Genomic DNA, 72,089 nt, shown 5'->3' with positions numbered 1-72,089 from the left:
ATGAATTGAAAAACTTCTTTATTGCCTTGTATATAGGCATATAATTAAAAGAAAAATTGAAAGATTTTTGAAATGACTATATTGAGATGAGATAACAAATAATGAAAGTGTGAAGGAAGAATTACGAAACTGGTATAGAAAATCAGTTTATATAGAATATCATTACGAGAATTTGTAATATCTATTTTGATACAGTAAAATGACAAAAGTTAGTAACAACATAAGGCTAATTGTGTGACACCCTAGAAACCTATGAAGATGAGTTAGGGATTGAATGGATGAGTACGTATTTATATATCTTAAGAGTAAGTGTTTTAGGAATATATAAACATCTTTGAAAGGAGATTATAATCATACACAGCAAGTATGAAACATAAAATATTTAAAACTTGCTGAGAAGCCTAACGGGTAAATCACAAGTTAAGGGATCACATGCTGTGAGACATAAGTTTAAGATAGATATTCCCAAGGAAACACTCAAGAGAAGTTTTGCTCTGGATCTCGTTAAAGCAAGCATTAAGTTATGTGATTATAAAAAGAAAGCTGTAAGCTAAGAGTGATATTAGTATTAATATTGAAAAATACTTGAGGAGAATCTAGTTTTAAGTTTTACAATTTCAAGTACAATTTATAAATTGGTTAAGGAAGAATGATGTTATGTTCATATGAAGGAGTGGAACAAAGGATGATAGAAGTTGACCCTGAAAATGAAGTCAGATAATGAAACTTTCCTAATATATATTATGAAAATTGGAATTCGAAAATGCTTGAGGTACACATGATTCAAATGAGTTTGAGTCTTAAGTGACAAATCAATATCGTAATGCAAGAAAAATACAAGGTAATGTAGAGGTATGAAGGATAATCAAGGAAAAAGGATGACTCTTAGGAATTGTGGTATCGCATGAGATGCAATGATCAAGTTAAGATAAATCTTTGAGGCATCAATAGGATTATAAAGCAACACGCATAATAGATTATAATTCAATGGAGATGACATTGTGATGCAATGATATATAGTATAAGGAAACTCAAACATATAGTTGGAAATGATATGAATGATATAAAGTTATACGCAAGCATAATAAGAAGGTTGACATGCACTATAAGAATTATTATATTGAAACTAGGATTGGGATACGGATGAATAAAGGGGGAATGTAGTCCAAGGTATGTGAACACATGGATCTCTATACATAACAAGAGATGTTGACATTTGAAAATACATGTACACATGTATATATGAAATTGATAATTTGACTAACTAAGGTGAAGAATTGTTCTCAGTAATTGAGAGATTTTGAAATAATGCTAGAGGAGGTCAGTGAGCTAAAGTGTTAATGGACATGCAATGAACGATTAAAGTTATGAGTGACTTTGAAGGTAAACCTTAGATTGTTTAAGTTCTTAATGGAACCCTATTAAAGGAAGGGTATGGACCAATATAAGATGAATGAATTAAGGTTGAGAAATTTGGTACAGAGCAAATTAATAAGATGATGATTAAGTATACATAAGTAGTATGATATGTGATCAAAATCGGTATAATTGAGATGAAGTTATGGTTCAAATTTAATAATGGTGATAAAGGCATGCTTAGTGTCTCGATATAAGAGATCATGGTTGTAAAAAGTATTACTGATCCGGTTCCAAAGGATGATAATTGCCATAAATAAAGCATTTAATTGAACTGAAGGTGAACGAGGTAAATAAATTGAATGTCCCCATAGAAGGAACAAGGAGTAAGATCATAGAAGGAGATTGATAACGCAACATCGACGGGAATTCGAAGACGAATTCTATTTAAGTGGGGGAGATTGAAATACCCCATACTTTGATATGGTGATAAATAAAGTTGATCGAATACAAATTGAGGTCAATTAAAATGTTTAAAAATGATAAAAGACGAAAGGAAAAGTTTAGGATAAAATATTCCGCAAGTGAGGAAATAATAATAAAATAATAATAATTTTATCGGAGGAGAATTTGTGAGATAAAAGGCGATTCGGAAGTCAAGTGAGGCATAATAAGGTATTTTGGGTACCAAGGAGACAAGATAAAATTTTTAGAATAAAATAATATTTTATTAATGAAATAATATTAAAATATTAATATTTAGTCGGATATCGAAATCAGTCATGAAGAAGGATCATATGGTTGATCCAAGTGGGGGAGAAGATGACAAGCCCGACTCTATAAAAATATTTGTCATGACATACATGTGATGGATAGCATGTTTGCATGCTAGGAGAGTCCCGAAATATTTACAAAAGTCGGTATTGTACCTAGAGGTACAACAAAGTTGATTTAAGCCTCGAACTAGATCAAATAGAGAATTTACGATGAAATTAAGAATTTTAAAGTCCCAGAATGGTTTAATATGATGATTCAGAGTTCGAGGATCAATTTGGAGTCAAATCGAAATTTTCGTTATATAAGGGTAAAATGGTCATTTGCCACCTGGGGACAAAATAAAAATTTTTGAAAAGATTTTTTTTGGCCCCATTTGACTCATTGGAGTATAATTTGACTTATTGGAATATGATTTGAGGTTTAGAAGTGAAAAATTTTACTTCCGTTATAATTCGGAGTATAGGGGAAAAATCGTAATTTTTTCGTCTCGAGGGCAAATCCATAAATTTTTCACCCCAGCACTTGTCAAGATCAAGGGATTTTAATTGTGGTAGGATTGGATAAATACCAGAATATTTGTGATGGAAAATTACGAAGAAAAAGTCAAAATGTTAAAAAATTGGGCCAATAAGTATGTGACACATGGCATGCTTGATTATTTTATTATTTTCCATAGAAATCAGCCCATGAAATCCCCAATTCTCTCACCATATTTAGCCTAGGCAACCAGCAACAAGAACAAAGGAAGAACAAAGGGAAAAACAAGAAAACCTAGGTGGAAATTTAAAGAAAAAGTGAAGAAATCAACGAAACAAGCTCGATAAGTTAGAATTCTTTAATTCTCCTTGATACCTAGCTTACCCATGCTTTTGTTCTTGATTTCCATGGTTGAATATTGAGTTATCATGATGAATTCAATTTTGAAAAATGGGTATGGAAGAGGAATTGTTGTTGGAATAATTTGATTTTAGACTATGTTAGTGTTTTTTGTTAGTTTAGCATATTTAGGAACAAAACAACAAGAAAAGAATTTATTTTCCTCCATTACCATTATTGGCCGAATTTTCTAGGGGAATATTGGCTGCTGATCTTGATGTTTATTTGAGGAATTATGATGAATAATGATGAATTATGAGCCTAGAAAAATAATGGAAATTTTTGGAGCAAAAATATGAATTTTTACCCACTAGAGGTATTTTCGTAATTTGCTACCAAGACTGATAAATTGAATCTCATTCACAGTCACTAAGGTAATTTAAGTATAATTGGAGTGTAGAAAGTGAGACGAATTGATTTGAAGTTAAATTAGAGATAATAGGCCGAATTAGGTCAGCAGCGCATTTAAGCAGTAGTCGGATAAGTTGTATATCATATCATGCATATATACCAAGCCTGAATTGATTTTATAATGGTCAAGCATTGATGTGGTGAATTATGTATTGTACATTGTGGATAGGTGTCACGACCCGGAACTCCCCATCGAGCCCGTGACAACCGCCGCGAAGCCTCGACAAACATTCTTCACCCCGAATGTCGATCGAAACCTCGCAAGGCTCTCGTATCAGCTTTCGCACTTCCCCGGTGAGCAATAGTTATCAAATAATCAAAATACGAAGGATTACAAATCATTTCCAAATTATAACATAACATTTTGTTTTTTTTTTTTTTTGCTCACAGGGGCATTTTCGTCATTTTTATCGAAAACCTCGAAACTTGCTAAAAATGTAGTAGGTAAGCCGAAAATATATATTTAATGATTAAAAAAAATTAAGTATCTAAAACGTTCATTTGAAGTGAAAATTTGACCATTTGAATATGATAAAAATATTCAATAAAATAAACTATTTTCTTGTAAAATAATTTTCATAAAACTATCGGTACATAATTCTTATAGCGTAAAAGATAATTATATTCATATATACTATAAAGCAAATAACCAAAGCATAAAATTTCTTTTATAGTGACACGTGGGCCCATATCTATCCAAAATGCATCGGAAGCTGGAAACCTACAGCTTTTACCGATTCGAGTCCAAATGAAGGTCCTTGTTCAAGTCAGCTAACTACGAAATTCCCTGAGCCTGAAATGTGAGGAAATGAGGGTGGTGAGATTATAAAATCCCAACGAGTAAACAGATACCATCTAAACTATCTAAAGTCGAGTAAATGGAGACAATTAAAATAAATCATCATACTGTAATTTCATTACCATTCAACTCATTTCAACCAAATAAAATCAATCCATAAAAATCGAGTAATCAACTTGGCTCATGAATTTCTTAAAACTTTGGCTCGTGCCAAAACTCATACTCGGTGATACCTTGCGCAGGGCATCTAACCGAGTCCGCCAAGGCTGTTAAAATTTTGTATACTCTTAAAATATATTTTTGTTTGAGAAAAATACAGTCGTTCCTTGGCGTTGGCTGAGTTCCCCTTCACGTAGTGGTTTGGCGTGAAGTGAACCCTAAGCTATACCCCAGGAGATACCCTACGCGCCTCTCCGTTCGAGGTAATAATATAATGGAGTTTACCGTGCCCCTCTAATAGGCTGGTCCACGGAACCCCCTCTGCAGTAAATAATTAATATATAATCCACCAATCAATAAAATTCATTCTAGCATGACATGACAATTTATCGCAACCTAGCCTCTCAAGGCTGAATACACAGTATAAATAATTATAACACCAAAATCAGTTTAGCCATTCATGCTCATTTATTGTCATAAGCCATTCAATTCAAAACCATAAATTTGCAACACAAACTAGCAGTCTCCAATTACTCTATTTTCAAAACCAATATTCGATTTTTCAGAAAATTTATAAAATCATTTTATAAAATCACAATTTCCCTTAAAACATAACAATTTACCATTTAAACCCATTTTTCATAAAATCACATAGTTGTATAAAACTACTCTAGATAATTAAGACGATAATAAGTTTACTCACAATGTCTAGAATGCAGACTTTCGAAGCACTCTGTCTACTGGTCCTCGGATGTAATTTTCTTGCCTTTATTGGAGGACTCACCACCTTGACACAGTACAAAATCGAGAATTCACTAAGTTGGTACTAAATCAAAATTAAACTAATTTGGACTACCAATGCATGATATGGAATGCAAAAATGCACTGGTAACTATCTAAATCCGGTATTAGCCTAATTCGTCTTATCACCCGATTAAATTCCTAACGGGTTCGTTTAAACTCCAATTTAATTCTTTTCAGTTTCTATACCTCAATTGCACCCAAATTAACTTAATGTCCCTCAGTGTGATGCAAATTATCAATCCCAATAGTAAATTACGAAAATACCCCTAGTGGGTAAAAATTCGTATTTTTGCTCCGAAAATTCCCATTATTTTTCTAGGCTCATAATTCATTATTCCTTAACCAATTCTCCTAGAATAAAATCAAACTCATCCTCACTCACTACATGGTAAATTCAGCCATTAATGGTTGGGGGAGAAAATAAATTCTTTTCTTGTTGTTTTGTTTCTAAATATGCTAAACTAACTAAAAACACTAACATAAATTAAAATCAAATAAATCCAACAACTTTCTCTCTCCTAACCCATTTTTTCAGAATTGAATTCATCATGAAAACATTTAATTTAATCATGAAAAATAAAGAGAAATGCTTGGGAATAAGAAAACTCAAGCTTAATAGAAAAAATCTCACCTTTTTCACTTAATTTCCTTGAAAATTCACACTTTTTCTTTGATTTTCTCTCTCTAGGGTTTTGTTTTCTCCTTTCTCTCTCTTGTTTCTTGCTTGGCCGAATGTTGAAGAAGAAGAATGGGTGGGCTGATTTTTTTTATGCATTTTTATTGTTTAATGAAATAATATTATTTTATTCATATTTTAAATATTTTATTAATTCATTTCTTTTTTCTAGCCATCCACTTGTCCTATTTTCTTTCACCATGCATTCCCTTTGACTTATCCAAGTCTTAAGTGATATTTCCAGATTTTTCCAAAGTTTTGGTGGAGCAAATTTTTCAAAATTACACTTTTGCCCCTGAACTTTTCAAAAATTACATTTTTACCCCAAAATTTGAAAATTTTCCATAATGCATAATTTTCACTCCTCATACTCATTTCACACTCCAAATAATTAAATTTGATCAAAATCCTTTCAAAAAATTAAATTTTCGATTCCGAATGGTAAAATTACCATTTTACCCTCTTACTCCAAATTATACCGAAATTAAAATTTTTCACTTCTAAACCTCAAATCTTACGCCAATAAGTCAAATGGGGCCAAAAATCTTTTCTAAAAATTTCCATTTTGTCCCCAGGTGGCAAATGACCATTTTGCCCCTAGATAGCGAAAATTCCAATTTGACTCCAAATTGATCCTCGAACTCCGAATCACCATATTAACCCATTTTGGGACTTTAAAATTCTTAATTTCATTGTAAATTCTCTATTTGATCTAGTTCGAGGCTTAAATCAACTTTATTGTACCTCTAGGTACAATACCGACTTTTGTAAATTTTTCGAAACTCTCCTAGCATGCAAACATACTATCCATCACATGTATGTCATGATAAATATTTTTATAGAGTCGAGCTTGTCATCTTCTCCCCCACTTGGATCAACCATATGATCTTTCTTCTTGATTGACTTCGACATCCGGCTAAATATTAATATTTTATTAATAAAATATTATTTTATTCTAAAAATTTTATCTTGTCTCTTTGGTACCCAAAATACCTTATTATGCCTCACTTGACTTCCAAATCGCCTTTTATCTCACAAAATCTCCTCTGATAAAATTATTATTATTTTATTATTATTTTCTCACTTACAAAATATTTTATCCTAAACTACTCCTTTCGTCTTTTATCACTTTTAAACATTTTAATTGACCTCAATTTGCATTCAATCAACTTTATTTATCACCATATCAAAGTATGGGGTATTTCAATAGGTGGTGAGCAAAGTACACTGGTAAAAGTACAGAGATTGTGCTTGGAGACTGGAATTAGGAGTACATCGACTCCTAGAACTGTGAGTGTAAAACCCGACCCTATAAATACATGTCATGACATACATGCATTGAGTAGCATGCTATTACGCTAGAAAAGCACCTAAGAATAGACGAAACCCGATATTGTACCTAACGGTACACTTAAATGGATTTAACCTCGAACTAGTTCAAATAGGAATTTTAGGATGAAATTTAATATTTTATAGTCCAGGAATGACTAAAAATGATTGTTCGGAGTTCGAGGGTTCATTTGGGGTAAAATTAGAAATTTTGATATTCGAGGGCAAAATCGTCATTTTGCCACCTAAGATAATAAATTGATCATGGAGTGAAATTTTTGACCAAGATTGACTATTTGGAGTATAATTTAATGATAGGAAGTGAAAAAGTTTAATTCTGGTGATTTTTGGAGTGTAGGGCAAAATCGTAATTTTGCCACCCACGGACAAAATTTGACATTTTGAGAGAATTTAGATCAAATTTGACAAATTGGAGAATGGTATGAGTATAAGGGATGAAAAATATGTCTATGGGCAATTTTTCAATTTTTGGGGCAAAAATGTAATTTTTTACTTTTACGGGGGTAAAAGTGTAAATTTCAAAAATTACTCCACCGAGACTTTGGATGAGTCTGAGAATTTTATCTAAGCTATGAATATATGAGACAAGTGTATGGTGAAAATTTGGAAACAAATGGATGAAATTTTAAAAATGGACCAATGGGAAAGTGACATGTGGCATTTTTTTAATGATATAATATTATTTTAATGAAAAGTCAGCCCATTTAAACCCAAATTTTAAGTGCTGGCCGGCCATAAGGAAGAACAAGAGAGGAAATAGAGAGGAAAGGAAGAAAAAAAGAAAAACCAAAGAGAAACAAGAAAATTCAAAGGGAAATTCGCGGTTTTCGACCGTTTACGCGTCTAACGGTAAGATTTTTCGATTTTAGCTTGATTTCTACCTTTCCTATACCTTTATTTCCATTTAGCATGCTTGAGGAGAGAGATCAAAAAGTGATATCAAGGTCTGGACGAAATTCTAGGGGAGAGAAATTGAAATTTTTAGGTTTTGATTTTTAGTTAAATTGATAGTTTTAGTTAGTTAAATGTGTTTAGAAATTAAATTGGGCAAGAAATCATTAAATTTTCACAATACCCACTCTTGGCTGGATGCTCAATGCTGTACAATGATGATGAATTGATTTTATTCTAAGGGAAATGAAGAGAAAATGATGAAAAACGATTAAACGTGATAGAAAAACAAAGTAGAAAATTAACCGAGTTAATGTCCCATTTTTGGCCGAATTTTCCAAGGAAGGGAGTGAGCTGATTTTGTTGTTTTTAGAAGGTTATTGGCTGATATTTAATGGTTAGAAATGTTGGAGAGAGAATGGGATGATTTAGAGCTAAAATGGAGCGCGTTAGCAATTTATCGGGCAAAGTGCCAAAAATAGGTTAATACCGCGTTTAAGCAGTTTTAGGCTATTGCATTTCATACCATGCATTAGTATAGGATTTAAGTTAATTATATAGTGATTTAGCATCAATGTGATGAATTGTGTAAATTTTTGTAATGTGTCTAGGAGGAGAGCCTTCCGGAAAAGGCAAAGAAGTCGTACCCGACGAGTAGTGATCGGGGCGCTTAGAAAGCTTTTAGTTTGTACAAACGGTGAGTAAACTTATTATTATTGTAAATTATCTAGAGTTTATTTTTAAATGCCCTTTATGTATTTTATGAAATGAAAACGAGATTTTTGATGTTTTAGGAATAAATGTGATAAATAAAAATATATTGTATTGATTATGAAATTAAGTAATTGGAGGCTGCAAACTGACTTGAAAAATATATATTTTCCTAGGAATGGCTTATGAGAAATGAGTATATGTGGCTATATTTTGTGAGTGCATTTGGGAAATTTATGTAAGTTGATTTTACTATGCAGGCTGGATAAATAAATAAAAGCCACGTTATACTGTCGAAATTTTATTAAAATTGGTGGGTTAGTCACTGCAGTGACGGGTTTCCGTGGACTGCCTATTAGAGGGGCACGATAAACCCAGTTATATAGTTACTCCGGTTGTAGAGGCGATGAGGGTAACTCCTGAGGTAGTATTAGAGCTCACTTCACGTCGAACCCCCACGTGAATGTGTAACTCGGCCAACGCCAGGGGACGGCTGGTTTTAAAAATAAAAATGTGTTTCACGTGTAAATATTTTAACATCCTTGGCGGACTCGGTTAGATGCCTCGGCCAAGGTATCCCCGAGGATTAGTTTTGGCTTGAGCCTTGTTTTAATAAAAGACATAAGCCTTAACAACTATTTTGGTAAATTACAAATATTTTATGGTTTAAGAAATAAATTGAAAACATTATGAAATGGGTTGAAATTTGTTGTTTAAACTTGCCTCCATTTTACTCGCCTTTAGATATTTATGATAATGTTTGTTTACTCATTGGGATTGCAAAATCTCACCCAACTCCTTTCCACCCATTTCAGGTTCAGTATAGACTGTAGATAGCTGATCTCATCGAGGACTACCATTGGATCTGCATTTTCCAAATCGTAGGTTCACAGTCCTCTTTACTTTTGTTTATTCGGGGGCCCTCTTGTTATTGTAAACTAAATTAAATATTTTGACTTACTGTATTTTAGTATGTATAAATTTATTTAGCTTTTACGCTATAAAAATTATTCACGTATAGCTCTATAAATATTGTTTTATAAGAAAATAGAATATTTTCCTTAATATTTCTTTTATTTTCTTATTATATTCAAATAACCGTAATTTCGTTTTAAATGAAGATTTTAGACTTTTAAACTCATTTTGAATATGAATTATGTGTTTTGTACTTGTATATTACGTTTTAGCCAGTTTCGAAATTTTCAAGAAAAAAATGACCAAAATACCCCTGTGTGGCGAAAAATTTATTTTGATTGTTTTTGATCTAAAATAGTATATATTCTCTAAAAACTCGATATTTAACAATGATTGTTCACAGGAAAGGAAAGAAACTGATATGTAAGCCTTGCGGGGTTCCGGTTGGCATTCCGGATAATGAGTGTCAATCGGGACGTCGCGGCGATTGTCATGGGCTCGAGGGGAGTACCGGGTCGTGACAGTGAGTGAACTTATTATCGTCTTAATTATCTAGAGTAGTTTTATACAATTGTGTGATTTTATGAAAAATGGGTTTAAATGGTAAATTGCTATGTTTTAGGAGAAATTGTGATTTTATAAAATGATTTTATAAATTTTCTGAAAAAATTGAATACTGGTTTTGAAAATAGAGTAATTGGAGACTGTCTGCTTATGTTGTAAATTTATGGTTTTAAATTGAATGGCTTATGACAATATATGAGCATGAATGGCTAAACTGATTTTGGTGTTAGAATTATTTGTATTGAGTATTCAGCCTTGAGAGGCTAGGCTGCGATAAATTGACATGTCATGCTAGAATGAATTTTATTGATTGGTGGAGTACATATTAATTATTCACTACAGAGGGGGTTTTGTGGACCAGCCTATTAAAGGGGCACGGTAAACTCCATTATATTCTTACCTTGAACGGAAAGGCACGTAGGGTATTTCTTGGGGTAAAGCTTAGGGTTCACTTCACGCCAAACCACCACGTGAAGGGGAACTCAGCCAACGCCAAGGAACGGCTGTATTTTTCTCAAACTAAAAATATATTTTAAGTGTATACAAGAATTTTAACAACCTTGGCGGACTCGGTTGGATGCCCTGCGCAAGGTATGACTGAGTATGAGTTTTGGCACGAGCCAAAGTTTTAAGAAATTCATAATCCAAGTTGATTACTCGATTTATATGGATTGATTTTATTTGATTGAAATGAGTTGAAAGGTAATGAAATTACAGTATGATGACTTATTTTAATTGTCTCCATTTACTCGACTTTAGATAGTTTATATGGTATTTGTTTACTTGCTGGGATTTTATAATCTCACCACCCTCATTTCCTCACATTTCAGGCTCGGGGAATTCCATAGTTAGCTGACTTTGACAAGAACCTTCATTTGGACTCGAATCGGTAAAAGTTGTAGGTTTCCAGCTTCCGATGCATTTTGGTTAGATGTGGGCCCACGTGTCACTGTAAAAGAAATTTTATGCTTTGGTTATTTGCTTTATAGTATATATGAATATAATTAACTTTTATTCTAGAAGAATTATGTACCGATAGTTTTATGAAAATTATTTTACAAGAAAATAGTTTAATTTATTCAATATTTTTATTACATTCAAATGGTCAAATTTTCACTTCAAATGAACGTTTTAGATACTTAATTTGTTTTTAAATCATTAAATATATATTTTCTGCTTACCTACTACATCTTTAGCAAGTTTCGAGATTTTCGATAAAAATGTCCCTGTGAGCCAGAAAACAATATGTTATGTTCTAATTTGGTAATGATTTGTAATCCTTCGAATTTTGATATTTGATAACTATTGCTCACTGGGGAAGTGCGAAAGCTAATACGAGAACCTTGCAAGGTTTCGATCGACATTCGAGGTGAAGAATGTTTGTCGAGGCCTCGCGGGGGTTGTCACGGGCTCGATGGGGAGTTTCGGGTCGTGACAATTTATGTCAATAAAAAATTTAGCGACATTTGTTTTAAAATATGTTCCAAAATATTAAAATATTAATATAAAAATAAATTTTAATATTCTAATTAATACATTTAATTTAAATAAACGGGTTAAACTAACTGAGTTTAGACTCAAATTTAACCTTCTAAGATTTTTTTTTTTAAAAAAAAGAACTTTTTAAGATGTCCAACTAACCCAACTAGGAATGTCAACGAGTAGGGTACCCGAACCCTAACTCTATTAAAAATTAAACACCCTAACCCTATTAACTACCCAAATAATTTAAAAATTACTACTCTAACCCTAACCCTAATATATTCCTACTACCCTATAACTACCCTAAGCTGTTTAAATACCCGATTAAATAAAAATATTATTAAAATCTTCTTCATGGGTACCCAATTACCCAATTAACTTTTCTAATCTCATAACTTCGCTTAGATTTATATGTTACAAGTTTATATAAATAAAGGTAGATATACTGTAATTAATAATTTTATGAGTTATAATTTTTGCAATGTTAATACAAAATAAAAAGTAAATATATTTATATTTAAAGTACATATATATATATATATATATACACACACATACATAAAAAATATTTTAATATAAAATAGTAATTATATTTCTTATAAATTAACACAATATATAAACTATATATATTAAAAGACATTACAAGTTAATTAATAATGATAGTTTCATGAATTAATTTAATTAATTATAAGGATTTGTTCTTAATTTCATGAAATTAAAAAAAAAAACATTTAGATTCCAAAACTATTCTAATCTCAAAAGCTTTCTTTACGTATATATATTAAAAGATTATATAAATAATGGTATATATATTATAATTAATAATTTTATAAGTCATAATTTTTGTAATGTTAACACAAAATAGAAAGTAAATATATTTATATTAAAAGTATATATATAATAGTAATTATATTCCTTTATAATATGATATAATATTCAAATTATTTAAAAATAATTAACAATCTAATAATTTTTTAATTTAAATAAATTAATGTCATCATATTACTAACTAGAGTAACCATACTTTTCATATATTTGTTAGTTTTAACAAAAAAATTGCTTGTAAAGTTGGTAAAAATTGTAAATTTTTAATCTAATTATTAAAATAATAATAAAATATTTATAAATAGTAATCGGATTCGGGTAATGGGTACCCAAGGGGTAGTACCCGAACCTTACCCAAACCTGATTCAGGTAGTGAAATCATTACCCAAACCCTACCTGAAACCCTTTATGGAGTACCCTAGCTCGGTGTAACCAAGTAAGGTACCCGTTGACATCCCTAGACCCAACTCAACCCCGCTCGACTATCAAGACACAAGGTGTCAAATTGACCATTGGCTCTAGATTTGGCATGGGCCATCAAATGTTAGGCTTACCAAGGCTAATTTTAGTATTGACATTGTTGAGTCTACCTTGTGTTGCTTTTCCACCATTACCAAATATGTTTGCAATGGGTTAGCAGCCTCGCATTAAGAGTAAACCTAGAGGGAGCCTTTCTTTTCACTGTTTGATTACAGCTTTACTTGTATTACAAAGGATAGAAAATTTATTAATTTAATGATTAGGTTTTATTATCACTTTCTTACTTTATAGCTTAAGCACTAGATTAAGTAGATAATTAATACACAAATTAGGTTTAGGGGTATAGCAGGCTACATTATTTCTAACCCATCTACTTTAAATTTGTGTATAAAAAGGTTAGTCCAATCATCCAATCATAGGCTTTATTTTTTATCGAAGACTTTGAGAGTTGAGTTAATAATTAATCATGTATCATTTTAAAATTTAATCTAGTGATTCAATTTTCATAATTAATTTTTTTAATATTCAATAAATTCTTTATTATTTTTTATTTTTTTATTACATTTATATTATTGTTCTTAACAAATGTAGGTACCTTTAATATGTCTCGACTCAGTACTCCCTTCGAGCCCGTGACAACCGCCACGATGTCTCGATAGACATTCATTACCCATAATGTCAACCGAAACCTCGCAAGGCTCTTGCATCAATTTTACGTCTCTCTTGTAAGCAACAGTTACTAAATATCACGTTTTAAGGGAATATAAACTATTTTTAAATCAAAAACAAACAAAAAGTAATTTATGCTACATAGGGGTATTTTGGTCATTTTTACCTGAAAATTTTGAAACTTGGTGAAAATACAATATACAGTTGAAAAATATACATTTCTTATCTAAAAATAATTTTAGTAATCTAGATCATCCATTTAAAATGAAATTATGACTAATCAAACTAAATAAAATATTAAATAAAATATTATATTTTCTTATAAAACAATATTTATAGAATCCTACATTAACAATTTTTGTAGCGTAAGAGCAAAATAAATTCATATATATAATAGCACACTAAACCAGATATACAAAAATATTCTACAATGACACGTGGGCTCCAAAATAACTGAAAATATACAAGATTGTAGACCTTTGATTTCTAAGGATGCAAATCCAAAAGCAACCCTCGACAAAATCGGCTATCTATAGACTGTCCTGAGCCTGACATGGGTAAAAAAAAAGTGTGAGTTTTTATAAACCCAGTGAGTAAGCAAAGTTCATCTACAACATCTACAGCCGAGTAAATGGAGACAATTAAATCATCCCATCATAATATAATTCATAACATTTAAAACTCATTTCAATTCATATAAAACAATTACATTTCATCGAAATAATCAACAAGGCTTATGATTCTCTTAAAAACTTGGCTTGTGCCAAAACTCATACTCGGTGACACCTTGGCCTGGGCATCCAACCGAGTCCGTCAAGGATGTTAAAACGACATATACCCATAAATCATGTTTTTACTTTTAAAATATAGCCATTCCTTGGCGTTAGCTGAGTTTCATCCTCACGTGGTGGTTCGGCATGAAGTGAACTCTAAACTTACTTTAGGAGATACCCTCCGCACCTCTCACACTAAGGTAAAATATAACGGGGTTTATTGTGCCCCTCTAATAGGCTAGTCCACGAAAACCCGCCCTCTGCAGTAAGCTAATCAAATAACCCACCAAATCAATAAAAATTTCAACAGCATGACATGGCTAATATAATATTACCCAGCCTATCAAGGTAAAACAAAACAATTTATATAATCCACAAACCACAAATCCAGCCATTCATGCCATCACATTGTCGTAAGCCATCAATTCAAACCATATATATATATAGATAACAAAAGTATATAGTCTCCACGTACTCAATTTCCAAAATCGTCATTGAATTGCAAAACAATTTATAAATCTCATTCATTTAACCAACATTTAACTTATAAAACATAAAAATCTACGGTTAAAGTTCATTATTCTTTAAAATCATAAAAACGAGTATAAACTACTTTAGATAATTAAAATGAACATTTGATTACTCACTATAACAGGAGTTTGGAGTACCCCTATTCTTGGTCCTCGAATACGATATCTTTACCCTTATTAGAGGGCTCACCACCTATACATAATACATTACATGTAATTCAATATATTTGTGCCAAACTGTTATTAAACTATTTCAGGCTCTATATGAATGCATGAAATTGAATGAGAATTGTTCGAATAATCACTTAAAGACGGTGTTTTACGTGGGTTCAATTATGATCAGACTGAATTTGTATTCAACCTAACTCTTACTATACATTGTTGAATTAACCAAAACATCCGATTCAACTTCAAATATATTCATTACACTTCTAATATTCCAAATACACCAAAGTACCTCAATCAACTTGATTGTGACTTAATTCATCGTAACCGAAATTCATTTCGATTCCGAACTAATGTGCTAATCAGTGTTAACATAGTCCAATAAATCCATCTATGTCATTAAGAATCAAATCCAAGTCCATTCACTATGATTTTCTCATTATTGTTCAAGTCGTTTACTAAAGGAACTATACTTTTCGATAACCGTTTTCAATATTCGATACTATAAATCATCAATTACGAGCTAAATAACATGAAATACAACAAAATCCATCATCATCATTGCACCTATAACATTCGGCCAAAGAAGGTTGTTGAAGGGCGTGTGATTTTCTTTCTTGTTTTTCATGCCAAACATCATTAAACAACTAAAAACACTAAGATATCATGAAATCTAGCAAGATCCATCATCAAAAGCTCTCTCCCTATGTTCAGCCAACGAGTATTCCCTCATGAAAACTTGTGTTTCAACCATAGAAAATGAAAAAGAAAGCATGGGAAAGGTAGATTTTAAGCTAAAATTAAAAAATCTTACCTTTGATTGCTTTGTTCTTTGAAATTCAACAAATTTCTCTTGAATTTTCCTCTCTAGGGTTTGTTTCTATTCTTTTCTCTTTGTTCTTTGCTTTGGCCGGCCATGAAGAGTGAAATGGGAGAGTTCATGTTGAGTTTATAAAGGAAGTTATAAAAATATTAAAGCTTGACATGTGTCACCATGTGATTGGTTTATGGTTAAAACTTAACAATTAAGCATTTTCTTACCACCACATGTAATCTCTTAATTATCCAAAGTATAAAATAATAATAGGTGAAATTCATGGGCTTGACAAGTGTTATGGTGGTGTAAAATTCCAATTAGGTCCTCGTGGACACGTAAAATGAATGTTTTGCCCTCATGTTCGGAAAAATGTCGGAATTAAAATTTTCCATTTCTCAAATTCAAATCATGCTCCAATTAGTCAAACTTGGTCAAAAATTTCATCCAACATTCCCATTTTGCCCTTAAGTGGCAAAATGACTATTTTGCCTCTACGTTATGAAAATTCCTAATTTGACTTCAAATTAATCCTCGAACTCCAAATCACCATATTAAGACATTCTAAGGTTCAATAACTCTCAAATATATCCTAAAATTTATATTCAAGCTAGTTCGAGGTTTTAATCGACTTAATTGTACCACTAGGTATGATACCAACTTTTAACGATTCTCCGAGGCATCCCAGTATGTAGATATGCTATCAAGTACATGAATGACATGACAAGTATATAATAAAGTAGGGCTTGACATAACATATGGCTTGGTGAAATGAGTGATCAAAAGTTTGTATGTTCTTTCATGCACACTTGATATGATCATATTCATGCATGAACTTTTTACTTGGGCTTTGTTCTTTTAAGGAAATGGCAAAATGCATACGTGTTCATGAAGTAATAACCTTTATGCAGCTAGCGAAACACTCCTACTCAAATTAAATCTTATCCTTTTGTAGCCTACAATGGGTAAGGGTTGAGGTGTCTTACTAATTCAATGTGGATGATAATAAGAAACAATTTGAGAAACTCTTTAACTTTTTGTGAAAATCGAACCTAGCATGTAAAAGATAGTAAGCAAAAAACTTTTAGATAGTGTTGTACCAATCTATGTTGTAGAAACACCCTAAATTAGGACACACGAAAGAATAATATTTTCAATGACATCCTATTTATTAATGGAATAAAAAAATCAATGTGTGTATTGTATTTTTGTTAAGAAGGCCTTTTAAAAACAAAAATAAAAAAAAAGAGCAAACAAGAGAAAATGTTGTCTTTCTTGTCTTTTCTCTATTTCTCTTGTAAAACAAAGGGACAAGGTTTTTGACATTCATTATGTCTTTGTCTCTAAAAATTATTTTAGTATTTTTTTTTATCTTTGTCTTATCTTAAAAGATTTCAGAAGAATATCTATTTTCTTCTGAAAAATAAAAAAAAAAGAAAAAAAATGAAAAGAGAGAAGAGTTCTTCTTTTAGTTCCCTCCTTTCTCACACCAAAAGAACAACAAGAATAAAAAATTTTTTAAATGAAAAATAAAAAATAGGTTAAAAATTAGGCCCTTTTTCATAAAACTAGCATGTTGCCCATGCGCTACACTCCGGATGCACAAAACACATGGCTTAGTTGAAGAAATAGACATGTAATGAGTATTTTAATCAACATATAGAATTGTTGCTTAACATTTGACCTACACAAAATATTTTGTTGCAAAAGATTGTATCTATAATTATTTTGTTGTTGCTGAACATTACAGCTACACCAAATATTTTGTTTCAAAAGGTATAGATATTCTATTTGTAGTCATTTTCTGATGTTGTTGCCTTCATACAAAAATGAGAAGCCTTTCTAGTGTCCAATTGCTAATAAGTTTTTTTCCAGTTAGTTATATACTACAGGGCAAACAAAAAGCTTGCACTTGACTGATAGGCATTTAACAGTATCAATGCAAGATTGTTGTCTTTCTACAAAAGGGAGAAGGTATTTTGATTTGTAGTTGGTAAAATAATAAAAGCTGAAATGAAGGCTTGTAGTAGGCTTAGGGGTTTTCACAGCTATTTCTTGGATGTTGACCTGTATTGCATGAGAAAGATTTTATGTTAGTATTTTATTTGATTGTAAATGGTAATAGCATTCGAAAAAATTATAGTTAAATATGTATTGAAAGATTGTAATCCATTCATATTAGGGGAATGGCAGTTGGTGATTTGTAAACAATGCCTAGAACAAAAACAAGCATAATAGCGAAATTGCCCTTAATATGATAAAACAAAAAGGCCCTACCTATACAGAAATCAAACAAAACAACTTGTGAGAATATCCACAAATTGTAAGAAATCCGCACCTTAAAATAATATCATTGAATTTCTTTTGCAGGATAACAAAAACAACTGCAAAAAGCTTATAAATATACATAAAACCAACCCAACTATTGATGGCACCAGTAATACCAGAAAAATAAAGCGAATAATAGTATGGACAAACCAACAATGCAGGAAAATATGGGAAGGGACAAATAATAGTATTGGTTAAAAATAATTATATGATTACAAAGTGAAGCAAACGAAAAATGTTGGGGAAAGAGTTGAAATTACCCAGTTTTATTTTTTTATTTTTTTGGTTGGTGATTGTTCTCCAAGACTAATGGTGGGCTATTTGTGAGGTGTTGTTTTGGGGAAAAGCTTTCTCACAACTTGGGTACTAGTTGAAGATAGTGGAATGTGATACTAAGATTGTTCAAGAGTCATTCGCAGCAAAATAAATTCAGGTGGGCTTGTATCACTTCTAGTAAGAGGCTGTTCATGTTGTTCTTATCACAATCATACAGCTTGAAGTTTACAACTCATGATTTCAATGTGTTTGAAGTGATACCTATTGTGAATGTCCTTGTTTGATTAATCAATGCTTTAATAGGTCCAAGCAATGTCAATTGGTCGATGGCTTTGATTGTTGCAAATTTGCTTATAGTAGCTCCTATGAGTTTTTCCGCTATTCGACCGAATACTATGGCTTACATCTGTGCTAAATGATCTTTTAGCTTTAGTTGTAAAGAGCATCTAGAAAGAAGAGAAAATGCAGAAAAGTGTATATAAAAGTATAAAACCAAAACTGTAGACATATTTTTCATAATCAATATTCTTTTCATAAATACATAGTTGTTGAAACAAAACCTAAAATGTCAACTCGAATGTGAAATTTATGGATCAAAAGGTTGTTTAGCATGACATAGTCATTTGTGTGTTCAAGTTATTAGAAAGTTTAAAGCATTCACAGAATTAAATTGACATTTAAATTGTTTTAACTGTCTTTACAATAAGGTGAACAGCTTCAACACAAAGCATGGCATTGAAATTCATAAAATTATGATTAGGTTAATATACCTACGTTGGGTTTGGTGTTTTTTCTTCATGATTTGCGCACCAACATTTTCCAGCACGGAAGCTCAAGGCAGTGCCATATTCATTGCATGCATTATAATACCAACCGTTGGAAGTATTAATGTCAATAATAGCAGCTTTCAATTTGAATTTTGTTTGTTGGAACAGGAAGAAATTACGAGTATATTTATTAACAAAAAAGTTTGTTCTAGATGCAGTAATTAAATGTTTTTCAACCTGGATTGTGGTTGGGTCAGTTCCAATTATCTTCGTAATGCTTGCTTTTTTGGCTTGCCTATAATCAGCAGGCTATTAACTGGTGTTTACATCCATGCTAACAATTTCCACACTAGACGGTTCATTCTCATACCTGCAATTTATATTTTAATTTACTAATTTTTTTTTTTTTTGCATCGAATTGAAAGTATGTAATGAGTACATAGGACCTTTGTTTGAAAGTTGTAGTTTCTGGAATGTTTAAATCTATATAAACTCTTGTGGCTGAACATGATACAAGGTAAATTGTGTCTACAATATAATAAAGTTGCAGCTATAATTTTATAGGTCAGTGGTTTTGAAGATCAACAGTTTATATTAGTTTTTGGAAACTAAAAGTGAGTTGTGTTTGCAGCAAACGTACTCTTGTATTTTTTCACTATGGTTCCAGCCAAGATGAGAATGGGATTTATTGTTTGATTTAAAAGCTGCTCTTCATCTATTTCTTGTGCTTTGTCCGCATATAAAACAACTTTTAGCTTGTTCCCACTATTAACAGTAGATATAAATGTTAATATTGCTTAATATTTATTGTAGGTAAGTATGAGCAGAAGAGTTGTATTCATTTTTTACCTAAGATCTTCAATGAAAAGGTCTCATTTTTTCACATCATTTGTTCTGTTGTTCAGTCGAACCTTCTCAATGGTGGTGATGGATTTGAGAGCTCTAATGAAGTCTGGTGGTAGAAAAAGTAGTTAGTAGTGTGATATGTAATATTCATTATTAATTAAATGTAAATCTAGAAACATATTTTGTTTGATGATAATAAAACCAGCAAATCGGTGGAGTGGAAATATAATGAATGAAAATTATCAAAATGTTGTTATGATGTTGTTTACCTATTAAAATGGCATCATAGCGAACCCTATCGGTAAGTTGTTCGATGGTTGCAAAAGGAAGTAGTGTGCTGGATAGGGGGACAGATCATTTTTAATTTGTTCAATCTCAGTATTTCTTATGAACATTATCCTAAATTTTAAGGGAATTGCGTTGAAAGAGTTTTTTCTTTTGACTACTTGAAATTTTTTGATCCAATAAAGTTTGTTTTCTTTCAATTTAAATGCAAATAGGCATGCATCATGGCGTGTAATAACATTTTTTAATCATGACGTGCAACATGTTTTTATACATGGCTTGTAACAACATTATTTTTTTTTTCAACATGGTATGTAACAACCTAATCATGACGTGTAATATAGTTTTGTATATGGTGTGTAACAACCTAACCATGACGTGTAACATGTTTTTGTATATGGTGTGTAACAATAGTATTTTTTTTCAACATGGCATGTAACAACCTTATCATGACGTATCACATGTTTTTATACATCGCATGTAACAACCTAATCATGATATGTAACATGTTTTTGTATATAGCGTGCAACATTATAACATGTAATTTTATTAATGGTAATTTTGTCCAATTTAGTTAAAAATAATTAAAATTAAAAGAGAGATATTTTTTAAAACATTTATCTTTAAGGGTTATTTTTAAAAATGCCCCTTTTCTCTTTCGTATATGAAATGCCACGCTAATTTTTAAAAAAATAAATAAATACAAGAAATAAAGAAAAAAAATAAGTTGAAGAATGAAACAAGGCATGAAAATGGTCAAAGATCTGGACGTGCAAAATTATTGATCCGATCACATGTGAAGCTGTTTCCGTTTCTTGCTCTGCATGTGCAAACGTGATAAGTTGATTTATTGTCCTGGCTTTTTGTTATCGTATTTATAATATTAAAATTCATAACAGAATCCCAGGCCGTCTTTGTCAGCTTGGCGTTGTCTCTCATCTTCCTAATATTTCAATTTGCTATCAAACAACTGCCCTCGACTCTTCCCAATAAAACAAATTTAGCGTCACATTAACTGTTTCAACTCTTTAATATTTGTTGTTCAATCTTGTCCTCAGAAATGTTCACTTTGTAATTGTCAATTGCATAGACTCAACCGCTATCTCATTCCCGTTCTTTGTCTTCATTTTTCACCTTCTTTTTCATCTGTCACCCAGTGTTTCTTTGCTTTTGTTGTTCTTCATTGATGCTCCACTGAGCCCTGGAACCTACTCTAATCCCTTCCAGGTCAGTTTTTTTGCTTGTTAAAGTACTTGAACTTGGTTTATCAGCTTAATTTCTGCTTGCATCGATTCGTTTCTTTCTTCTTTTTTTTTTTTTTTTATCAAATCTGAATGCTCTTTTCTAGTGTTCATCACCATTTTCAGTAATCTTAATTTCATTCAATCTAGATAAGCATAATCCATCTATTTTAAAATTTGATCATGAGCTAGCTTCTCTGCATACTGGAGTGGTGATCATTTTGATCTGTCTGATAATATTTGTTGGCTGCTCAGTGGATTGCACTCGGAGCACTTATCTATGCTAATACCATTATGTAGCTCTAAGATGAAAGAGAAAATTTGGAATGACATCATTCAAATTACAGGCATAGAATTCTTCCAAGCCATTGGCATACACTATTGGCCTTTTGGGATGAGATCTAACATCATAACAGGCTTACTGCTCTTTTGCTTCTTTGTATTTGCTAGTTGCTGCCATATAACTATAAAGTATCCAATATCATTATTAGAGTTGGTTCGTAGATTTATTCTGCAGTTCTGTCAGGATACTTGTCGATATCAGGCACTGTCTATAATGGGTTGTTTGATTTATTGGCTTCATGCTATTGGTGTTTAATTTATTCAAATAAATCATCACATACTGTGCTGCACTTTCTCTTAGTCACATTAAGACTTTATATGGGTGCATCTGCAATACCTTATTATAAGTGTTTTATTATGTGATATTGTCTTTTATTTTGTATGCTGTTCAGAAGGAGACATGGATGCATACAATCCTTTTGTCATTCCAAAGCCTTGGAGTAGTTTATGGTCGTTTGAGTACTGCTCCTTTATATGTCTTTGGTTCAATCCCTCCAAAGGATTTCAAATCAGAAGAAAGTGTCTATGAATACTTCTCCTTTATCTTTTGGACTTTGACCATTGTTTCGCTAGTGAAGTATGCCTTCATAGTAATGAGAGCTGATGATGATGGAGAGGGTAATGAGCTCAGTCACTTTTTAAACTAAAATGGTAGTGCTAATAGGATCACAAAATGAATTTACCTTTGAACAATATTTCGTAGGTGGTACTTTTGCTTTGTACTCGTTATTGTGTAGGCATGCAAAAGTTGGCCTGCTCCCTAATGATAAAAGTGCTAATGACGTTATGCATTATGAGGCGGGAAGTCCTTTGAGGACCAAGGTGAAATCAAGAGCACGAAGGGCTATTGCGAAGCATAAGAGTAGTCATTACTTGATGCTGTTCTTGGCACTGTTTGGTTCTTGCATGATAATAGGCGATGCAGTGCTTACTCCAGCTATTTCTGGTTTGACAAACCTGACCAAATTCTCAATTTTTGGGATAGTGTTTTTCTTATGGGTGATATCATTCAACTTGAACAGTTTTTTCCATCTTGTATTTCCCTTTTTTGTTTTCTTTTACCAGTTTTATCAGCTTCATCAGGCCTTCAACGATCATTATCAGATATCAAATGTAAGAGCCAGCAGTAAGATCACAAATGAAAAAAGTGCAATCATACTGTGCCAACCATTCATCAATCTTCGGCTAATAACTTTCTGTGCTGTGATTTTTACAGTTTCCTCTTCCCGTGAAACAGACGAGTTCATGTCTAAAAAGTTAAAGAAATGTAAGTGCTATAAAACTCAATTATTTTGCGTTGGATTTTTCATATAATTTTCTTTGTTTATATATATATATATATTGTTGTTTCATTCTTTGGTTCTTTTCCAAATGACTTGTTCCTAATTCTGTACACAATCTAAACTTATCCCTTTTTCTGAGGATAAATTTATCAAGATTCCATTTTCAGGATTGCATGTCCATTTTTGACTTGTAAGAACCGTACAGTTTACCTCTAGGTTTTAAACGAAAAATTGATTTATCCGTTGCTGATTTGCCCAATCTCTTGGCCTCTTAATTTGTTTCAGATGTATCTGTGCCTTGCGCTTGTGCCATATTGGTCTACCTTTTCACAATGCAACACTATGGGAGCCATAAAATTGGGTTCATATTTGCTCCAATTGTCATTCTATGGCTCTTACTTATTGGTGGAGTGGGTATATATAACATTGTGCATTGTGATCCAAAAATCATATGTGCAATCTCCCCAACATACATGTACACGTTTGTCAAGAATATTAGCGTGGAGAGTTGGAGGGCATTGGGAAGTGTCATTCTTTGTGTAGCAGGTTAGCGTAAGCTGAAGTTCAAGTAAATTCCAGTTGATCGCTCATATTCTGATTACTAATGAGCATAACATGATGGTTTGTGATACTACTAGTTTTCAAACTACATAAGCATTGTACTTTTTGCAGGATCAGAGGCAATGTTTGCAGATCTGGGTCATTTCTCGATGAAATCAATCAAGGCAATTAATCTTGGTGGCATCTTGGCACTGCTATGCGTCATGCATATTTAGATTGGCAACTTTTTTCTTGTCTCTGTTGCAGATGACATTTATCAGCTTGATCTACCCATTTCTTATTTTATGTTATGCGGGTCAAGCCGCATTCATCTCCCATGCACTCTCCCCAAAGAACAACTCTGATGTTCCAGAAGATTATAATCATCTTTATAAATCTGTACCTAGTATCTTGTTCACCTGCTTTCTACTCTGTGCTTGTTGGATGCTTTAAATTGACACTTTCATTGCTAACTAAAGAATGGATGGCATTGCAGAACATGTTCACCATGTCTTCATAATTTTATCTCTACTTGCTTCTGCTATTGGAAGCCAGGCGACCATAACAGCATGTTTTTCCATTATAAATCAGTGCCATGCCCTTGGTTGTTTCCCCAGAGTCAAAGTTATTCATACATCGAGTAAGATACATGGCCAGGTTTATATTCCAGATGTCAACTGGATAGTAATGGTTCTTAGCATTGGTGTTACTATAGGTTTCCATGACATTGTTCGAATTGGAAATGCATCAAGTAAGTCTGCTAAACATCATCCTCTTTCTCTACAAAATTGTTGAGATATAAACAGTACTAGGAAAAGTGTATAGAGTATGAATGGTTTGTACATATAAAGAATAATTGAGTGCTAAGAGTAGGGAAAGTGTATTGATTGAAATGTATCCTATATTTTGTATCAAGTTTGTGATACTGTCCTATCAGTAAATTAGTAGCACTTTATTGAACAAAAAAAAAAAACGAATAATAAATGCTTCAAGGAAGCCAGATGTTTGAATGGTATAGTTCTGTTAGATCTAATAAACATGGGTTTATTTCTTGCAGGTATGGCTTTAGTCTCTGGCATGCTTGTAACAACTTGTCTAATGTCACTTGTGATTGCGCTGTACTGGGAAAAGAGTTTGCTGGCGTCAGCTTGCTTTTTAATGTTCTTTGGCTCCATAGAGCCCATGTATCTATCATCCAGCATGTTAAATTTTCACAAGGGAGCTTGGTACCTAGTTGTTCTTTTGGTCCTGTCCTTGACTATCATGGTTGCATGGCATTATGGAGCAATGAAGAAATACGAGTTTGACTTAGAAAACAAGTTGTCCATGGAATGGCTTACAAATCTTAGCCCAGGTCTTGGAGTTTCCAGGGTACCTGGAATTGGCTTTATCTACACAGACATAGTGAAAGGAATCCCAGCTTTTTTCTCCCATTTCATCACAAACCTCCTTGCCTTTCATCAAGTGCTGATTTTTGTGTCCTTCAAGTCTCTACCAGTTCCTTATGTTTCCCCAGATAGGCGGTATCTAATCGGTAGAGTTGGACCTAGAGAATATAAAATCTATCGATGCATTGTACGGTATGGATATTGTGATCATATCAGGGACACAGACGACTTTGAAGAACAGATCATTGGCTCGATTGGAGAGTTTATTTCATTGGAAGAACATCATTTTGAGTCCTTGATGTCGCCTGAAGGAAGAATGATTGTTGTTGGAAGACATTTGCCTGAAGAGAGTGCTCTAATATCCTTACACGATACCTACCTAGGTATGGGAGGCGCAGGCTCAGCCAATGCAGAACCTCAGATGAAAGTGAGGAGTACAGTGGGTGATGCAGATAACGAAGGCAAGAGGAAAAAGAAGGTTCAGTTTATGCTGCCTACTAATAGTCCAAAAATGCGTGTGCCTGTGAGGGAGGAGCTACAAGAATTAATTAACGCCAGGGAGAGCGGCACTGCATATTTCTTGGGCCAGTCACATTTAGCAGTGCGCAATGGCTCAAACTTACTCAAGCAATTCCTCATCATGACCTATGTTTTCTTTGACAAAAATTGTAGAGAGCCCCATGTGGCATTAAACATTCCTCATGCAGCTCTTGTGGAGGTCGGTATGGTCTACACTATATAATTGTAGAGTCCGATGTCTGTGCATCAAGAGAAAAATAATAGTATAAAATAAAGGAAAAAAAATTTTTTAGCCCTCAAGAATAAGGGGAAATTGTTTTTTTAGCCCTTAAAAATAAGTGTTTTTGTAAATAAGCCTTTAGATAATTTTAACTATTTTTAGCCATAAGAATAAATTTAGGAACAAAAATGCCTTTAATAAGCCATCTTCGTTGAGGTGACTCTCAAACAAGCGAAAAATGAAAAAATAAATAAGCAAAGAATTTGCGAACATCTAATTTTGTGCAAAACATCCATTTTTTTCCCCAAGCTTGTGCAAAACAAAATAATGTTGTATGAGATGGTTTTTCAGAGATTTTGAACATGGCATTCAAATAATAGAAGAAGAGTGATATTAAACCGAACGAGGAACTGGTCGTGATGAATCAAAAGCTTGGAGAATGATGTGAAACCAGAAATCCCTGATACGATGGTGAATTGAAAGGAGAAAGATGTGAATCCAAAGCACGAAATGGTCATGCTATAGTAGGCCATATGTGAGACGGCTATGGCAGGGCATGGTTTAGAGTTTGTAAAACAGCATGTTAGGAATGTGTGGCACGGCTGTGACATGACAGGGTTTAGAGTTTGTGACACGACATGGTTGGAATGTGTGCACGGTTGTGACATGGCAGGGTTTAGAGTTTGTGACACGCCATGGTTGGATTGTGTGACATGGTTGTGACACGCTAGCATTCAGAGTTGGTGACACGCCATGGAGGGAATTTGTGACACGACAGAGTTCAGAGTTAGTGACACGCCATGGAAGGAATCTATGACACACCAGTATTCAGAGTTCGTGACACCCCATGGAGGGAATTTGTGATATGCCAGCGTTCAGAGTTCGTGACACGCCATCAAGGGAATCTGTGACACGCCAGCGTTCAAAGTTTGTGACATGCCATAGAGGGAATCTGTGACACGCCAGCATTCAGAGTTTGTCAGACTCAATGGAGATCCGTGACACGGCAGGGTTTAGAGTGTGTGACACGGCATAGGAATTGATGGGTGACATGACATGGTTTGAAAAAGGAAAAAAAAAGTGAGCAAATAACGAGGAAACCGATTGGACTTCAACTAAATGAATTCAATAAATGAATATTTATAGAGGAAATTTTGAGGCCATTTCATTTTAAATAAATATTTTTCAGAAATCGCAAACATTTGTGTGAAGAGGTTCATTCCTGATTCCTCATTCCCAAAGATACCAGAGTGTTCAACTTTCTTCTTTGCAAGCTTGACAACACCACAGCAATAATGTCGGTTATTAGTGAAGAGTTCAGTCAATCTAACAATAAAACTTTTAAAACTTTCTTCTGTTCATTGATTTTTTGTTGGGTTTGTGTGATATGTTCATGTTTTTTCAATCTTTTTCAATTGTTATGTTTAAATTGTTTTCTTCCGGATTTTATGGTCGTACCAAAGTTTTGAACTATAACAGATATGGCGTGTAGTGGGTAAATTGCTTTTTGAGATTTTTAGCGTGTCACGACATTGGTTATTTTAGGGTAGTTCGTGTAACGGGTCAGTAATTACACTGATTGGCGTGTCACACGTCACGAGTATTTTAGGCCAGTTCATGTAAGGACACAGTAATTAATGTGATTGGTGTGTCAACGTTGGTGTGTTACAACATTTGACTTGATATGCATGGTGTGTTACAACATTTTACGTTATATGCATGGCGTGTTACTACATTTTACGTTGTATGCATGGTATGTTACGACATTTTACATTGTATGCATGGCGTGTTACCACATTTTACCTTATATACATGGCATGTTACCATATTTTATGTTATATGCATGGCGTGTTACCATATTTTACGTTATATGCATAGCGTGTTACAACATTTTACTTTATATGCATGGCGTGTTACCACATTTTACTTTATATGCATGGCGTGTTACCACATTTTACGTTATATGCATGGTGTGTTACAATATTTTACATTATATGCACGGCGTGTTACCACATTATACATTATATGCATGGCATGTTACCACATTATACGTTATATGCATGGCGTGTTACCACATTATGGGTTAACTCACTCGTGCATGTGTGCCATGTTTTGCAGATGTAGTCCCGGCAGTATGAGGATCTTGACAATTTGCTTATTGTACCGAGGGAGAAATGGGCGTTCAATGTCGCTATTAACACCCACTGTAAGTGGTTGTAACTGCATTACATCAACAAAATCCTCCAAGAAAAAAGGGAGTACGATGCAGTGAGGCGTACATGCTTCAGAATGCTGTTGGACTTTTATCCACAAGGCTAATTCTTCACTAGTCTCCTACATAACATCATGATTCGTCGAATCATTGTGACAGATTCAATGGAGCATGAGCTATGGTTTGCCATTAGGAAAAGCAAGGCGCGCATATCAAAGCAGGAGTTCTGCCTTATCAACGGACTAAAGTTTGGTGGAATGCCGAATGTGTTCACACGACCGTACAAGGTTGTTGCTGACGGAATTCATGCACGATACTGGAACGGGTAGTAAAGCGTTAAGCTACAGGCCTTGCTTGATACATTCTGCAGAGGCAACGTTGAGTGACCGGGAAACGTGACCAAGATGGCACTCATCTTGATCACGAATAACATTTTATTTGGTCAAGACTACAGTAGAAGGGTGACGCCTTGGCTCTTGTCGTTAGTGGAGGACATCGACACTTTGAATGTCTTCTCATGGGGTCACTACATTTGGAGGCTGACCTTGGACTACCTTTTGAAGGGTTCGAAATGCCTTCCTCGAACGTGCAGAAGGATCATTTACAGTTCAACATTTACGGATTCGCGTGGGTGCTATAGGTACTGTCACGTAACATTTTTCATTTTCCTTCTGACATAATTGTCACGACCCAATTTTCGGGCCATGACCGACGTGTGGGCCCAATGGGCATAGCCCACCAAGCCCAAGCAAGCCTATTATATAATCTTGCTCAACATTCCATCAACTATTCTCAAGTCACCTTTCATAAGTCCAACTTATAATCACTTTAATAATAGGCTATAGTAATCAAGAATTTCATTGATATAAACCCAAAATTATGTTAACATTTCAACTCATGGTGGCATTAACAGTTAAAATATACATATTTTGTCTAAGACACGTATCTTAGTACTTTACATCACATGAACATATTCATAAAACAAAATGACTCCTGACTTTCAACGGAGTAACCACAGTGAAGGTGCGGCTACTGAATGCCAAAATACCTACCAAGGAGACAAAACTACGTGGACACCTCGACCTAGGTTCCAACTACCTCCTGATCTGAAAACATGAAATTGAAAACAATGAATACAAACTCCTTGAGTGAACATAAGAAGGGAACAAGCAATTAATAGGAAGAATTTGGAAATCATGATGCACTTGTTTCAAAAATAATGCAATTGATTTAATATCTTACTAAAAACCCCTCTTTTCAAACTTTGATTAATAACCTCATAGTGTTGCAAAAACCCATGATCAATCCATGAAGTTAAATGGGTGAAAAATATGTCAAAATCAAGCAAGGTAGCAAGCATGGCAGCAAGTTTTTCGCTGCAGCGAGAAACAATGTCAGTTTGCATATGTTTTAATTTTTCTATCATATCTCCCACTAAAGAAGTCCAATTGACCTGATTTTTGACCATTAGAAAGCTAAGAAGAAGGGCTACAACTTTTATGTTTACCCCTTTTTCCAGTTTGGACAGAAAAGTGGTCAAAATCTTCATCGAAGTGAAAGCACTGCACCAAAACTTGAAAGTTTCTCGCTGTAGCGAGATTTATGCTCGCTGCAGCGAGTTGTTGGCTGCCAAAACTGAATGTTTCTCGCTGTGGTGGAACGCAAGGCACCTAAGTGTAAAAAGGACCTCCTTTGAACTAATATCCATTTGGTGTTGCAATAAAAATCAATTTGCAAGAAAATGGGAAATTCTCAAGATTCACAATGCCAAATTTCACATGCATTACAATCACATTTTACAATCACACACATTCTATCACATATCTATAGATATAATCATATATAACACCTACACCACCCCGCCTTCCTCAGCTCTTGTGCACTCCCTACACGCACAAGGCAATACCACCATATGTGCACTCCCTACTCGTACATTTCAATGTCATCATGTGTGCACTCCTTACTCGCACACCTCATTATCATCATACAACATTGTTTATAATTGCACAACATACATTCAAATATGTATACCAACACAATATAGGAGCACATGAATTCATCCTCTTTACACATTTCACACCGTTTACAACATCAAAGCATTTATCAAGGGCTTATTCCCAAGCACCCCTTTTTAATGAAAAGTTGGATAAAATCATGCAAATAATTCATCTTAACATAATTCTAGTTTTCCAAAACAATTTTGAAATGCAAGTTCACTCATCGGTATTGTTAAACCTCTAATTGACTCTAACCTCCATTATTAGTTCAAATGGGGCTGTGGGGCCTCGTTGGAACCTATCACGGATAAAAACATCACAACTAATCCAATTTACATTAATATCACTCCAAAGGCTAGTTTCTAATTCAAGTTCTACTAGTCATTCCTAATTGGCTTCCAACTATATCAAATGGCTATTCCTTGCACTACTCTAATCACACTAAAAATGAATAAACAACCTCAACAATAAAACAGCTCATAATCCCAATTACTAGCCATTATCAACAACTTAAAACCAAGCCTAGTTCATCACTCACCTTAGGGTTTCTTTGTAGCTTAATTCTCTTCTAATAACTTCCAAACAAATGTGAAAAGTCTCTCTCTTTCTCTCTCTCTCTCTAGAACATCCAGCTAGTGAGAGAGTATAAGAAGGAAAGGTTTTTTTGAGGGTTTTATGGTGAAAAAGTAAAAGAGCACAAAGAACTTTGTGAAAGGGTGCACAAAAACATGAAAATCGGGGTTAACTCGAGGAAATATATGGAAGTTTCAAAGCAAGCTTCCATGAGGGGGTACAAAAATGTGGGAAAGGAAGAAGAAGAAGAAGAAGTGATGGAAATTTGAAGAACCTTCTAGAAACTTAGATATTTATGCTTTATGTTTATCTATTTCTCATGAAATTACCAAAATGCCCTTAACAAGGTCATTTTGTCTTTCCATTGCCTTTATACAATCTTTTTACTTCTTTGACACTGAGACAAGGTCCATAAGGGCCTAGAAATGCTCGAGTTCATGAAAAATTAAAAATTTCAACTAGAGATGCAAAATGACCATTTTACCCCTATCGTGAAAATTATCGTTATTTCTATGTTCTTCATTATCTTACCTTCATTCATTCATTCCTTAGGCCTACTTAGATCTAAATAACATTAGAAAACTACTTTCAGGGGCTCACCAAAAGAAATGATGAAATTACCCCTGATCCGTGTTATCGCATCAACTTCTAGTTAAGGGTCTCTAGAGGTCAAGATCTCACAATAATAATTTATGATTGTAATCGTTTATCATTTACAGTCTGATAATGGTTACATTTGACTTGCAGTTCTGAGCAATGGAGGCAATTTCGGCCTTGCGAAAGATAGTTGCCCTCTCTGCTTCGAAGGAAGTTTACCCACGTATGTGCAAATGGTAATGCAACCGGAAGCCAAAAAACTTCTACAAGGCAGTTGAGATGTTGGAGTCATCTCAGCAAGTGAGTGAACAACTACTAATTTTTGCTATAAATTTGTATAATAATTTTCCCTAAAAATTAATCATAATCCCTATTTGTAGTTGTGGACAATTGAGACCTTGGAGCCCACCCCAGATAAGGCCAGCCGAGATTATTTTGTGGACATTGATGTCCTGTTACCTAAGGGCCACCAATATGTGCCAATAGGGCACATGGAGAATCGAACGGACTGAGGCTTAGGTGTGAGGGAAAATAGGAGAAACTTGAAGCACAAAATAGCCACTGGTTCCATGAAGCGGAGGCACACCACTGTTGCTGTCATCGATGAGCTGTTGGTCCCGAGTTGATGGAGGAAGGTGACGACCATGGTAATGGCAGTGAAGAGCCGGTAAGGACGACTCTAAAGGTTTGTGTTCAACAATTCCATATGTGATTATCAAATAACATATATGTGTTTATAGTTGGACCATGCGACAATAACTCCACAACCACCGATAGGTTCTCCTCAGACTCACAGTGCTAACAAGGAGCTAGTAAGGACGGTTATAACGGTTTGTGTTTAACAATTCCATATGTGATTATCGAATAACATATCTGTGTTTGTAGTTGGACCATGCGACGATAGCTCCTCAACCACTAAGAGGTCCTCTTCAGACGCACAATGCTAACGACTCGTCGGTAAGATCCGTTCTAACAGTTTGTGTTCAACATTTCCACATATGTTTATTGAGTAACACATTAATTTCTATTATTGCAATTGAGGGAGGCGACCACAGCTTCTCAACCACCAACCGGTCCTGCTCAACTGCAAAGTGGTAACAAGTCACCGGTAAGGATATTAAAGTTCTAACAGGTAATGTTCAATAATTCCATATATGATTATTGAATAACACAGTAATATATGTTATTGCAGTTGACCCATTCGACAAGAGTCAATGACGGAGTAGTCAAGAGCGTCAGCTACGACGGATCATGCACCAGTATAAAAAGGACATGTCGAAGCTGAAGGCTTCAATTCAATCATTGACTATGGCGATGCAAACGTTTAAGGACTGCCTCATTGCTCGAATTATAGACGGCTTGAAATCACAGGTACGTTATTCTATCTTCGCTCATATATTAGTCGTTTACGTTTAGTAGGTGTAGTTCTATTTTTTGTTCTCAGTTTATGGTTTGTGGTATTATATGAGCTAACGAATTTTCCCATTTGTCTCATTCTGTACTGCGATCCTTCATCTTACGATGCTGGTGAGGACCACGATGATGCTGATGATGGGCACCATGATGAACCTGGTGTACACAATCACGATGACGTTGTTGGTGTTGAGGGAGACCCTGCTCCTAAGGCCGATCCGGTTATTGATGCATCTGCGGGAAGGGAGGGGGACCTTCACTCAGTCGTGGCTAAAGAAGAGGATCTTCCTCAAGCCGATGCATTAGTGGAGGTAGCAATACGAGGGGACCATCTTCCTCAGAGCACTCCTGAAGCCAACGGCTCACTATTGTCGTCACCAGAGTCATTTGATGTCCATCATCGTGCAGCAGAAATTTCAGACTCAACTGAGCAGGCACGGGTGAAAATGGTGAGCAAATACAGGACAAGCCCATATGTCGACCCCTCAGTGAGCCGTCAAGATGTAAAGAGCACAACGGTCGAAGCATACGAAGCTTTCAAGAAAGATGAGTGCGCGAGGTAAGCTCATAAATAACATTGCAAATATTATTTTTTTTAATGAAACATTAATCCACCAAGTCTTTTCAAACTCATTTTGTTACATATGCAGGCATAATGTCAGGATCTTAGGGGATCAAGGGGTTGACTTTTTCACAACATTAGAGGATCCCAAAGAAGAAATGACTAGTGAACATATAGACACATGCCTCAACATACTTTGTAAGTGGATGACAAGGCCGAAGTCGAAGATGTACACTACCCGTGCATGCGTGGTTGACACGATATTCTTTGTAAGTTTATTTGAAAAATTTTCAATTCTAAAAATACTAAGTTGTGGATTGCATTAAGTGTAAGCTAATGTATACGTGCTTCACAAGACACCATCCATATGCTACACACTTCATTTCCAACTGAAGATGCCCGGTCAACTATGGAAATTCTAGATGAGTTGCAGGCGTACATGGAGGGTGAGAAGCCGACATGCAGGAAAAAATGGGAAGATGTCGATTTCATCTTTGCGCCTTGCAATGTGGGTGGGCATTGGGTGGTAGTAAAGATCGACTTGGTGAGGTGGATGATCAAGGTGGTGGATTACACAAGAACTTCGGATGCTAAGGATAACAGAGTGCGAGCGGCTCAGATGACACCCCTTACGACAATTACGCCAATCATCTGCCACCAAGCCTGTTATTTCAACAAAACACGTCTAAAGACATGGGATTTGACGCCGATGCCATTGGACATTCATTTGCCAAAAGCTAAAGTGCATCGATAGGATGATAGTGTCTGTAAAACCTGACCCTATAAATACATGTCATGACATACATGCACTGAGTAGCATGTTATTACGCTAGGAAAGCACTTCAGAATAGACGAAACCCGATATTGTACCTAACGGTACACTTGAGTTAATTTAACCTCGAACTAGTTCAAATAGGAATCGTATGATGAAATTTAATATTATGCAGTCCAGGAATGACTAAAAATGATTGTTTGGAGTTTGAGGGTGCATTTGGGGTAAAATGGAAAATTTCGATGTTTAGGGGCAAAGTCATCATTTTACCACCTAAGATAATAATTTGATCATGGAGTGAAATTTTTTACCAAGATTAACTTTTTGGAGTATAATTTAATGATAGGAAGTGAAAATTTTCAATTTCGACAATTTTCGGAACATAGGGGTAAAACGATAATTTTGTCGTCTTGGGGTAAAAATCGTAATTTACACCACCCAAAACTTGTCAAAATCATAGGATTTATTTATTTTTGGTATGAACAACTAAGGTATGTTAAGTGGTGAAAAATTGAAGTTTAAAAGATGAAATTTTAAAAATGGGCTAATGGGAAAATGACACATGGCACTTTTTAATGATTTAATATTATTTTAATGAAAAGTCAGCCCATTTAAACCCCATTTTATGTGATGGCCGACCATAAGGGAGAACAAGAGAGAAAATAGAGAGGAAAGGAAGAAAAAAAGAAAAACCAAAGAGAAACAAGAAAATTCAAGGGGGAATTCGCATTTTTCACTTGTTTACGCATCTAACATTAAGATTTTTCGACTTTAGCTTGATTTCTACCTTTCCTATGCCTTTTTTTCCATTTAGCATGCTTGAGGAGAGAGATCTAAAAGTGACATCAAGGGCTGGCCGAATTTCAATGGGGGAAAAATTGAAATTTTTAGGTTTTGATTTTTAGTTAAATTGATAGTTTTAGTTAGTTAAATGTGTTTAGAAATTAAATTGGGCAAGAAAGCATTAAATTTTCACAATACCCACCTTTGGCCTAATCTGCAATGAGGTACAATGATGATGATCTGATTTTCATTCTAAGAGAAATGAAGAGAAAATGATGAAAAATGATTAAATGTGATAGAAAAACAAAGTAAAAAATTTACCGAGTTAATGTTTCATTTTTGGCCGAATTTTCCAAAGAGGAAAGTGAACTGATTTTGGTGATTTTAGAAGGTTATTGGCTGATATTTAATGGTTAGAAATGTTGGAGAGAGAATGGGATGATTTAGAGCTAAAATTGAGTGCGTTAGTAATTTATCGGGTAAAGTGCCAAAAATAGGTTAATACCGCATTTAAGCCGTTTTAGACTATTGCATTTCATACCATGCATTAGTATAGGATTTAAGTCAATTATATAGTGATTTAGCATCAATGTGGTGAATTGGGTAAATTTTGCAATGTGTCTAGGAGGAGAGCCTTTCGATAAAGGCAAGAAAGTCGTACCCGACCAACAATGATCGGGGCACCTAGGAAGCATTTCATCTGTACAAACGGTGAGTAAACCTATTATTATTGTAAATTATCTAGAGTTTATTTTTAAATGCTCTTCATGGATTTTATGAAATGAAAATGAGATTAAAATAGGATTTTTGATGTTTTAGAAATAAATGTGACAAATAAAAATATATTGTGTTGATTATGAAATTGAGTAATTGGAGGCTGTCAATTATTTTGAAATATATATATTTTACTATGAATGGCTTATGATATATGAGTATATGTGGCTATATTTTATAATTGCCTTGGGAATAAATGTAAGCTCTTTTTACTATGCAGGCTGGGTAAATAAATAAAAGCCACGTTATACTGTCGAAATTTTATTAAAATTGGTGGGTTAGTCACTGTAGCGACGGGTTTCCGTGGACTGCCTATTAGAGGGGCACGATAAACCCAGTTTCATAGTTACTCTGGTTGTAGGGGCGAGGAGAGTAACTCCCGGGGTAGTGTTAGAGTTCACTTCACGTCGAACCCCCATGTGAATGTGTAACTCGGCCAACGCCAAGGAACGACTTGTTTTCAAAACTAGAATGTGTTTAACATGTAAATATCTTAACAACCTTGGCGGACTCGGTTAGATGCCTCGGCCAAGGTATCCCCGAGGACTAGATTTTGGCTTAAGCCATGTTTTTAATAAAGGTTATAAGCCTTGACAACTGTTTTGGTAAATTACAAATGTTTTATGGTTTAAGAAAAAAATTGAAAACCTTATGAAATGGTTTGTGATTTGTTGTTTAAACTTGCCTCCATTTTACTCTCCTTTAGATATTTATGATAATGTCTGTTTACTCATTGGGATTGCAAAATCTCACCCACCTCCTTTCCAAACATTTTAGGCCTGTGGTAGCTTGTAGATATCCGATTTTGTCGAGGATTCCAGTTGACCCCTCTATCCTACAGACAGTAGGTTACTATCACCAATACTGGGTGTATATATGGGCCACTTGTCATTGTAATTATTATTGTACATTATAACTTTGTAAATTATTGTATGTATGAATTTATTTTATTCTGATGCTACAAAAATTATTTATGTATAGTTCTATAAAAATTGTTTTATAAGAAAATGAAATATATTATCAAATATTTTTATTTAGTTTAATTAGCCAACTTTTCACTCTAAATGAAAGATTTAGATTATAAAAATTTATTTTTAATCGACAGTGGATATTTTTCTACCATACGTTGTATTTTTATCAGGTTTCAAAATTTTTTGGTAAAAATGACCAAAATACCCTTATGTGGCGAAAATTTTATTTTGATTGTTTTCGATCTAAAATAGTTTATATTTTCTTAAAACTCAATATTTAACAACGATTACTCACAAGAAAGGTAAGAAACTGATTCGCTAGCCTTGCGGGGTTCCGATTGACATTCCGGATAATGAGTGTCAATCGGGATGTCGCGGCGGTTGTCATGGGCTCGAGGGAGATTTCGGGTCGTGACAATTCAGTTGGTATCAGAGCTTTTGGTTTAAAAGCTTATGGTTTTGAAAAAAGTTTTAGATTTTTAAAGTTCTTGGATTTAAAATTATTTTAAAATAATTTACAATGTTAGTGTGGCCTAGTTAAGATTAGTTAGTTGCATGTAATTGCATATAGAGTCTTTAGTAGTCTAAACCAATTTCATTCTTTTTGTATACCATTATGTCTCATCGACGTGAGCTACCACCTATCACTAGATCTACCGGTAGGGGAAAAGGTCACCCCAGATAGAGTCGGCCAAATTCTATAGAAGAGGAGTCGGCTGCATCTTCTTTTAGAGTAGTTCCTACTGCTTAGTCTACTAACATTCCTGTACCTCCTCCACCACCTGTTGCTACTCCTGGCGTACCTGCCATGTCACCCGAGGCAGCTCAAGCATTAGCGACTTTTCTCACTGCTCTTACGGGCCAAGCTCAAGCTGGTCCAGTTCCACCCGCTGATTCCCGTGTAATAACCCTAGTACCACCACCTTCTATTCCACCCCAAACACCGGACGTCTCCATTTCTAAGAAATTGAAGGAAGCTAGACAGTTGGGTTGCGTCTCGTTTAATAGTGAGTTGGATACGACCGCAGCTAAGGATTGGGTTAATCAAGTTTCGGAGACTCTTTCTAATATGAGATTAGATGATGATATGAAGCTAATGGTGGCTACTTGATTACTAGAGAAGAGGGCTAGTACTTGGTAGAATTCGATGAAATCTCGTTCCACTACTCCTCGACATGGTCTGACTTCCTCAAAGAATTTAATGGTTAGTATTTTACTTACTTTCATCAAAAAGAAAAGAAAAGAGAATTTCTGAGCTTGAAATAAGAAAATCTAACTGTAGAGGAGTATGAGACTCATTTTAACAAGTTAATGTTATACGTGTCGGATCTGATGAAATCTGAGCAGGATCAGGCCAATTATTTCGAGGAAGGGCTCCGTAATGAGATCAGGGAACGGATGACAGTGACTGGTAGGGAGCCACATAAGGAACTAGTGCAGATGGCCTTACGGGCTGAGAAGCTCGCCACTAAGAATAGACGAATTCGAGCTGAGTTCGTAAAGAGAAGGAATCCGCCTATGTTCCTTGGTTAGTCTTCAAAGAGAGGTAGAGATTCGACATCTACTGCAGGAAGTACTACCTCAGCGTCTATGGCATCCACTAGACCTCTATCTCAACAGTCACAGCCGAGATCTTCTAAATTTGATCGGCCAGTAATGAGTAGACAGGGGGGACTTCAAGAGGATTGGACATATATCGTAATTGCGAAGGATTTCATGTTAGGTCATGTAGACAGCCTGTAAAGTGTTTTCAATGCGGCCAACAGGGGCATATCAAGAGAGATTGTCCTCAGTTGAGACGGGGTACAGTAACTACTTCTACTCCTCCAACTCGTCCTAGTATACCACGAAGAGACACTTTGGGATCACAGTCCAGACAGGGCCCAGTGATACTGTCAGGCATGGGGAGTAATACCCCAAAGCAGCCATCTTTCAGATCACAGCCTTAGATTTCGACCAGGGTCTTTGCAGTGACTGAGGATGAAGCCCGAGTTCGACCTAGCACAGTGACAAGTACTATGATTGTGTTTGATAGAGATGCACATGTTTTGATAGATTCGGGTTCTGATAGATCATACGTTAGCATATCATTTGCATCATTCTCAGATAGGAACTTGTCACCATTAGAGGAAGAGATTGTAGTGCATACTCCTTTAGGCGAACGGTTAGTAAGAAATACGTATTATAGAGACTGTGGTATTAAAGTTGGGGAAGAAGAATTTATGGGTAATTTAATCCTTTTGGAGATTCGGGACTTTGATTTGATCTTGGGTATGGATTGGTTGTCCACTCATCGAGCAAAGGTGGATTATTTTAAGAAAGAAGTGATTCTCCAAAGTTCAGAAGGAGTAGAAGTGGTATTTATGGGGGAGCGTCGAGTATTACCGTTTTGTGTAATCTCGGCCCTTAAAGCTTTGAAATTGGTGCGAAAGGGATATCCGACATACTTGGCTCACGTGATTGATATATCGATGGAGGAACCTAAGTTAGAGAATGTCCCCATAGTAAGTGAGTTCCTTGATGTATTTCTTGATGAATTACCGGGACTTCCTCCCGATCGTGAGTTAGAATTCACCATTGATTTATTTTCGGGTACTGCCCCTATCTCTATTCCTCCGTATAGAATGGCTCTGGCAGTGTTGAAAGAGTTAGTGGACAAGGGTTTTATACGCCTTAGTACATCTTCGTGGGGAGCACCGATTTTATTGGTGAAAAAGAAAGACGATACACTTTGGTTATGTATAGATTATTGACAACTTAAAAGAATGACCATTAAGAACAAGTATCCGTTGCCGAGGATTGATGATCTTTTCGATCAATTATAGGGAGCTACAGTGTTTTCTAAGGTTGATCTAAGGTTTGGGTATCATCAGTTGAGGATTAAAGAACAGGATGTACCCAAGACAACGTTTAGGACTCGGTACAGTCATTATGAGTTCTTGGTCATGCCTTTCGGGTTAACTAACGCGCCGGCAGCTTTTATGGATATCATGAATAGGGTGTTCCACCCTTACTTGGACAAGTTTGTTATTGTGTTCATTGATGATATCCTGGTTTACTCGAGAGATAATGATGAACACGCTACCCACTTGCGCATAGTATTACAGACTTTGCGGGAAAGACAGTTGTATGCAAAGTTTTCGAAGTGTGAGTTTTGGTTACAAGAAGTGGTATTCTTGGGACACGTAGTATCGGGAGCTGGAATATATGTTGATCCCAAGAAGATAGAGGCAATTTTACAATAGGAGCAACCTAAGACAGCGACAGAGATTCGTAGTTTCCTTGACTTAGTCGGTTATTATCGGAGGTTTGTTCAGAGGTTTTCCTTAATAACAGCTCCTTTGACCCGTCTAACTCGTAAAGGAGTTAAGTTTGTGTGGGATGATGTTTGTGAGAATCGATTTCAGGACCTAAAGAATCGGTTAACCTCCGCTCCCGTTTTAACACTTCCTGTTAATGGTAAGGGATTTGTAATATATAGTGATGCCTCAAAATTGGGGTTGGGGTGCATACTGATGCAGGATGAAAAAGTTATGGCTTATGCTTCTAGACAGCTAAAGAGGCATGAAGCAAATTACCCTACCCATGATTTAGAGTTAGCAGTAATGGTGTTTGCTTTAAAAATCTGGAGGCATTACTTTTATGGTGAGCATTGTTGGGTATTTACAGATCACAAGAGTTTAAAATATTTGCTCACTCAGAAGGAGCTTAATTTGAGGCAAAGGCGATGGTTGGAGTTGATAAAAGATTATGACTTGGTGATAGACTATCATCCGGGAAAGGCGAACGTTGTAGCTGATGCCTTAAGTCGTAAGTCTTCATCATCTTTAGCAGCACTTCAGAGTTGTTATTTTTCAGCATTATTAGAGATGAAATCTCTTGGGGTCTAGTTGAGAAATGGTGATGATGGATCCTTATTGGCAAGCTTCATAGTGCGACCTTCGTTACTCAATCAGATCCAGGATATTTAGAGGTCTGATGATGAGTTAAGAAATGAAATTCAAAAACTGACCGATGGGGGAGTCAGTGAGTTCAAATTCGGAGAGGATAACGTATTGATGTTTAGAGACCGAGTTTGTGTTCTTGAGGGAAACTAGCTAAGACAGGCGATCATGGAAGAAGCCCATTCATCTGCCTATGCATTACATCCTGAAAGCACCAAAATGTATAGGACTATCAGGGAGAATTATTGGTGGCTAGGTATGAAGCGAGACGTAGCAGAATTTGTAGCAAAGTGTCTCGTATGTCAGCAAGTTAAGGCGGAGCATCAGAGGCCAGCAGGTACACTTCAGTCTTTACCTGTTCTCGTGTGGAAATGGGAGCATGTAACTATGAATTATGTTTTGGGACTGCCGCGGACATAGAGGGGAAAGGATGCAATTTGGGTGATCGTAGATTGGTTGACTAAGTCCGCTCACTTTTTAGTTGTCCATAGTACATACTCTATTGAGAAGCTGGCTCAGCTCTATATAGATGAGATTTTGAGGCTACATGGAGTTCCTGTTTATATAGTGTCAGATCGAGATCCTCGATTCACTTCTCAATTCTAGCTGAGATTTCAAGAAGCTCTCAGAACCAAATTGAAATTTAGCACTGCTTTTCACCCACAGACGGATGATCAGTCAGAGAGGACTATCCAGACTATGGAGGATATGTTGAGGGCTTGTGTCATGGATTTTCTTGGAAGTTGGGATAGACACTTACCGTTAGTGGAATTTGCTTACAACAACAGCTTCTAGTCTAGCATCGGTATGGCATCGTACGAAGCTTTATATGGAAGGAAATGTCGTACTCCACTTTGTTGGGATGAAGTGGGTGAAAGAAAGTTAGTTAGTGTTGAATTGATCAATCTAACAAATGACAAGATCAAGGTTATACGAGGGAGGCTAAAGGTAGCCCAGGATAGGCATAAGAGCTATGCAAATAAACGGAGAAAAGACTTGGAGTTTGAGGTCGATGATAGCGTTTTTCTTAAGGTGTCTCCTTGGAAAGGTAATAATTTAAATGCTTTGTGGTATTAAGTTTTATTTGATTATATTATTGAGGTAAATTATGATATCTTGTTGGACAATGAAATGTGTGATCTGGTTTGCAAAGCGAAGAAAGCTTAATCCAAGATATATTGGACCTTTTCGTATTATTGAAAGAATTGGGCCAGTGGCGTATAGACTAGAACTACCTCCGGAGTTAGATCGGATCCACAACGTTCTCCATATCTCCATGCTTAAGAAATATGTACCAGATCCCTCTCACATCCTAGAAGCACTTCCGATCGAGTTGCATGACGATTTGAAGTTTGAGGTGCAACTTGTGAGTATCTTGGATCGAAAGGATCGAGTACTGAGGAACAAGAGTATTTTAATAGTCAAAATGTTATGGAAAAGTGCTCGAATGGAGGAAATGACATGAGAAGTAGAGCATCAGATGAAGAACTAATACCCCCATCTATTTGTCGAATCTGGTAAGTGAAATTTTGAGGTCAAAATTTTATTTTAAAGGGGGTGGAATTGTAAAACCCGACCCTATAAACACATGTCATGACATACATGCACTGAGTAGCATGTTATTACACTACGAAAGTACTTCAGAATAGAAGAAATCCGGTATTGTACCTAACGGTACACTTGAGTTGATTTAACCTCAAACTAGTTCAAATAAGAATCGTAGGATAAAATTTAATATTATGTAGTTCAGGAATGACTAAAAATGATTGTTCGAGGGTGCATTTGGGGTAAAATGGAAAATTTCGATGTTCAGGAGCAAAATCGTCATTTTGCCACCTAAGATAATAATTTGATCATGGAGTGAAATTTTTGACCAAGATTAACTTTTTTGGAGTATAATTTAATGATAGGAAGTGAAAATTTTCAATTTCGGCAATTTTCGGAATATAGGGGCAAAACGGTAATTTTATCATCTCGGGGTAAAAACTGTAATTTACACCACCCAAAACTTGTCAAAATCATAGGATTTATTTATTTTTGGTATGAACAACTATGGTATGTTAAGTGGTGAAAAATTGAAGTTTAAAAGATGAAATTTTAAAAATGAGCCAATGGGAAAGTGACACATGGCACTTTTTAATGATTTAATATTATTTTAATAAAAAGTCAGCCCATTTAAACCCCATTTTCAGTGATGGCTGACCATAAGGGAGAACAAGAGAGAAAATAGAGAGGAAAGGAAGAAAAAAAGAAAAACCAAAGAGAAACAAGAAAATTCAAAGGGGAATTCGCGTTTTTCGCCCGTTTATGCATCTAACGGTAAGATTTTTTGACTTTAGCTTGATTTCTACCTTTCCTATGCCTTTGTTTCCATTTAGCATGCTTGAGGAGAGAGATCTAAAAGTGACATCAAGGGCTGGCCGAATTTCAAGGGGGGAGAAATTGAAATTTTTAGGTTTTGATTTTTAGTTAAATTGATAGTTTTAGTTAGTTAAATGTGTTTAGAAATTAAATTGGGCAAGAAAGCATTAAATTTTCACAATACCCACCCTTGGCCGAATCTGCAATGAGGTACAATGATGATGATCTGATTTTTATTCTAAGAGAAATGAAGAGAAAATGATGAAAAATGGTTAAATGTGATAGAAAAACACAGTAGAAAATTTACCGAGTTAATGTCTCATTTTTGGCCAAATTTTCCAAGGAGGAAAGTGAACTGATTTTGGTGATTTTAGAAGGTTGTTGGCTGATATTTAATGGTTAGAAATGTTGGAGAGAGAATGGGATGATTTAGAGCTAAAATAGAGCGCGTTAGCACTTTATCGGGTAAAGTGCCAAAAATAGGTTAATACCGCGTTTAAGCCATTTTAGACTATTGCATTTCATACCATGCATTAGTATAGGATTTAAGTCAATTATATAGTGATTTAGCATCAATGTGGTGAATTGGGTAAATTTTGCAATGTGTCTAGGAGGAGAGCCTTTCGGTAAAGGCAAGGAAGTCGTACCCAACCAATAATGATCGGGGCACCTAGGAAGCATTTCATCTGTACAAGCAGTGAGTAAACCTATTATTATTGTAAATTATCTAGAGTTTATTTTTAAATGCTCTTCATGGATTTTATGAAATGAAAATGAGATTAAAATGGGATTTTTGATGTTTTAGAAATAAATGTGACAAATAAAAATATATTGTGTTGATTATGAAATTGAATAATTAGAGGCTGTCAATTATTTTGAAATATATATATTTTACTATGAATGGCTTATGATATATGAGTATATGTGGCTATATTTTATAATTGCCTTGGGAATAAATGTAACCTCTTTTACTATGCAGGCTGGGTAAATAAATAAAAGTCACGTTATACTGTCGAAATTTTATTAAAATTGGTGGGTTAGTCACTGTAGTGACGGGTTTTCGTGGACTGCCTATTAGAGGGGCATGGTAAACCTAGTTTCATAGTTACTCCGGTTGTAGAGGCGAGGAGGGTAACTCTCGGGGTAGTGTTAGAGTTCACTTCACGTCAAACCCCCATGTGAATGTGTAACTCGGCCAACGCCAAGGAACGGCTTGTTTTCAAAACTATAATGTGTTTAACATGTAAATATCTTAACAACCTTGGCGGACTCGGTTAGATGCCTCGGCCAAGGTATCCCCGAGGACTAGATTTTGGCTTGAGCCATGTTTTTAATAAAGGTTATAAGCCTTAACAACTATTTTGGTAAATTACAAATGTTTTATGGTTTAAGAAAGAAATTGAAAACCTTATGAAATGGTTTGTGATTTGTTGTTTAAACTTGCCTCCATTTTACTCTCTTTTAGATATTTATGATAATGTCTGTTTACTCATTGGGATTGCAAAATCTCACCCACCTCCTTTCCAAACATTTCAGGCCTGTGGTAGCTTGTAGATATCCGATTTTGTCGAGGATTCCAGTTGACCCTTCTATCCTACAGACAGTAGGTTACTATCACCAATACTGGGTGTATATATGGGCCACTTGTCATTGTAATTATTATTGTACATTATAACTTTGTAAATTATTGTATGTATGAATTTATTTTATTCTGACGCTACAAAAATTATTTATGTATAGTTCTATAAAAATTGTTTTATAAGAAAATGAAATATATTATCAAATATTTTTATTTAGTTTAATTAGCCAACTTTTCACTCTAAATGAATGATTTAGATTATAAAAATTTATTTTTAATTGGTAGTGGATATTTTTCTACCATACGTTGTATCTTTATCAGGTTTCGAAATTTTTTGGTAAAAATGACCAAAATACCCCTATGTGGCAAAAATTTTATTTTGATTGTTTTCGATCTAAAATAGTTTGTATTTTCTTAAAACTCAATATTTAACAACGATTGCTCACTGGAAAGGCAAGAAACTGATTCGCTAGCCTTGCGGGGTTTCAGTTAGCATTCCGGATAATGAGTGTCAATCGGGACATCGCGACGGTTGTCATGGGCCCGAGGGAGGTTCCAGGTCGTGACAGTGTCAGCTACAGTATGTTCATGATTTGTTCAAGACATGCGGAAAAGGTTTGATATGCTGAAGCTGAAATCAATCAGCACATCAATGAGTCCCTCCACCAAACTTGATACTGATGAGAGAGGAAAAAGTGTTGATCAAAAGCTTTATAGAGCTATGATTGGATCTCTACTTTATTTAGCTGCTAGCAGACCTAATATTCAATTTAGTGTATGCTTGTGTGCACGGTTTCAATCACAACCTAAAGAGTCACACTTAACTGCAATAAAAAAAATCTTTAGGTACCTATTGGACACATAAAGTCTAGTACTATGGTATCTAAGAGGATCATCTTTTGATCTTATTGGATATTTTGATGCTGACTTTGCAGGAAGTAAAATAGATAGAAAAAGTACTAGTGGCACTTATCAGCTTTTAGAAAACATGCTTGTATCTTGGTCAAGTAAGAAACAGAACTCTATTGCACTTTCAACTGCTGAAGCTGAATACATTTCCTTAGGTAGTTGCTGTGCTTAGATTTTATCGATTAAATAACAATTAAAAGACTTTAGAGTAACCATGAATAATGTACCAATATTCTGTGATAATACAAGTGCCATAAACATCTCAAATAATCTGGTTTAGCACTCTAGGACCAAACATATTGAAATTAGACATCACTTTATTAGAGACTATGTGATTAAAGGAGACATTAAGATTGAATTTGTTAACACTTTGCAACAATTAGCTGATATATTCACCAAGCCCCTGAATGAGGAAAGATTCTATGAAATTAGGAGAAATCTAGGAATGGTTAATGTACAGGAGCTTTAGGAAAATTCGTGAGCTTTTCATTCATAAGACAGTAAGTACTTAGTTGATTAAAAGAATCGCTTAAGCAACTAAGAGCATTCTGTTTCCTTTTGTTAATAGACTTAGTCGGATAAGAGCAAAACTTAGTTAGTTAAGAAACTAAGATAAAATATAATAAAAAGAAAAAGAGCAAGCATATCAGGCGAAGAAGAAAAAAAATAAACGCTTAAGTGAAAAATAAAAAGAGAGGCAAAATTTTGAAATTTGAAAAAAGGGGTAACTGACTGCATTTAAAAGGGGGAGTTTGAAAATTTTTTAAAGAAGAAAAACCACTCTTAACTTCTCAGCTTTGTTCTCTCACATCAGAAGCCATTTCTCTCAAACTCTCAAACCCTAAGTTTGAAACCACTCAAAATCGATGGCTAAAACCACTTTACCTAGTAATATTTTGGAAAAGAAGAAAGGAAAACAACCCATGAAAGAAAGTCCACCATTTGAGATTCAAAAGAAGAGGAAAAAGGATGAGTCAGCCTCGGTGATAGAGAAAACTGAGAAGAAACAGAAAGTGAAAGAATAGAATTCAGAGAAAAAGAAGGAAAAAGAAAAACCTATAAGAAAAGGTACTCTTCCATCCACCAAATTTAGAAATAAAACTCATGAGGATAGGTTTAGGAAGATAGAGAATGCCCCTATTTCATGTGGGAAACACATTTACTGGGATAGCTTTAATGAGGTGCCAGAAATTAAAAAGGGTTTATCAGATTATTTTGAAGAGATAAAATTAAGGAAATTGAGTGTCTTCAATAATAGAACCTATAGTGCCAACTTAATGAAGGAATTCTATGCTAGCATTGCACTAGATGAAAATGAACTTGAGGTACCTGAAGATTTTGTTGATGATGGTCTGTGTTCCTGAATGGAAAAGAGTTTGTGGTCAGGGCCACAGATTTGGGAAGTCTGCTCAAAGTTGAGTGTGAAAAGGGAGAATATGAAATTCCTAAAGATTATGATCTCTCATCTTTATGGGAAATAATAACAGGGAAAAAGGAAATATATTCATCCAAATGTTATGCTAGTTTCATTAAAATCCCTTAGATTAGGATCTTGCATTATTTCATTGCCTCTACAATTCATGGAAGAAGCGGTGGCTTCAGCTATGTAAGCCTTCAAGATATATGGCTAATAAAGCATGCCTTTAATGCTACTCCCCTTAACTTAGGCAGATTCATGGTAGAAATGATGAAAGGAACATGTCAAGTTAATAAGGTAAATTTGCTGCATGGAAACATAATTACCTCTCTGATTAAGAAAAAAGGCATATGGAGTTCAAGATATGAAATGGACCAAGTGAAAAGCAAGGACCAGGCAATCTATCTAGGAAGTTTGCCAAAGATAGGGTACAAACTAGAAGGAGAAAAGTTTGTCAAGACCCTTAAGATTACTCCAAGGGATGAGCATTCCATTCCTACTCAGACAGCTTCCTCCCAGATTTTGAATGAAATGATTCTAAATTTGCTAATGAGAGTTTATGGGAAACTCACTAACCAATCTGCAAGGATACAAAAAATTGAAGATAAGTTGGAAAAGCTGGAAAACGTGATGAAAAAAAAAGGAAAAACACCTTCTGGTCTTGCAACTGAAGACACTTCTGCAACACCAAGTCCAACACCAGCAGAACAAGCTGCTAAAAGTCCTATCCTCCAAGCTGAAGGTGATGAACGAGAATTTGTTCCAGTAAGGAAATCTCTCACTTATAAGCCTCAAAATGAAGAAAAATCCAATGAAGGCATTGAAGTACTTGGATCCTTTAATGACAACTCTCCATCACATGATGAACCACAACCAGAAAAACCATCTCCTCCTAACTCTATGGAAGTTTCAATAATGGATGTCTTTCACCAAATGGTCAGAGAAGAACAATCAAAAAAAGAAGTAGCAAAAAAAAAAAAGATCAGAAGTCAGCATCTATAAGGGTTTCTCTTGAGTCAGTTCACATTGCCAGAGAAAGTGGACCTACTGATACAGAACAAGGGCAAGTAGCTGCTTCCACCAAAGCTAAATCCAAACCTACTAGTAAAGGCAAGAAGACCATGGCAACAAAGATAAAATTTCTCAAGAGAAGAAAGTCTTCAAGAATAGCTGAGAAAGCCAAACCCTTAATCAAATCATCTACTTAGGATCCACTCCAAATTTTAGACAGATCCTCCCCTGACTCCTCACCAAAAAGATCATCACTTATGCCATCTGTTGAAGCCCTCAATGTCCATTTTGGCACTAATGAGTCTACCCCCTCTGACTATTCTCAAACCAGTTAACCACTCATGTTTTTTGCTGATGACAAAAAAGGGGAGAAATGTGATAGAAAGCTTAGGGGAGATAGAAAGTAGAAGAATTTTAAAGAGAAAGTAAAAGTGATTTAGAAGTAATTTAGGAAACTAAATCTGACTCTGACGATATTGGGTTGTTTATGTTATTTTGTGTAATGATGGTTGAAAACTGAATGCTGATAACTTGTTGATATTGGGCTATTTATATTATTTTGTGTACTGATGGTTGAAAATGGATGCTGATAACTTATTTTTATGGTTGTTCTGTTGAATTCTGAATGGAAACTGTTTTAAAATGAAAATGGATGCTGCTTATGCTTTTATGATTTATGAATCTCTATTGGATGGTTAATGGCATTTATTTTTGGAATGGATATGATTTTTTGAAAATATGCTGATGACAGTGAATGGTATTTCTGTCGCCTATAGCTAATTATTCTGTAAGGTTGTATAAAAATATTCTGTCAAATGGTTGAATCTATACCTGTCATTTTCTTTAAGAAATTGATAAAAACTTGCTAAAATGAATAATAAAATCATCCATACTCTAAGGGAGAGCACATACTCAAGGGGAGAAAATCCTCATTTTATGCAAGACAAAAAGGATCTAATAGACACTATGCTGTTAATCAAGGAATGTTTTGTCATCATCAAAAAGGGGGAGATTGTTGGCTCCATTAGTTTTGGATGATAATAAAACATTCCCACTCATTTATGTCGAACTATGCTACTTGAGTGTGCAGGATGTAAAATGTATGCCAATAATAAATTAATCACTACAAAGTAAATATCAAATCTCATAAGAATAAGGAGCTAAAATTGAGCGACAAAACAGAAGCCTCTTAGTTGGATAAAGAAAGGAGTTAGTCAACTAAAACTCAAGAATGAAGATGGCCAGTTCAAAAATAGAGATGACTTAATCGACTAAGAAGCATTGTTAGTCGACTAAAAGCTTACTGCAAGAAATTAGGTTTAGAGACAAAGACGACTTAATCGACTAAGAAGTATTGTTAGTCAACTAAGAGCTCACTGCCAAAAGCTGGGTTCAGAGACAGAGAAGACTTAATCGACAAAGAAGCATAGTTAGTTGACTAAGAGCATTTTGTCTGAAGATTTGAATTTGAATACTAAAAGACAAATTAACGGCTAGAACTACTCCAAACCATTTCCCAACAGTCAGAAACTGTCAAACATCCATCAAAGTTGATTTCCAACTATATAAGTCACTCATAACGGCTAAGAAGCATATCAAAGGCTTCCAAGATCAAAAAAAGCTCAAAAACAACAAGAAATTCTTTGCATACTTTCTGCACTTCACCCCAATGCTTGTAATAGAATTAAGCACTTCACTTTGTAACATTTAGATTAGGTTAGTGATCATAGGTATTTCTTTATTTCTATTCTTCTTAATTACTAAGAGTGTGCGAGACACTCTAAGGGGACTAATCAAGCTTGGGTTAGCTTGATTGAGTGTATAGGTTCTAACTCAGCCTAGGAAAAGTTAATTTGGGGTTTCGGTTGATCTCAGGAAAAATCATTGTTAAAGGTTATGGTTGAGACTGTGAAAAGCCATTGTAAAAGCTTGGTGGGAGCTTGGGAATTCCATTGTTTTTAGTGATTTGGTTTGAAAAATCCTTGGTTGAACAATCAAAGTAGTGGATGTAAGTCTTTGACCGAACCACTATAAATCTTTGAGTATTGTCTCATCTGTTTTATTTTTCATTTTCATTCTTTCTAAAATCGTTCTTTCATCTTGCATCAAATTTCTCATCATTGACCTTCAAGTCGAAATCAAGTTTAGTAAAGCCAAAAAGTGCTATTCACCCCTCTCGAGCATATTTATTTGGGACCAACACCATCATCTCCAATAGCTTCAGATGGGCCTCCACTAACTTTGGATGGGCCTTCACCAGCTTTGGATGAGCCTCCAACAACTTCGAAAAGGCCACCAAAAGCTTTAAATTTGCTTCTAGCAAGTTCAGATGGGCAGCAAGTAGCTTTAACTTGGCCTTTAGCAACTTCAGATAGGCCGTCGCCAGCTTTGAATAGGCCTCCAAAAGCTTCAGATGAGCCACCAACAGCTTTAAATTGGAGTCTAGTACCTTTTGATGGACCTGCAGCTGTTGATTCAAATGGTTCTTCCTCCTCTAATTCCTCTAACCCAATCAACATACATTAAATCAAATACAAATCAAGGGGATGACCATGAATTGAACATTAATATTGTATGTGCCAATTAAGGGTGTGGAGAATAGAATGCTAAGTAATAATGCTGAAAAAATTTAATCAAAATAATAGACACAGGAATATACTACATCTCAACAACATATAGACTTAGGCATGGCCAATTCAAAGTTACAAGTAAACAAATCCAACAAAGACTGAATCTAATCAATTTTTTTCTAATCACATCCTCGCATGTCAATTTCATTTACCAATATGTTTGAAGGGTCATATTATAATGTTCTATACACACTTTGACATATTACTATCAACCATGTGTTCAAAATGGATAATCTATTACCAACAACATCATACTCCTTTTTATGTGCCCTAACCACCATAAACTGCCCACATAAAGTCATATAATCTGCCAAAGTTGGAAACTAAATCAACGAGAATCTTGGTGCATTACTTTTTGCCTATAGTTTGTCTTATGTAACACATTAGCCCCAATAACAAATTAAAAAAACAAAGCCAAATCAGCATACATTAAAAACACAGCCTAATACTATAAACAAATACATTAGCAACAATAAAACAAGAAACAACAAAACCCTATATCAGTAAATATTAAAAACAGAACCTAATACTATTTATCATCAACATACTGAAACGGTATCGCGCTCTTCCTTTCCAGCATCCTTTTCCTTTTCCTTTTCCTTTCCCCTTCCTTCTCTTGATTTTCTTCTTTCTCCTAAGCTTTTAGCCATCAGCTTTCTCGATTTCAGGTTTAGGTTTAGTTTTTAGCCTAGGTTTCAATATCGGAACTTCAAAGGTTAACGGCTCCAACGTGGATAACGGTTGGTTTAGGGTTTAGCCACTGTTTAGGGATAATTATCGGGGTTAATGAGAAATAGAACCTAAAAGCCAGATCTCAAACCCAACACCATCTGATCAAAACGGTGACGTGGCATATCTTTTATTAGCATCATATATTTTTTTGCTCATTTTCATCGTCATAGATCGAAATGTTTTTCACATTAGTCCTTGTACCGCTGCCATACACAATCTGACAATATGACGTGTCACTACCACGTCATATCATCAGGTGATATGGCACCACCACATCAGCATATGCTATGATGGGGACCTCCACATCATTCAACCAGTTACACATACGTTGCCACGTTAGCCAAGTTTGAGACGTCAGCACCATATCCACTATTCTGGGGAGGGACTAAATTAGAGAAATTTCTAAAATCAAGAAACTAAATTGCTTTGATTCGATTTTGAGTCGGAGGACTACATTGGTCGAAATAAGTGAGTATAGGGACTTCCTTGATCTTTTGACCGTTTAGTTACAACTCCTTTCACAATTTATTTACAAATACACATTCGTTTGAAGTTATTCAATTTTTACCGAATTTACCTTTTATTTAAATTTACTCAAAATTTCTTATAAAATGATTTTATTTGAATTCAAATACCACAATCAAATTCAACTAAATTTAAATTTAAATTATGCATTTCGAAACCCAAACAAAAAATTATTAATAACATAAGATGGAACCAATATTAACAATTATATTTAACTTTATCAACCAGGAATACAGTCTTTAATCTAGGAAATTTCAACTTAAAAATATAACTTAAAATATTCAACAAAATAAAAACATAAAAAATGAATAAATAATTACAAGCATGGAACTCGAATTCTATGGTTGTAATAAGAGGTTTGTCATGTCCAAATTAAGTAAGTCAGAATGAGGAATTAATTTTATAATCATCGATAACTCCATATCTCTATTTTTCAATTTTTTAATCAGAAAACACTAAATCAACATATTTTTCCTTATTTGACTTTAGCTCAAGTAAAACACAAAGTTAAATAAAACATTTTCTTTATTATTATAAATAGTAGAAGAAAAAAACTATTTAGTCATTTTATATTATTTTATTTGAACGTAATACAAGTTATTCATCTAAATTTGACGTCAAATATGAAACTTGTACAAATTTTTTTTTCTAAAAGGAGAATTCAAACTTAATTTTTGCGAAAATGATAAATTAATTTACATATTCTACAATCAAATAATTAAGTAAAAAAATATGATAAAAAATTTGTATATATATAATTTTTTATTTTGTATATATATTTGGCTTATTAATAAGCATATCAATAATAATCTACACGAGTAGTATAGGGACTTCGTAAGTCTATTCACTGCTAAGATCTACCGAAAAAATGAAATGAATAATCAAATAATATATCTACAAAATTAATCAAAAAATAAAGACTCATCTATAAGAAAAAACTAACAAAAACAAAATATGAATGAATGTAAGAAACTGTAAGAGGAAATTGTCAGAAAGGTATTGCACATGGCTCACACATTTAGTTAGGCCGACAAGTTGTCTTCATCCACACGACACCTTACGTTTTCAGACATTGTCCTTCATATTGGACAATTGTTGCATTTGTCAATTTATCTGTAACTTGAATATGCTTTCAGTCGTCGCACTCGTGGAGGCACCGATTGAGTTGGACATGCTGTCGGATTTGCGGATGGAATTGCAAATAGGGATGGGCAAGTTTGTCTATTATGCCCGTACCTCTGGAATTATGAACATCTCTGTGCTTAACTGCCTTCACCAGCCGATGGAATCCTTATCCTCCTAGGTCCTTCCACTTGGCCTCGCCAAGGTGGTGGCAACATTACAATTTGTTTCACATGAGGGGGGATGTCCCACTCATTGGGATGCCCTACCGGGCAAATGGACCCTGCATAACCCTTCATCAAAACGATTGTCTTGTAGTAGTTAGCGCAAAATTCAACGGCTTCACATTTGCATTTACTGAAAAATACAATGAACTCAATGTTCAAGCATAATGTAAATGTTATGTCAATTAGGGTTCAAATAAGAAATAAATATATTCTGACCTTATTACTACAAGGGCATGGCTACATAGCAATAAATCTATTTGGAATTCACAACATGAACACGTCTTCGTGGACAGGTTTACAAGTACGTCCATCTTCCCGTCTTTAACTTCAAACTCCACTTGATTGATAGGTTTAACTACAAAGCAATGTGCATCAGTGAACCATTTGCTTAACTGCCTGGCAACCCTAGGGCTGAGGGGAGTGGTCACCTTGACGGCCTCCTCGTACCAATCATGAAACCAACACTGGAACATGTCTAGGATGAACTCAATCAAAATAGTGATTGGCATTTGTTTTGCATGTTTCAAGCATGAGTTAACAAATTCAGCAATGTTGGATGTCAAGAATTGGTATCGCCTTGCCAATGAACGTGCACGTGCCCATCTCTCAGGGCCTATTCTCATAAGGTCAGTGTGGGCTCCCCGTGTGAATCTGCTTGAGTTGGTTCATATGTCTGTTGAAATCGAAAACCTTATAGCAAGCTCGAGCAAGGGTAAAAGTCATAAAAACGTCGTCGCGCTTAAACTTGTTTTTAAAGTTTTTCTTCAAGTGGCAACCGCATAATTCGTGGTGCGCTTCTGGGTATGCATTTTGGATTGCTTTCTCAATGCTGAGATGCTGATCAGAAATGAACATAATGTTTTTAAGACAACCAACCGCATCACACAACTTGCTAAGAAACCACATCCATGAGTCTTCATCCTCAACATGGTCGATGCCAAACGCAACTAGATATACACACTCGTTCGCATCTTTGTATACAGCGACAAACAGAACACCCCTAAACCTGCCTTTCAGATGTGTCGCATCAATTGCAACCATAAGATGCATTACATCCCTAAACCCCTGAATACAAGCCCCGTATGACCAAAAACAATATTTGAATCTTTCTACCTCATCAGTAGCCACTATGGTGACTGTGCTAGGATTTTCTTAGTCCAACATATAAAAATATGAGGATAATAATTGAAATGACTCCTCTGGGGGATCGAAAACAAGCTTCTCTACATACTTCTTCGTTTGCTAGGCCTTACCATATAAGCATTCCAATCCCCACTGAACCTTCATCTCACCAATTATGTATTTAGGCCTCAATGCTACTCTATTAGCCTAAAGCTTATGTGACATAAGTTCACCAATTATCTTGGCACTTGTAGTTGGAAATTGCCCTTACAAACCATCGACAATACTCGTGTGTGCTTTATGGAATGTCTGAACTTGCCAATATTCTTCTTCAAGTAACTTCGTTGCATGCACCCCGAACTTGCATGCCTTGTCCTTGCAACCAACCTCATAACGACCTTTACATGACCTTTTTACTCTTATCCCAAGCTATTCTTTTAGAGCCAACATGTTCAAAGCTTGTTTTAACTTGGCCTTTGAGGAAAACATTCTTGCTTTGTATAAGCAATCATCAGCACATGTCGACTCTTTAGTGGTAATTGTTTGGAAGAAGAACCTTTTTGCACATGGAATTATCCACGTACGAGATATCCCTGCATTTCCCCTTTCTTGATAACTGTCATGGAGCAATGTATCAAGGGAACAAATCCCATTCTCATCATCGATAGAGTTATTATATATGGAGTCATCACACTAAACATCTCCTACATCAACACCTCCAACAGGTTCCATTTCGCCTTCAACATTATTGCAAATTGGAATGTCACTGTCATAAAGCCAATCATCATTTGAACTCTCATCATGCCATTCATCAGGCCCATTATCTGAATTGTCATCAAATCTATCTTCACCGGCAGGGAACAAATCCTCATTTCCCTTATCAGATTCAATATTATCTTCGAGTGTCATAATGTCACCCTCCAACGTCGCAGTGTTGTCCTCAAGTGTCACATTCTCATTTGAAAATGCCATTACACCCTCTATAGTATCACTCGATCATTGCATTTGTTGGACAGAAGCAAGCAATTGGTTCAATGCACATCTTGATCATAATTGTGCAGCCAATTGTTCTGTGAATGTCGTATGTCTACCGAGCTATACAAACTCTTGTGCATACGTCAATTGCCATTATTGTGGGTTACGGACCGAATGCTATGGTATATGTGAAGCATTGTAAATCTCATTTTGATTGAGCTGATTACCATGTTGTTCAGCTTCTTCATGTGACATAACATTTGTTTGACGTCCCTTAATGCTGACATACACAACCGGAACATTCCTCTGTTTTAGCAGAATTAATACAACATCCTCATCGTCCTTAATAATTGGCCGTGATAGCTCTCTGCGTGCACTGATCAATGCATGTAACTCAATCTCCTCAATTTCTGAGTTTACCCCAACAACATGTTCAACCAGCTTTATCAAGCCCACAAACGACAAATCACTCCTAACCCCCTGCATTCGTGACTCACCACCTTTGTAAATGCCATCCACCCACTGACCACCGTGTCTTATCACAAGTCACACAATTGGAACCCCACTGAAATTTTGAAAATAAAAAAAATTATCAATCATTTTACACATCATATGCCGTGGTCTAGAATTTGTCAGTCATGTTGTTACACGCCATTTTTAAAAAATGTTACACGCCATGTTTAGAAAATGTTACATGCAAATTCAAAGATTATTACACGCCTTGTTCAAAAATGTTACATGCAAGTTCAAAAATTGTTACACGCCATGTTCATAACATGTTACATGCCATGTTAAATAAAAATGTGACACGCCATGTGCTAACACATGTTATTTTAGTATATTTTTTACATGCCATCTGCTTTATAGATGCATGGCGTGTAATAACTCTGGGCAATGTTTCTAATCCATGTTCTAATTTACACAAAAAGTTTCAGAAATTTATGTGTTGCAGCAATAAACCCAATAACATACCTTGATGTCAGCTCTGCTATAGGGTATGTTTATTAACGGCAATATGGCCAGATGTCGAGAAATAGACTATAGCCCGATGACGATGGTGCTCAATAGAGAGTTGACAGAGCTCATACAGTTCAGAGAGCTAATGTCGATGGTGCTTAACAGAGAGTTGACAGAGTTGATACAGTTTAGAGAGTTGAGAGAGAAAGATGAGCAAGCTCGAATAATAGAGTAGTTTTTTCTATTTTCTCTCTAGCATGAGGGAGATATCGGGAGATTAATTTGCCATGATGTTTTTAAGGGCATTTTGGTCTACCCATGCTTCTTTTTTGCTAGAAACAGATAACTTTATATGGGTGGTTATTTTTTAAATCACCTTATGAGGAGGCTTATTTTTCACAATTTCCTCTAAAATAAACCTACTTAAGCTTATTGCTCATATTTGTATATACCAAATAAATGGTGAAAAATAAGAAGAATGGTTAATTAACAAAAAAGCTCTTGAATAAATAATTTTGTAACTAATTCTTTGAATTTTCATTATATCTGAAAAAGGCTCTTATCTTTTAATTTGTATGCAAAAAAAAAAAACTGATTCTTTTATTATATTCACATAAACTCTATTCATAATAGAAAATCAAGGATGGTCAAATTTAATAGCAATTGGCATTTTCTGTTCATGTGGTAAATTATACATGATGTGATTAAATGATATTTTCTATGAAAGAAAAGTTGTTATTTACCAAGCATCATGACAGAAAGGCGAAGGCATGAAACTCCCAACTTTTATAAGTGGATCGTTGGGTGAACACTTAAGTGAGCTTTTAACATCTATTATGCATGATTTCATTTATTAGTTATAATTCCTTCCACATATTCTTTTATCTTTTGTAGTTGTCACCTTGGTTGGTTGTCACTGTTGAAATAAAAAATTTTTAAAGTTTGGAAGGGATCAAAATAGGTGATTTTTATAAAACAATCTAATAAAAATAAAAAATGGTAGTAATGGTTTCTTTGGTATTGATATAACCTAGAATTATTTTTCATAATTTTTGAAGTACATTTGCTATGATAAATGAGAGCCCAAAGTTTCATTTCAGTCAAACTTTTTCGATTTTGTTCTTGAAATCAAAATTTAAATTTTGATTCTTTTGAAATTTGATTTTTTTATATTTTTATTGAATCCAACTATGAGGTGTTTGCTTATTTACTTTTACTTAAATGGTATTAAATGTAAATAAACTCAATAGGCTTTTCTAGGCATCCTAGAACCAAGGTATCGAGACTTGGCTATGAAGTATCGATGCCTTATGCTTTGAAAGAATGAAGTCTTGAAACTTTAATTAAAGGTCTCGATACTTGCTACCTAGAAACATAGGTATGAAGACTTTCACAAGAAGTCTCAAAGACTAAAGTTAAATACCCCTCCTAAACAAAATTGTTTCCAAAAGTATCAAAACCCAAGCTCAAAGTATCGATACTAAAGCATTATACTTCAAAAAAATAAAAGGTTAAACTTTTCTTTGCACTCTTCTAACTATAAATACATCACAAATTTTGAGACCTAATCATTTTTCTTGAATACTCAGCCACTAACCCATTATATTAGCTCTCTCAACTTTTTCAACCTTCCTTCAAGCTTCAAATTCATTTTTTCTTTAAGAGCAACTTGATTTACAGCCATTAAACTTGTTTTCCAACATTTTTTGAGGTAAAGGAATGAATTTTCAACATTGAAGTTTATGGGTTTTACTCCAAAGTTTCTGTTAAATCCTAAAGTTGTGGTTTTTAAATTCTAATGTTAGGTTTCAAGCATTTTCCAATGTAGTGGGTTCACTAAGGTAATGTTACCCTTAATAAAAATAAGTTTTAGAGACTAGACTATGGTTAAAATATAAACAACAAATTTAAATAAAGAATAGAAGAAGTTTGGCTGAAAATTTATACTCAAGGTTTGGTTAGAATACAATTTACGATGCTAGGAATGATATCTATACTTGTTTACATGTTGCTAGGCACGATAGAAAAGACTAGTGATTTTGGAGAAGTTGAGTACTCATCGAAAGTCGAGAAAAGATTTGATTCGCTCCTAAAAGGTGAGTGGATACACCACTTTCAAATTATTTTAGTATATGAAGCTAAAAGCATGATTTGATGAGTTACTTGGTTGACATGATTTCCATTACTACTTTTAAAGGTGAAAAATATGTTTGTGATTGAACCCATGTTTTGAAAACGTTTTCAAACTTTAATATATATATATATATATATATATATATATATATATATATATATATATATATATTACTATGTATTAGTTTTCAACAAAGGAAGACAAGTCCTTTCAATTATTTTGAATCAAACCGCCACTTCGATAAGATATGCATGAATGGTATGAAATATGATATGCTTCAATGTATGAGATAAGAATGAGCACATGATGTATACTATGTTGCAATGTATGTGATGAGGATTCCACATACCATACAAGATAATAATGAGCATATGATCTATGTTGCAATGTACATGATAAGGATTCCACATACCATACGAGATAATAATGAGCACATGAAGTATGCTATGTTGCAATGTATGTGATGATGATTCCATATGCTATATGAGAAGAGTATGAGTACATGTTTAAGATGCCATATACAAGACAAATGCTAAATAAAAATAATGAATTATACAATGAGTATGTAATGATTGATAGACTGGAATAATATGAAAGGTTGTCCAAGTTAATGGGGGTTATACCATTGACAACTATGAGTGCCAAAGTAATAGGGGATATACCATTACTATCTCTTTGTGAGAACGGGAGTGAGGTAGTGATTCCATTCCCAAGTGTGCTACAGTTTGCCAAGTTAATGAGGGTTATACCATTAATAAATCCCAAGGTAATGGGGGATATACCATTATCAATATTATGTCTTATAGGAGATAGACATTTTCATAGTCATTAACTAGTCCTTAGTGTAGTACCCCGTATTTTGATACAGTAGCTAATAAAGTTTACGAATGCCAATTGAGGTTGATTACTGAGTTAAAAGGGTAATTCATAAGTGAACCTATGAAATCTCAGCCTCCATAGGCACATAACTAGAAGTAGACGCGATAATGCAGACCACGGGTAATTTCGTAATTTCTCTTGGCAAGATCCTACGAGTGGGTTTTTTTTTATGCTATTAAGGTCTAAATAGGCCTAAGGAATGAATGAATGATGTTTATGATGGTAAATAAATGAGGAAGATAAAAATAATGATAATTTCCACGATAGGGGCAAAATGGTCATTTTGCATCTCGAGTCTAAATTTTTAAGTTTCGTGAACCCGAGTACCTTTAGACTATTATGGACTTTGTTTCGGTGTCAAAAGAGCAAAAAGGTTACACAAAAGATGGGAGGAAGACAAAGCCACCATGTTAAGGGCATTTTGGCAATTTCGGTGGAAATTTGGATTAACTTGAAGCATAAATATCTGAGCTCCAGTAGCTTCTCCTTCTTTTTCTTCCTCCCATTTCACGTTCCTTTTATCCTCCATGGAAGCTTGCTTTGCAACTTCCATAATTCTCTCTCTCTCTCTAACTCCAATTTTTATGCTTTTGTGCACTTTTTCATAGAACCTTTGTGCTCTTTCACTCTTTCACTTTAAAACCTTTGAAAAGTCTTACTTCCATACTTTCTCTCACTAGTTGGAAGTTTAGAGAGAGAAAGAGGGACTTTCCATGATAGCTTGAGTATTCTTGAGAAAGAATTCAACTACAAATCCACCAAGGTGAGTAATGAATGAGGATTGATTTTAGGTTGTTGATAATGGCTAGTAATTGGAGTTGTGAGTTGTTTTATTGTTGAGGTTTGTTTATTTATTTCTAGTGATACTAGAGTAGAGAGAATAGATAGCTAATCAAAAGGTAATTGGAAGCTAGTTAGGAGTAACAAGTAGAGCTTGATTTAAGAAATAGCTTTTAGAAATGTATTTATGCAAATTGGGTTGGTAGTGATGTTGAGTGTGTGTGATAGGTTCCAACGAGGCCTCACATGTCCGTTTGAAGGATTAATCGAAGTTAGAATCGATTAAAGAATCAATAAGACAGGTGAATGAACTTGCATTTCAAAATTATTTTGGGAATGTGAATGTATTTGCACAAAACATTTGAATGATTTTAACCAACTTTTCTTTAAAAATGTGTGCTAGGGAACAAGCCCTTGATAAAATGTTTTGATGTTGCTAAAATGTGAATTGTGCAAAAGGATGAATCCATGTGCTCCTATATTATGTTGGTATGTATATATATATATACATACATGAATATATGTTGTGCATTGATGAATAAAGTTGTGTGATGATATTGACCTGGCTATGTGCGAGTAGGGAGTGCTCATAAGCCGATGATGATGATGTCACGACCCAAATTCTGGGCTATGATCGACGCAAGGGTCCAATGGACGTAATCCACTAAATCCAAGTAAGCCTATTATTTATCTTACTTATAATTCCATCTAATATCACTAAGTCATATTTCATAACTTTGAATCAAAATAGTGATATACATTGCCAACTCGTACTGTCATTACTCCTTAAAAATTTACATACAATGTCTACAACATGTATTCTAATAATTTACATTAAGTTCGTCTATACAAAACAAAATAACACTCGACTTCCAGCGGAGTGACTCGGATGAATATACAGCTACGGAATGACGAGACACCTACCAAAAGATGGACACAGGTCTACAAGGACACCTCATCCTAGTTACCGGCTGCCTCGTGATCTGAAAACATGAATTTGAAAATGGTGATTATAAACCCAGTGAGTGAACAAGGAAGGGAACAAGCAACAACAACAAGGGAGAATTTAAAATCATGATGCATTTGTTTCCAAACAATGCAATTTAGTTCCATTCATATTAAAAACCCTTCATTTTAAACTTAACTCATTTTGTCCTCAATGTTGGAAGTCCATGCTCAGATATGGTAGCAAAAAAGTGAAAAATAGGGCAGCAATTGGACAAGATAGAAGACAAAACAGAAAGTTTTTAGTTGCATCGAGAATGAGTTTCGCTGCAGCGAAATTGTTACCCAGAAACAAAAAGTTTTTCGCTGCAACAAGAACCAGTTCTGGTGAAAAGTCCTCAAACTCGAGAGTTTTTCGCTGCAGCGAAAACAGAGCAACAAGAGAAACATTTTCTCTCACTAAACAAAAAGCCATCCTGCTAAACTAACAAAATCAACATAAAACTCATGAAAATTCTTAAAGTACAATGTGTCAAATTTCACATATATGTCAACCATATATCACATTCATGAGCTTTCATTTCATAAATCTAGATATGCATAATTACATAGACAAACATCAATATCATCATAATCACTCTCGGCTCATGTACATCCCCCCACATCGTGCACATAGCCGACGCCATCATGTGCATCCCCCCACATCGTGCACAATCAGTGCTATCGTGTACATCCCCCCACATCGTGCACACAGGCACTATCATTAGCTATCTCTCACACCACCACCATCACCAGCATGTGCATTCTCCACCTCGTGCACACACATGGTTACAGTCATTATATACAATATCATTCATCATGTACAACACACACACACACACACACACATATATATATATATATATATATATATATATATATATATATATATATATATATATATATCATCATAATACAATAGTGCATGAATCCATAGCAATCACATATTACAACATAAAACCATTTTTCAAAAGCTTGTTCCCAAGGCACTTGTTTTCATGAAAAACTTGATAATTCATTCAAATGGGTGGCAATTACATTATATTTCCCAAAACAAGTTTTAAAGGCAATCCACTCACAGGTGTCAAAAATCTGGATTTCGGGTGCACTCGGACTAATAGTCCTCAAGCGCAATTCCTTTGCCTTTTCCAGACGTCTCACTACCTTGACAAATAACAAAGTCAAGGAATTTACTATATTGTCCCTAAATTGATATAAACTAATTTAATTTACTAATGCTTGATATGTAAATGCAAAAATACATCCAATTACTGCTTAATCGCGGTATCGATTAAATTCGATCGATCACCCGATTAATTGGCGATTATGTCCAAATCACCTCCAAATTAATCCATTTCTCCTATAATACCTTAATTTACCACATACCATTTAAATAAAGCCAAATTCAGCATTAGCACCCTCATAGTTCCTTATAGAAAAATTCGGTCATTTGGTGCACTAGCACCGAAATTTTTTTCTACATAACCGTTTCACCTTAATTTATCATTTTCCAAGCCATTTTCCTTTAAATAAAAACAATCCCCCATTGATATTCAGCCCTCATGGTTCGACCAACAAGAAACCCTAGAGAAATTGAATATTTCTTTTGTGTTTTTGTCCATAACCATGCTTAACTATCCCTAAACACTAACATAGTCTAAAATCAAATTATTCCAACAACAATTCCTCTTCCATACCCATTTTTTAGAATTGAATTCATCATGATAACTCAATATTCAACCATGGAAATCAAGAACAAAAGCATGGGTAAGCTAGGTATCAAGGAGAATTAAAGAAATTCTAACTTACCTAGCTTGTTTCCTTGATTTTTTCACTTTTTCTTTGAATTTTCACCTAGGTTTTCTTGTTTTTCCCTTTGTTCTTGTTGCTGGTTGCCTAGGCCGAATATGGTGAGAGAATTGGGGATTTAATGTGCTGATTTCTATAGAAAATAATAAAATAATCAAGCATGCCGCGTGTCACATGCTTATTGGCCCAATTTTTTTAACTTTTTAACTTTTTCTTCTTAATTTTCCACCACAAATATTCTGGTATTTATCAAATCCTACCACAATTAAAATCCCTTGATCTTGACAAGTGCTGGGGTGAAAAATTTATCGATTTGCCCCCGAGGTGAAAAAATTATGATTTTGCCCCTATACTCTGAAATGTACCAGAATCATATTATTTCTACTTTTCAACCTCAAATAACACTAATATTAATCAATATTAACCAAATGGGACAAAATTTGTTTTATAAAAATTCTCGTTTAGTCCTCTAGTGGCAAAATTACCATTTTGCCCTTGTACTCTAAAAATATCAAGAATCACAATTTTTCACTGCTAAACATCATTTTATACTCCAATAATCATAATTATATTTCATATAATTATTCTTGGTCAAATGTGATCAAATCTTGGCTAAAAATCTCCATTTTATCATCAAATGGTAAAATGACCGTTTTGTCCCTAATCGGTCAATTTTCCTGATGGACTCCAAACTATACCTTGAACTCCGAATCACTATTCTAAGCCATTCTATGCGTTTTAGAATTTTCAAATTCCTCTTAAAATTTTCAAATTCCTCTTAGAATTTCTATTTGAACTAGTTCAAGGCTTGATTTAACTTAGTTGTACCACTCGGTACAATACTATCTTTTAATCGAGCTTGATAAGGTTTCTCATTCTCCCCCACTAATTAAAATTCGGTCCCCGAATTTAAATTCAATGTAGAGTGGCTTACCTTTACATATCGAAGAGGTGTGGATGCTTTGTTCGCATCTCATCCTCAGCTTCCCACGCTACCTCCTCGCTAGTGTGATTCTGCCATAACACTTTCACTGAGGCTACATCCTTTGAACGAAGCTTTTTAACTTGCCTATCAAGGATAGCTACCGGTTGTTCCTCATAGGTTAGATCATCTTGCAACTGAATGGTTTCATACCGTATTACATGTGATGGATCCAGGTTGTACTTCCTAAGCATGGACACATGAAACACAGGGTGAATATTCGAAAGGTCTGGTGGTAATGCCAAACGATAAGCCACCGCTCCAACCTTTTCTAAGATCTCGAATGGCCCTATATACCGAGGACTTAACTTCCCTTTCTTGCCAAACCTCATTACCCCTTTAGTTGGTGAAACTTTCAAAAATACATGATCTCCTACTTGGAACTCCAAGTCTCTCCATTAGTTATCAGCATATGATTTCTGTCTACTTTGTGCTGTTAACATCCTCTGACGGATCATGCGTATTTTCTCGGTTGCATCCTGCACCAATTTAGGCCCCAAAAGTTTTCTTTCTCCCACCTCTAGCCATCCAATGGGTGACCTACATCTCCGTCCATATAATGCCTCAAATGGTGCCATTTGGATGCTAGTTTGGAAACTATTGTTGTAGGCAAACTCCACTAAGGGTAGATATTGATCCCACTTGACACCAAGGTCTATCACGCAAGCTCTCAACATATCCTCCAACGTCTGTATGGTCCGTTCAGACTGTCCATCAGTCTGAGGGTGGAAAGCTGTGCTGAAATCCAACTTAGTGCCCAATGCTTCCTGTAACTTTCCCCAAAACCTACTAGTAAACTGAGCTCCTCTGTCAAATACTATAGAAATGGGAATACCATGCAGTCGTACTATCTCATCCACATAAACTCGAGCGTATTAGGTAGCCTGGTAAGTAGTCTTAACCGAAAGAAAATGAGCTGACTTTGTTAACCGGTCTACTACTATCCAAATTGAATTATATCCCCCACTGGTTCGAGGTAAACCCATTACAAAGTCCATAGTGATATGTTCCCACTTCCACTCGGGTATTGGTAATGGCTATAATAGCCCTGCAGGCTTTTGATGCTCAGCCTTAACCTGCCGACAAACCAGGCACTTGGAGACAAACTCAGCTACATCTCTCTTAAGTCCTTCCCACCAATACACCTCTTTTAAATCTTGACACATCTTTGTAGCCCCTAGATGTACAACATAAGCTGCCATGTGAGCTTCCTCCAATATTTCTCTCCTCAACCCATCACCATCAGGCACATAAAGTCTAGTTCCATACCTCAACACTCCATCTGTGCCTTTGGTAAACATTTTTCCTTTCTTTCCCTGAGGATCCTCTAAGGCCTTAGCCACAAACTCATCTTTACTTTGTACTTCTTTGATTCGGTCCATTAAGATAGGCCTTACTCTAAAATGTGCTAGCAATGCATCTGTCTCCGTAACTTCCAAATGCACACCTATGTCTCCCAAGCTATGGATCTCTCTAACCAATGATCTTCTATCAGTAGAAATATGTGCCAAGCTTCCCATTAATTTTTGACTCAAGGCATTCGCCACTACATTGGCCTTACCGGGATGGTAAAGAATAGTATAATCATAATCCTTTAGCAACTCCATCCATCTACGTTGCCGCAAGTTAAGATCCCTCTGCTGAAATATATACTTCAAACTTTTGTGGTCCGTGTATATCTCGCAAGTCTCACCATACAAATAATGTCTCCAAATTTTCAAGGCAAACACGATTGCTGCCATTTCCAAATCGAGTATGGGGTAATTCTACTCATGCCTTTTAAGTTGCCTAGATGCATACGCAATCACCTTCCCATGTTGCATTAATACACATCCTAAACCAACCCCTGATGCACCACAAAACACCGTATAACCCCCCGTGCCTTACGGTAGGCTTAACACTGGAGCTATGGTGAGACATGCCTTAAGCTTCTCAAAGCTATTCTCACAAGCATCAGACCACTCAAATTTTGTATCCTTACGTGTCAGCTTAGTCAAAGGGGCGACTATTTTGGAGAAGTCCTTCACAAAGCAACGATAATAGCCAGCCAAACCCACAAAGCTTCTAATCTCCGTAGCTGATGTTGGCCTTGGCCATTTTTCCACTGCTTCAATTTTCTTTAAATCAACTCGTATCCCATCCTTATATACCACATGCCCCAAGAATGCAACACTTTCGAGCCAAAACTCACACTTGGAGAACTTGGCATACAATTGATGTTCTCTCAAAATTTGGAGCACTATCTTAAGATGCTGCTCATGCTCCTCTCTGCTCTTCGAATATATCAAGATGTCATCAATAAACACCACCACAAACTTATCCAAATAAGGCTTGAACACTCGATTCATCAAATCCATAAAGGCTGCAGGAGTATTCATGAGCCCAAATGACATCACCAAGAACTCATAGTGCCCATATCTTGTTCGAAATGCAGTCTTGGGTATATCTTCATTTCGGATTCTCAACTGATGGTACCCAGATCGTATATCTATCTTAGAGAAACATTGTGCTCCTTGTAGTTGATCAAATAAATCATCTATCCTTGGGAGAGGATACTTATTCTTCACCGTCACTTTATTAAGTTGTCGATAATCAATGCACAGCCTAAGTGGCCCATCTTTCTTCTTTACAAATAATACCGGTGCTCCTCATGGGGATACACTAGGACGGATGAAGCCTTTATCCAACAAATCCTCTAATTGATCCTTAAGCTCTTTAAGCTCTGCCGGTGCCATTCTATATGGGGGTATGGATATAGGTCTAGTGTCGAGAATTAAATCTATGCAAAATTCAATCTCCCGCTTGGGAGGTAAACCTGGTAGCTCCTCGGGAAATACATCCATGAACTCCTTCACCACCGACACTTGACTTACATTTCCAACCTTCGTCTTAGTATCTCTTACCACAGCCAAGTAACCTATACAACCTTGTCATAATAATCTTCTGGCAGAAATGACCGATATCAAATTGATTGGAGCATTACTTCTATCCCCCTGAATACTAAATGATGGTTCACCGAGGAAATCAAATCTAACCAATTTATGATAACAGTCTACACTAGCATGACAGGGTGATAACCAATCCATCCCCAAGATCACATCAAAGTCTAAAATGTCTAACACCACCAAATTCAACAAAGTGTCCTTGTCCTTGACTAGTACTACACAAGACTCATATTCCCATTCGGCCACAAATATATCCTTTAAAGGAGTAGACACCACTAATTGTTCCTCTCTCCTAACACGATCTCTACCCAACCGAGATGCAAAACATGGAGAGATAAAAGAATGGGTAGCACCAGGATCGAATAAGACTCGAGCATTCATATCACAAATTGAAAGAATACCTAAGACCACGGCATTGGATGTTTGGGCCTCTTGCTGTGTTAAAGCAAACACCCTCGCCTGGCCTCTACCAACAGAACTCTGATGTCTAGACCCAGATGGCCTGCCCTGAGAGGAAGTACCAGCACCTCTACCTCTCGATCCACTAGCCTCCCGGCCAGATGAGGCAGCAACTGAAGGAGCAGACGAAGCTGGCTGGGTGGAACCACGTGCAGAATCTTGCGATTGATGAGTGTCACGACCCAATTTCCCGGGCCATGACCGACACATGAGCTCAATGAGCATATCTCACTAAGCCCAAGCAAGCCTATCCATTTACCTTTGCTTAATAAATTTATCATATCATGCATACACACACCTTTTCTCGGGTGTGAACATAGCCAAAACACAATGGCATTATCGATAATAATATACATGCACTATACCAGTCATGTATTTAGCAATTTACATTGCATACACATATTCACATTGTTAGATTGTATTCACAATACAAAATGACCCATGACTTCCAGCGGAGACATTTACAATAAAAGGGATTACTATCGAATGTCAGACACATACCCAGGAGATGAACTATGGGGACTCCTCGATCTAGGGTCCAACAGTCACCTGATCTGAAAACATGAATTTTTTAAAAAATGTGAGTACAATACTCAGTGAGTGAACAATAAGGGAACAAGTATACCATAAGGAATGTTTATCGAAATCATGATGCATTCATTTTCTCAAAACCATGCAAATATTTTAGCTCCTTTAAACCCCTCATGTAAACCCCACATGAGTAAATCACTTTACAAAAATCCATGCTCAACTATGGTACCAAAGAAATGGGAAATATGGAAAAAACCCACAAGTTAACAAAATGGACAGAAAGTTTCTCGCTGCAGCGAAATAGAGCAACAAGAGAAAAGTTTCCCTTCGCTCAACAAAAAGGCCATCCTACTAAACCAACAAAATCAACATAAAACTCATGAAAATTCCCAAAGTGCAATGTATCAAATTTCATATATATGTCAACCATATATCACATTCACGAGCTTTCATTTCACAAGTCTAGATATGCATAATTTGATAGACAAACATCAATATCATCATAATCACACCCGGCTCATGTACATCCCCCCACATCGTGTACAATCAATGCCATCGTGTACATCCCCCCACATCGTGCACACGGGCACTATCATCATCCATCTCTCATGCCACCATCATCACTGGCATGTGCATCCCCCCACATCGTGCACACACACGGTTACAATCATTATCATAATATCATTCATCATGCACAACACACACACACATATATATATATATATATATATCCTCATATTGCAATAATGCATAAATCCATAGCAATCACATATCACAACATCAAACCATTTAACAAAAGCTTGTTCCCAAGGTACATTTTCTAAAACAAGTTGGATAGAATCTTTCATATTCCCCAAAACAAGTATGAAATGCAAGTCCACTCACCGATATCGAAAATTCGGATTCTGGGTGCACTCGGACTAATAGTCCTCAAGCATAATTTTTTTGCCTTTTCTGGAAATCTCACTACCTTGACAAATAACAAAGTCAAGGAATTTACTATGTTGTCCCTAAATTGATATAAACTAATTTAATTTACTAATGCCTGATATGTAAATGCAAAAATACGTCTGATTACCGCTTAATAGCGGTATCGATTAAATTCGACCGATCACCAATTAATTGGCGATTGTGTCCAAATCACCTCCAAATTAATTCATTTCTCCTCTAATACCTTAATTTACCACATACCATTTAAATAAAGCTAAATTCAGCATTAGAACCCTCACAGTTCCTTATAGAAAAATTCAGTCATTTGGTGCACTAGCACCGAAATTTTTTTCTACATAACCATTTCACCTTAACTCATCATTTTTCAAGCCATTTTCCTTGAAATAAAAACAATCCCCCATTGATATTCAGCCCTCATGGTTCGACCAACAAGGAACCCTAGAGAAATTGAATATTTCTTTTGTGTTTTTGTTCATAACCATGCTTAACTATCCCTAAACACTAACATAGTCTAAAATCAAATTATTTCAACAACAATTCCTCTTCCATACCCATTTTTCAGAATTGAATTCATCATGATAACTCAATATTCAACCATGGAAATCAAGAACAAAAGCATGGGTAAGCTAGGTATCAAGGAGAATTAAAGAAATTCTAACTTACCTAGCTTGTTTCCTTGATTTCTTCACTTTTTCTTTGAATTTCCACCTAGGTTTTCTTGTTTTTCCCTTTGTTCTTCCTTTGTTCTTGTTGCTGGTTGCCTAGGCCGAATATGGTGAGAGAATTGGGGATTTAATGGGCTGATTTCTATAGAAAATAATAAAATAATCAAGCATGCCACGTGTCACATGCTTATTGGCCCAATTTTTTTAACTTTTTGACTTTTTCTTCTTAATTTTTCACCACAAATATTCTGGAATTTATCAAATCCTACCACAATTAAAATCCCTTGGTCTTGACAGGTGCTGGGGTGAAAAATTTATCGATTTACCCTCGGGGCGAAAAAATTATGATTTTGCCCCTATACTCCGAAATGTACCGGAATCACATTATTTCTACTTTTCAACCTCAAATAACACTAATATTAATCAATATTAACCAAATGGAGCAAAAATCGTTTTATAAAAATTTTTGTTACGTCCTCTAGTGGCAAAATTATCATTTTGCCCTTGTGCTCCAAAAATACCAAGAATCACAATTTTTCACTGCTAAACATCATTTTATACTTCAATAATCATAATTATATTTCATATAATTATTCTTGGTCAAATGTGATCAAATCTTGGCTAAAAATCTCCATTTTATCATCAAATGGTAAAATGACTATTTTGTCCCTAATCGGTCAATTTTCCTAATGGACTCCAAACTGGACCTTGAACTCCGAATCACTATTCTAAGCCATTCTGTGGGTTTTAAAATTTTCAAATTCCTCTTAAAATTTCTATTTGAACTAGTTCAAGTCTCGATTTAACTTAGTTGTACCACTCGGTACAATACCGTTTTTTGATTGAGCTTGACAGGGTCTCACAGATGATGACCCGGCTATGACGATAAATGAAGTGGGGTGGTGTACTTGTTGATATATGTTTATATATGTATATGTGATGGCAAGTTTATGATTATAATATGTGATTGTTTTGAATGTTGATAACTTGATTATTCTCAATGTGTTCACTTTGATGTGCAATATAGTAAGGATGGATTTTGTGGCATGTGAAAACCCCTTATTTGTCATTTACCCTGAATCTCGCTACAGCGAGAAACTCTCGAGTGGTGGGGGCATAAACCAGCCCTGTTTCTCGCTGCATCGAGATTGAATCTTGCTGCAGTGAGGAAATTTCGCTGCAGCAAAAATAAATCTCGCTGTAACTAGAAACTCTCGGGTTCTAATGTAGTGCTTTCATTTCAATTAAGATTTTGACTACCTTTCCGTCTGAACTGGGAAAAGTGGTAAACATCAAAATTGTAGCGTTATCTCTTAGGTTTCTAATGGTTTAAAAATCAGGTCAATTACACTTCTTTAACGGGACATATTCTAAAAAAACTGAAACACATGCAAACTAACACTATTTCTCGCTACAGTTAGAAACTTTCTGTTTTGGCCGCCTAAATCTCGCTGCAGCGAGAAACTTGCTACCTTGCTTGATTTTGACATATTTTTCACCCATTTAACTTCATGGATTGATTTTGGGTTTTTGAAACACTATGAGGTTATTAATCAAATTTTGAAATGAGGGATTTTTAGTAAGAAACTAAATCAATTGCATTGTTTTTGAAACAAGTGCATCATGATTTCCAAATTCTTCCTATTGATTGCTTGTTCCCTTCTTATGTTCACTCACTAAGTTTTATACTCACGTTTTTAAAATTCATGTTTTCAGATTTGGAGGCAGTTGGGACCTAGATTGAGTCGCACACATGTGCTCGCCTTTTTTGTAGGTACTATGGCATCTCAGTAGCTGTGCCTTCACCCACGGTCACTCTGCTGATGATCAAAAGTCGTATGCTTGTGTATACATATAAGTAATGTAGACCACTCAGATTCATGTTAGAAAAATCAAATATGTATATTTGATTACTGATGCCATTATAGGCTGGCAAACGAGCAACATTATTTTAACATAATACAAATGTGAATATTGGGTTGCTATAAAAGGTTACTGAAATAATTATAGTAGAGAATTACGATACATGGTTTTAGAAATGATGGTTGGGAATGATGATCGAAATTGCATAAAGAGGCTTGCTTAGGCTTAGTGGGCTATGGCCATTGGGCCCATGCGTCGATCATGGCCCGAAATTTAGGCTATGACAAATGTTGGTATCAGAGCTTTAGTTTAGTTAAGTCCTAGGGATTCTTGTGTTAGTTAGCGGAGTTGTCGGAGTTAATGTAGGGTCTTGTTTATGGTTTGTGACTGCAGGACAAACCATAGACAGGAGGCTATATGAACTCCTATTTCTAGTAACCTACCCTTCTGCTAACATTATGTAAAGGTCATAAGTGGTGCCATTGTCCAGATTTGAGATGCCACCCGAGACACGAGCTGTTATTGGAAAGATTTTAAGCAAATGCTCCTGAATGAAAGGTTAATGTAATAATTAAAGATAGGGGAAATTAGAGTTGGACTAATAGATCCGAAATAACTCATTTATTTGGTGGAGTTAACCATTGAACCATGATTGTCAATGGGAAGAAATTTGATGACCATGGATGGTATTTAAGGTCAATATAAAGGAGCACGTGTGATAATGGTAATAAGGGACATACTTTGACCGGAATGAATAATGATCATTGAGATTCACTTGAAGCTTGTACATCAAAGTATTAAGGGAGGTGTAAACTGATACCCACGTGCACAGAGGCAAGTGCACTATGTTGATTAAGCTTGCCTTGCCCTTATATAAATG

General features: G+C 35.2%; 1 protein-coding gene, 1 long non-coding RNA gene and 1 other non-coding gene across 3 annotated transcripts; 1 reads left to right on the top strand and 2 right to left on the bottom strand.

Annotated features, from left to right (window-relative positions):
* Positions 1-4,016: 4,016 nt before the first annotated feature.
* Positions 4,017-6,063, bottom strand: LOC148763551 (uncharacterized). The gene is made up of 3 exons (XR_016025528.1): positions 5,814-6,063; positions 5,082-5,165; positions 4,017-4,213 (listed from the first exon to the last, which is right to left on the bottom strand). It is a non-coding gene; the product is annotated as an uncharacterized LOC148763551 (long non-coding RNA).
* An 11,977-nt stretch (positions 6,064-18,040) lies between these two features.
* LOC18604411 (potassium transporter 6-like) lies at positions 18,041-26,105 on the top strand. Its single transcript, XM_088804578.1, has 11 exons — positions 18,041-18,096; positions 21,588-21,756; positions 22,505-22,730; positions 22,816-23,058; positions 23,178-23,225; positions 23,329-23,379; positions 23,681-23,941; positions 24,068-24,120; positions 24,203-24,341; positions 24,432-24,686; positions 24,993-26,105. Exons 1-11 carry the CDS (start codon positions 18,041-18,043, stop codon positions 26,063-26,065), a joined length of 2,574 nt encoding a protein of 857 aa, XP_088660704.1. The 3' UTR covers positions 26,066-26,105.
* Positions 26,106-52,150: 26,045 nt separating this feature from the next.
* Positions 52,151-52,243, bottom strand: LOC148763550 (small nucleolar RNA snoR8a). The gene has a single exon (XR_016025634.1). It is a non-coding gene; the product is annotated as a small nucleolar RNA snoR8a (small nucleolar RNA).
* Between the last annotated feature and the right edge of the window lie 19,846 nt (positions 52,244-72,089).

Source organism: Theobroma cacao, chromosome 3 (assembly GCF_053813885.1).
Source record: "Theobroma cacao isolate CCN51 chromosome 3, ASM5381388v1, whole genome shotgun sequence".
In the NCBI taxonomy this organism is placed as follows: domain Eukaryota; kingdom Viridiplantae; phylum Streptophyta; class Magnoliopsida; order Malvales; family Malvaceae; genus Theobroma; species Theobroma cacao.
The sequence above is the reverse complement of the archived record's forward strand: the minus strand, read 5'-3'. Positions and strand labels throughout refer to the sequence as shown.

What these genes read in the sequence shown, in the direction of transcription:
- LOC18604411 (XM_088804578.1), top strand. Translation starts at nt 18,041, where the DNA reads ATGAAGGCTTGTAGTAGGCTTAGGGGTTTTCACAGCTATTTCTTGGAT. An exon ending in TCTCGATGAAATCAATCAAG is followed by an intron (nt 24,121 to 24,202) that starts GCAATTAATCTT and finishes TCTCTGTTGCAG; the next exon opens with ATGACATTTATCAGCTTGAT. An exon ending in TCTTTATAAATCTGTACCTA is followed by an intron (nt 24,342 to 24,431) that starts GTATCTTGTTCA and finishes ATGGCATTGCAG; the next exon opens with AACATGTTCACCATGTCTTC.